Source organism: Peromyscus eremicus, chromosome 1 (assembly GCF_949786415.1).
Source record: "Peromyscus eremicus chromosome 1, PerEre_H2_v1, whole genome shotgun sequence".
Classification (NCBI taxonomy): Eukaryota; Metazoa; Chordata; class Mammalia; order Rodentia; family Cricetidae; genus Peromyscus; species Peromyscus eremicus.
The window spans coordinates 175859623-175931711 of record NC_081416.1 but is presented as its reverse complement, the minus strand read 5'-3'; the positions used below and the strand labels follow the sequence as shown (position 1 = coordinate 175931711).

The following is a 72089-nucleotide window of genomic DNA, read 5'->3' as shown; positions in this document are numbered from 1 at the left end:
AGTTCCACGTAAGTTGCAAAGCTACACAGAGAAACCCTGTCTCGAAAAACCAAAAAAAAAAAAAAAAAGAAATGAAATGAACAGTAGAGATTTCATTTCAATGGGACAATTTTGAGTTTACTTATAGTAATGACCTAGGAACTGTTTTCTGGAATTGGGTTAAAAATGGAACTGTTTAAATGAAGAAATTTATTGTTTATACCTAGAATCAAGATGCAATTTTGTGCATGCATATATGCTTTATTAATTGGTGATTCATGAATTGTTTTGTGGAACTGTTTTTGTAAAAATGAAATTACTTACAGAACTGGTTTTGTGTTACAAATGGAACTGTTTAAATGGAAAAGTTTGGGTTTTCTAACTAGGTTTGAGGTTTTGCTTTAAAATTATAAAGAAAAGGAGGAGTTATGAGTGGAATTAAGGTTGAATTATGTTTGCAGAAATGTTTAACCTATTGATATTAATGCACCCTGGTTTTGTGGAGTTAAGGAAATATTTAAGTTTGATGTGAATACATCGAAGTTTTTCCTGTGTTCTGTTAGCAAGAAAATTCAAATGATTGAGTTAAAGTTGTAAGACAGAGAAAATTGTTAACTATATATAGCAACATATATGGTAATTCAAATGGTTCTGTTAAGAGTTTATTTTGAGTTGTAAGATTGAGAAAATTGTGACTATGTATAGCAATATTTATGTTAACCTGTTAATGGTAATGATGAAGCTAAGGGATTCTTTAAGTTTGTAGTCGCCTTAAGAGTTTTTGGTTTAGAAAGGCTTGAGGCAGCTAAGACTGCTGTAGTCAACTTGGACCTAATTCAAAAGAGAAATGCCATCTTTATCATCCTCTATTCCCATATTGGGAGGTGTAACGGCTATGGAGATTGCAGTAAGCCATTAATAGTTATTTTTTATATATTAAGAAAGGGGGACCTGTGGGAACCTGTTCTCGGTTCCTCGAGGCTTTACCCAGCGGGTCCGCATAGAGGATGATTAGGACCACGGGCATCAGTGCAGGTGTCTGAGATGGTCTGCACTTGGCTGTGCTGGGGGAGGAGGCCTTTTGCTCTACCCTTGGCATCTCTATAAAAACCCTGGGGCAGAGCCAGTCGGGGACCTTTGGAATAGGTTCCAGGCCCTCTCGAGGCTATCCTTTATTTTCTATCTGTTTATCTCCGCAAGATTCTCCACAATAAATCCTTCTATCTAATATTTCCTGCTGCTCGCACTCAAGAAAACTCTGGGGAACTGTGGGGGTTGTGGGTAAATGCCCCACAGACCACCAAGCCCCTTTTGCTTTAAAAACCCTGCTTCATTGCTACTCAGGGTCTCTCCTGCTCTGCTGCTGCCCCCGATGGACAGAGTACCGAGTTAACTCACAGTAAAAAGACTCTGCTTTTGTATCAGATTTGGTCTCATGATGGTCTTTCGGGGATTCTGGGTACAACAAAAACAAAGTCAGTTTCTTCTGAGCTCTGGTCACAATGCTGTCTTCAACTAGTCAAGTCATTGAAGGAGGGAGTCTTTCTTTAAGGGGCCAGCCTCTGCTTACCACATGGGCCTAACCTTATCTGATCCTCCCTCACATACATTGTCTCCACAGATGCACACTGCCTCTGCTCTTAGGCACATGACAGGACAGTATGGCAGCAGTGTACTTGGAACTGGTATCAGTCATGAAATTCTCAATTTAAAACAAAGCTCAAAAGAGTATAAATGTGGAATTAAACTGTGAAATGAGAACTTGTGTATAAGAGCAAGAAACTCTTATGAATAGTGAATAGTGGTCTGCAACGGTAATTCCAGCACTTGAAAAGCAGAGGATGTATAATTCCCTGAGTCCCTGGCCATCCAGGGCTACACAATGACACCAAGTTTCTAATAACAAAAATATGACCAAACAAACAAATATTTAAACGAACATCCTAAAACCCTAAGAAGTGATTTGTATAATAATGTCTGGAATTGTGTATATGGGGTATTTTAAAATTTTCACTACATTGGCCATTTCTGTCACTGACTGAGAATTATGAAAATCTAGACCCTGAAAAAGGATCCAATATAATTACCTCTATATAAAGCTTTCCCAGATTCAAAAATTTGAAATGATGCATCAGGAATCCTGAAGGCATTTCTTATGGGTGTGTCACTGCTGCGTGTGCATGGAAAATCCAGATTTCAACATCACAAACCTTACTCTATCATTCTGCCAACTCAGCTGTGTAGACACAGTACCTTAATGACGTGTACTAGCATATTTGGAAAGACATGTAAATTCTTTGATCCCCAGTTTCTGCATCCCATGAATTGGGATCACACGTTAGTGTCTCAAGCCATATTTTAAGTGTGTGCTGAGGTTCCACCTCAGACCTCATGATTACATTGTAAGCACCTCCCTGACTCCCTGACTGAGTCATCTCTAAGACCAGGGTATCTCCTCTAAAGCCTTAAGTTCCCAAATATTAATTACCTAGTCTCTCTGTCACCATGTAAATAAATTACATTTAAGTGTGTCCCTCAAACCAGCAAAAGGTTTATTTTGCTATAATTATGCTAATTTAGGGCACTTGGTATTCTCCCTGATAAGGGTTTTGTTGGGGACAGTACTTTTTCATGAATATAAAAAACTACAACACCTTCTCAGTACTGCTTCTCAAAATGACTGTCTTCCTGAGTTAGTCATCTCTCAACCCAGGAACCCACCTTGAGAGGAGGCTCTAACACTCATCAAAGAGACACTCCGTGAACCTCCCAGGGATCCTGCCACTTGATTCCCACGTCTCTTTCAAGGCAAATCTGTCCTTATAATTTATAGTTTTGGGGAAAAAACTCCAAGACCAGTTGAGAAATCACCTGCTGCTTGCTCTGCTTTTCTGGCTACAACCATGAGGGAAACATCTCCCAGGATCTTTGCAGCCCCTGCTTTGCCCAATTATTTGGGGGAAAGTTGAGCTGTGTGCCTGAGGAGTCAGAGATTTCTTCTCCAGACTGGCTTGGAATGAGCTCTGCATTGTCTAATTCAAGGTCATTTGCTGGTGACTCTGGCTTAAAGGCTTTTTGAACAGTGAAGCCACTCTGGTGAGGATCCTCAGAAAGAGTCAACCATGACAATTCCATATCTGCCTTGTGACTTAAGGCTCTGTTTCAACAATTTGTGGATGTATAAAAGCTATGAATTAAAAAGAGAAGAGACACATGATTAAAGTAAAAAAATAACTAAAAATTAACCATTATGGTTGGTTTCATTGTTACCTGACAGATGCATAAATAACAGCAGCAAAAACAAGCAAGGAAACAAAACAGGGGAAATTAACCTTTCCAGAAGATTCAGTCACAGATGAAATCCTAACTCAGGCCCAGCTCTGTGTCTCACATGCAATGCTTGAGGCTTTTCTGGGAGAATATCACATCCTAAGCAAGCATTGCAAGTCATTGTAGTGAAAGGGGACAGTACCACACTTAGGGAGCATCAAGACTGATATCCATCTCCCAGAAATTCTGATCCTGTGCTCTCATATAGTGTTCATTCCAAACCTGTCAGAAGTTCCTGATTTCCATAGATTTGATCCCAAGTGCTGCAATGAACAGGTGAAAACCTCTGGCAGTGGAATTAGACAGAAGGCAGTTCCCAGGAGGTGTCTGCAGCCCTACATAGAAAAGACAGCCTGGACCAGGCTCAGCAGTGTAGGCAGAGGGAGGTGACTGTTTCATTTTGGGAAAACATAATGTTTGATAGACATGACTTGAACACTCTAGTCTAGGGAGAAAATAAAACTGTGTGATCAAAATAAATATATTTTTATTCCTTCATCTTTTTCTTTCCTTTTCTATTTTTTTGATGTTTGCTTGTTTTTGCATAAAGATGTCTTGTAAGCCAGTCTGTATACAAACTCACTAAGTAATTGAGAATGACCTTGGACTCTAATTCTATGGCTTCTACCTCCCCAGTTCTGGGGTTTCAGAGCTGTTCCACTACTTCAAACAACTTCTTTTTTGCTAGTGTATTTTGTTTCATTTTGTCTTTTTGATGCAGTATCTCCCTGTACAGTTCTGGCTCTCTTGGAACTTGCTATGTAAGCACACTGGCTTCATACTCACAGAGATTCACCTGCCTCTGTACCCTGAGTGCTCAGATTAAAGGTGTGTGCTACTGTCCTAGTTAGACTTTTTAATGCTGTGAAGAGACAGCATGACCTCAGCAACTCTTACAGAGAAAACATTTAATTAGGGTGGCTCATTTACAGTTTCAGAGGTTCAGTCTATTATCATGATGACAGGGAGCATGGAGGCAAGCAGGCAGATGTGGTTCTGGATCTGAGAGTGCAGGCATCTTGTAGGCAACACGAAGTTGACTGACACACTGTGCAGTAAGTATCCTGAGCATAGGAAAACTCAAAGCCTTCACCCACAATGACACACTTCCTCCATCAATGCCACACCCACTCCAACCTTGCAGTACCTCCTAGTAGTACCACTCCCTATGAGATTATGAGGGACAAATATATTCAAACTACCACATTGCACTCTCTGACCCCCATTGCATCATAATAATATCAAAATGCAAAATGCATTTAGTTCGACATTAAAAGTCCCCATAGTCTGTCACAGTCTCAGCAATGATTAAAAGTCCAAAGTTCAAAGTCTCTTCTGAGATTCATACAATCACTTAAATGGAATCCTCTATAAAATCAAAAGAAAAAACACATCACATACTTTCAAAATATAATGGCACAGAATATACATTACCATTCCAAACATAGGAAAAGCAGCATAGTGAGGAAATACGGACCAAAGCAAGACCAAAATCCAGCTGGACAAACTCCAAATTGCACCTTCATGTCTCATGTTGAAATGATCTTCAGATGTCCAACACTGTTCAGTTTTGTTGACTGCAGCACACTTCCTACCTTTGGGCTAGTTCCACTCCCTTTTAGCAGCTCTTTCTATGGGTATCCCACAACTCTGGCATCTATAATATCTTGGGTTCTCCTAGGCAATTTGGGCTTTCACTTCAAACCTTCACTAAATGGTCTTTCGAGGCCTCCATTCAAGTACACCCCTGACACATGCTTGGTCTCAGCAGCTTTCCTTTGGCTCAGGCTAATTACATATTCTATTTCTTCTATCATTAACTCTAAGGCCAGATCCCCATGGTTGAAGCTGTCAAGTTCTGCTCCTTACTGGGTTGGAACACACCACACACACTTTAAACATCTTCATCAGCTTTCTGTCTTTCAATGCCTGGGCTTAGCTGTCCTGAAACTTGCTTTGTAAACCATGTTGATCCCAAATTCAAAGATCTGCCAGCCTCTGCCTTCCCACTGCTGCGAATAAAGGTTTGCCCCATCATATCTGACTCTAAGCTTTTCTTCAGTTCCTTTTCCCAAGTTGGAAACTTACCTAGTGTGAGATCTTGCATAGAGGTTACCATTACCTTTATTCAATTTCTCAATGCATTTATCTCTGTGAACACAGGATTTAGCTCCATTCCACATCTTGCTGTTCTTTTTTTCTTGAAACTTACATTTGTATTTTACCCCACTCAATTTGTTCCTTTTCGTTATAAATCTTCATTGTAGTTACGAGAGTCTACTAGGCTGTTTTAAGATTTCTTCTGCCAACAGAATTAATTCCAAACTCTTCAGTTGAGCCTCAGGAAGATTCTTTGAATAAAGTGAAAAGGCAGCCACTTTCTCCACCAAAATATCACAAGAATAAACATTGGGCAACATAAGAAAATATGTCTCCTCTGAAAACTCTTGATATAACCCTCCCTACACCCCATAGTCCATCAAATCACAGTCAGTACCACTTTTTTCCCTCACTCCTCCAAGTATGGCCCATCAAGCAGCACTTAAAATGTTAAACTGCTTTTCTAATCCATAGTCCCCAAATCCATATTACTCCAAATAAACACATGGTTAGGCTTATCACAATACCCCAGTCACTGGTACTAACTTCTGTCTTAGAGATTTCATTGCTCTGAAGGGACAACATGACTATGGCATCTCTTATAAAGAAAACATTTCATTGGGATGGTTCACTTACAATTTCAGAAGTTCTATCCATCATCATCACTGCAGAGAGCATGGTGGCATGCAGGCAGTCATGGTACTGGAGCTGAGCGTGCCACATCTTGGAGGCAATAGGAAGTCAACTGACACACTGGGCAGTATCCTGAGCATAGGAAATCTCAAAGCCTGCACCCACAATTACACACTTCCTTTAACAAGACCATACCTAGTCCAGCAAATCCATACCTCCTATTACTGTCACTCTTTATGATATTACGGAGGCCAATTACATTCAAACTACCACAGCCACAATGATGGGTTTTCTAAAAGCACTCTATTTGTTTGGTTGAATTATATGCTGTGAAATTAACATGTTGACATTTTCATCATAAAGTTTTGTTTCAAAAAACTTCTTGACCTCAGCACAAAAGACAGAACCCTAAATGCCATAATCCCAAAAAAGGCATGAAGTTCAGTGATTAAAAATTCTGAAATCTAAAGTCCTCTAAAACCACAATGCTGTAAACTTTGAGTGTTAAAATCTCTGTGAGAATAGCAGAATATCATTAGGAGTCATTTGTACTGACAAATTTTTTTCTTAAACAGTTTTACCCTAGTTCTCTGGCCACTTAGTCTCTGGTTTTTGCTTACTCAAGCAACGTTGGGTATGATCTTCTTTCTCGTGGAGTTTGCTTTATATCATATCAGGTGTTGGTTGGCTACTCTCACAAGTTTGTGCCACAATTGCCCTAGAGTATTTTGCAGGCAAGAAAGATTACAGGTCAAAAATTTTGTGACTGTGTTGGTGTTTACATTTCTCTGTTGTGATTCTGCAGAGTACCTTCCTGCACTAAAGAGACTAGAATGTAGGGGTGAAGGCTCCATGTAGATACCAGTTCTCCTTCTCCATGTTCAATGATTTGTGTGGGTATTGTCCTCAGCATTGGAACCCCACAGCCACTTTGAGGAAAACGACCTTTGTGTCAGTAACAGCCTAGGTTGTTTGGGGATTTCCATGGAACCCCATTGGCCAAAACTCAATTAAATACAACCTAGTCCTGCCTCTGGGAGCCCTGACTGGTGACAAGAGAGGGCCAGTTGAGCCTCTGAATCTCCCATTAGTAGAAGTTCTCAAAGGGTTTCCCACATAAATTCCAATATATTTCTACTGTACTAGTTTTCCACACCACCGCAAAATGCCCAGAATTCCAACAGTCTCTCCCTGCACTCTCTCCTTGCACCCCATCTTCCTCACCACCTCATTACTCCACTCTTGTTCCTACCTACCCAGTCTGCATGTAATATCTATTTTATTTCTCCCTCCCAGGGAGATCCATGTTTCAACCCTAGACTCCTCTTTTTTTCCTAATATCTCTATGTATATGAATTGCAGCTTGGTTATTTTTTACTTATTGTCTAATCTCTGCTTATAAGGGAATGCATATCATATTTATCATTTTGGTTCGGGGTTACTTCACACATGATAATTTTTTCTAGTTCCATCCATGTAGCAGGAAACTTAAAGAGTCTCTTTTAATAAAACAACCCAGAGCCAAGTATTGGGGTGAACACTGGAAGATCAGAGAGACAGAACAAGTCACAGCCACCTCACTATCCAATAAGTATATACAGTCAAGATTACATTAACGATGTCGAGTCCATTAAAATTTGACAGATTCAGATAAAAACTCCATTATATATATATATTAACAATGTCCAGTAACATTTGATAAACCCAGACAAAAAAGTTTCATTACTTATCTTATTTAAAACAAGTAGCTCCTTTTTAAAAGTATTTTTTCTTTTCATAATAGATTCAGTAATCTACCTTTTGTCACTTTTATATATTCCTACCTTTTTTTAGCATAGATTCAGTGATCTACCCATTTGTCGTATTATTTCTTTATCTTTTTTTAAAATAAAACTCTGAATCTAATCTCTGTGATCAGCTTTTATCCTATCCATTAACAATTAAAAACTTGTAACCAACCATCATAAACAATGACAATATCCAAAACTCATTAAACGACCAAAAACCTCCCATCCTACCTCTTGGGAATGTGGGTGTCATTTTCTTAAAATTATTTCCTCTTTCTAGGGGTGAAGACATCTTTAGGGCATCCTGAACAGAAAACTTTTGGGTTAATTGTCAAGTCCTGTATCATTTGTCCAGTCACTGCATAGTGGGAAAGTTCAGGGCTTGTCTCAAGTCCTTGCTCGAGTAGTCTGTCAGGCTGGATCATCTCAGCTAGTCATCTCAAAATTGTCCTGAGCAGTTTGTAGTCCAAAGCCGATCTTTCCTTGGTGTTAATCAGCTTAATGGCTTTTAAGATTTGTCTATTTTAATTATATGTGTGTTTGGGAGCCTGCAAATGAGTGTGACAACAGAGGCCAGAAGCTTGGCATCTTCTACAGCTGGATTTGTAGACAGTTGTGAGCCACTGGTAGGAGATAGGAATTGAACTCAGATCCAAATTAACAACAGTAGGTACTCTTAATCAATGCTTACTCAATCTAGCATAAAGTGAATATTTGAAACTAAACTTGAAAAAACCTAAAATGTAAAACAAACAAGAGATGGGTTCCAGACTTTGTTAAAATTCCTAAAATCATTTCAAAAATGTCCAACATGTGTTCAAAGTGAGACTCAACATCACCAGTAATTAAGGGAATACAATGAGGGGATACACATCTAAGTTGTAATGAGAGATCATCACATACTGTACAATCAGATATAATTAAAACAAGTAAACATAAATAAAAGTAGGAGATAATGCTGCTAAGCAAATGTAGGAAACGAACTGTAGTGCAGAATGCACAGGAAAATAAAATGATGTAAACACTATTCAATCAGTAATGTTATTCTTCAACAAAATTTAAAAGTGATAACCAAGTTCCATTTGGAGTGTTAATGCATCTCCCATGTGTTGTGCCATCAACTTTTGTTATTCTTTTTTCATTTTTTAAAATTTTAAAATTTGATTTAATTTTACATATCAGTCACGGGTTTCCCGGTCCTCCCTCCTCCCGCCCCCTGCCCTACCCCCAGCCCACCATTCATTCTCATCTCCTCCAGGGCGAGGACTCCCCTGGGGATTCTTAATGGCAAATCCTGTTCAAGGATCTGGGGACCTAAGCAGATACACAGCCACATAGGGAATGACCAGTGTTGAGCAAGAGGGATAAATGAGAGATCTGGTATTCCCTACTACCATGCAGAGTCTCAGCTGTTCTCAGGAAGAATCTCATGAGGACACAGTCACTTCATTCTTGAATGTTTGGTATGATTCAGTTGTCAGATCTTCTAACCCAGAATGACTATGTGTAAAACTGATATCCACTTGTAAAAGAATAGGCCTATGTCTATATCCCCTCACCCTGCAGAAAAAATAGTGATACATTACTCAAAAGCTGAAATGCTAAAACTCTCAATGGAAAATGTTAGTAATAAAAGGTGTAGGTAGAAGCAACAAGGCTCAAGAGTGCAGGAAATGCACCAAGAATTAACACATGGAATTGCAGGAATTTAAAAGCTTTCTGCACATTAAAGGAAACTACCAGCTGAATGGAGATATAACCTACAGATTGGAAGAAATTCATTGACTTCTGTATTTCACTCAGTGGCTTAAAATCTAGAATATACATAAAATAAGGATTAAACCGTCGCTCCACAAACTTTCCACTCAACAAACATTTAATGAAATGGATAAGAATTTCTTTAAAGAAAAACTACACATTGGTAGTAAATGCTTCTTAAAAGTATTCAACAAAGCCTGGTACATTCAGTTGAGAAAAAGGAGGTCTTATCTTTTTGGAGGAGGGGATGGGGGTACATGTGGGGGAGAGGATAGGGGCAGCGGGAGGAGGGATGAGAGGTTTATGTAGCTGGAGAGCTTCTCTCCAGGTCCCACCAAGCTCCTGCAGTCCCACAACCCACATATAAAATAATCACTCAGAAGCTTATATTACTTATAAACTGTATGGCTGTGGCAGGCTTCTTGCTAACTGTTCTTATATCTAAAATTAACCCATTTTATTAATCTATAAGTTGCCACGTTGCTCGTGGCTTACCAGTTGGTACCTTACATCTTGCTTGTCATGGTGGCAGCTAGCAAGTCTCTCTCCTGCCTTTCTGTTTCCTCTTCTCTCCTCTCAGTTAGTCCAACCTATAGGTAATCAGTGGATAGTATGTAAAATAAATAATTTTTCTAAAGAAAAATGTGTACAACATACTTAGGTACCATGGAAATGCAAATTACAAATACTTTGAGACTCTGTTTCACCCCTTAGAATGATTAACACCACGAGAATAGACAACAACAAATGCTGCTGATGATGTGGAAAAGGAATCCTCACTCTTTATTTGTAGGAGGGTAAAGTACTGCGTTCATTATAGAGATAAATACAAAGATTTTTCAATAAAATAAAAGTAGGACTATAATATAACACAGGTATGTAATTTCTGGGCCTGCACCCAAAGGACTCTATGTCCTACCACAGAGATGCTTGCACATCCACATAAGCTGCTACAGTACTCAACAATAGTAAGGAAATGATGTCGATCCTAGATGTTCATCTGCAGACAATAGAACTGTGGTATTAACACACAGTGGAATTTTGTTTATCTATAAAGGCAAAGGAAATCATGAAATTTTCTGAAACTACATGGAAAAGTGGTTATGTGCTATGCAACCAGAAAGGAGATCAAAAGATGAGGGAAAAAGAACTATTAGGGAAACCGGGTGGCTGTGGTGCACAACTTTAATCTCAGTACTCGGGAGACAGAGCCAGCTGGATCTCTGTGAGTTGGAGGCCAGCCTGGTCTACAGAGTGAGATCCAGGACAGGCATCAAAACTATATGGAGAAACTCTGTCTCAAAAACAAACAAACAAACAAAAACTGTTGGGAATCGAAGAAGAGGGAAACGGCAAATGTGTCATTAAAGTGAAAGGATTCTAAAGAATAAGTAGAGATGTGAGAGGATATTGGAGGAACAGAAGAGAAGAGGAAAATCAAAAATAAATTTGTTTGAAAATGTCATAATGAAAGCTAATACTATATATGATAATTAAAAACGAAGCTAAATTAAATTAAGATTTTGCTTTCACAGTAAATTATGCTATTAAATAATGACAGTTTGAGAACAATCTGGTCTACAAAGACAGTTCTAAGACAGTCAGGGCTACGCAGAGAAACCCTATATTTTGTTGGGGCAGGTCCAAACTCCCGCCCCACCACCCATCAAGGCTGTCCAAGGTGTCCCACCATAGGTAAAGGGCTCCAAACAGCCAGCCCACGCACTGGGGATGGATTCTGATCCTACTGCTAGAGGGGCCCTTAAGCAGATCAAGCTACATAATAACTGTCTTGCATTTGACCTTGGCCAAGGAGGGAGTGGAGGGTGGGTTGGGGGTGAAGACTGAGGGGGTGGGAGGAAGGAAGAGAGAGGGATCTGTGGTCAGTATGTAAAATAAATAATTTCTTAATACAAAAATAAAAAATAAAATAAGCTTACAGCAACAAACATTTAAAAAAAATGGAAAAGAAAAGAAACCCTATCTTGAAAACCCAAAACCCAAACCAAGTCAAAACAAAACAAAAAACTGAAAACTTTGAGGAGACATTCAGAAAGAGATAGATAGAGAAAGGGTGAGGGAGATGGAGATGGAGGCAGAGACAGAGACAGAGGCTGACTAAGTATAGATAGAAGCATGGAAGGAGGTGCTATCAGTGATAAGAGAAACTTGGTAACAGCTTGTGGAAGAAAAGGGTTTACACATCCTAGGGAGAATTCGAGATCATCTACTTCCCTGAGTTGAAAATAGTTCCAATTTTATCCAAAAGCCCTTTCAAGTTCCCACTTCCAAAACCAATACCAGAGTCCCTTTTCCCTACCCTATCTACTCCTTGAATCATCTTTGTTTGATTTGTACTTCCTTCCTCCCCTCCCATCTTCCTTCCTTTCAGCAGTGTGGTTGAAATAATTCTTAATGTAGATATTAAGTACAACTAAGATAAAAAGGGGTACTAGTGAAGAAACTAAGGTGATTTCAAGAAGATGAGCGTGGCGTCTCCGAGGAGTGCTTTCTAATATCTTTAGTTCTGGTCACTCACCTCAGTGCTGGATGGTAGCACGAAGGTGTGCATCACTGTGAGAAGTGAGACTCTGCTGTAACCGTGATGAGATATTCTCCCTCATTTAAATGTTCATGATCTCCTGGTGCTCTTTCCCAGAGGAGAGGTGATTTCCAGCTCAACCCTAGACACATGACAGCACCTCCACAAGGGTCTTAAGGAACGTTTAAACACCTTGGTCCTGAATTCCTCTCAGAAAACAAAAAGGTGAGTGAATTTTTGAGAGAAAGAGAGAGAGAGAGAAAGAGAGAGAGAGAGAGAGAGAGAGAGAGAGAGAGAGAGAGAGAGAGAGAAGCAAACTACATGAGAAACTCCAAAGAAGCAATTAGGAATTGGGATTAGAACTTTTCTGTCAGTCCTTGGAGCACAAAGGGTATGGCAAAGAATCATGCAGAAGGAATGGGACTTCATTGCTATTAAAGTATAAGCAAGTGGCATGATCTTGCTACTGGAGGGCCTTTCCCTATCACCCAGCATCCTGTCTCAGTATTATTTTGCCCCAAAGAAACTTAAGACAAATGGCTGAGGTGCCTATTAACATGTGAACATAGATGCTGGCAAGGTGTTCAGTAGCACAAGTGTAGCTGTTCCCTCCTTATAAAAGGTGAAGTTGTTGTTGCTGAACCTCAAATATTAAGTTTTACACTTGTTTCCAATTCTAAAGTGCCATAAAGCCAAACTTTCACAAGAGAAACTTTGAAACGGAATGAATAACAACCTTAAACTCAAAAGATAGCAAAGACAAGTGTATAAAAAAAGCATGCATTCAAGTTGTTTTGGGTTGATGAGTGCAATGTTTCTGTCATAGAGAGGAGATACTGTTTTTCTCTGATCCTCCCTGATATCTGTCCCTTACAATCTTTCCACCCCCTTTTCCATGATGATATCTGACCCTTGGGGTGAGGAGGAAGATACAGATATCCTACCTGTGACAGTTCATTACAGAGTCACTTATTCTCTGCGCTTTGGTTAGTGTGAAAACCACCCTTCACAGCACAAAGTAACTTCTCTGAGTTTGGAATATTGTAATAATCTAGAGGTAAAGATATGATTGTAGAGGGTTGTTTGACACTCTGTCCATTTAGCAAAGTAATAGCAGTAATGTCATCCATGGGATCTGTATATACTCAATCATGGATTCCTGGCCAGATAGGCAGCACCAGGCTTCCTGTGGAGGAATCCCTAAACATAACCAGAAAGTTTTTGGTTATCCAAATAATAATTTTGTCACAAAAAAATCTACCCATGTCAGTATCTTCCTTTCCAATCATTACTGTAGATCGAAGCGTTCCCTGCTGGGGAGGACTATTAGTGGCTTTCTTCCTCCAGCACCCTGCATGCATCTCAGGTACTATCAAAGTTACTCTGAACCTGATATAAGAGAAAGTAGGAAGTAGTCTTGAATGCATTGTTACCAGAGATCACTTCCTAAATATAATACCAGTAGTACAGACACTGATAGCAACAATTAATAAAAGGGACCTCTTGAAACTGAGAAGCTTCTGTAAAGCAAAGGACATGGTAAATAAGACAAAATGACAGCTGACAGAATGGAAAAAGATCTTCACCAACCCCACATCTGACAGAGGGCTGATATTCAGAAAATATAAAGAACTCAAGAAACTAGACATCAAAATACCTAACAGTCCAATTAAAATTGGCCTATAGAGCTAAACAGAATTCTCAACAGAACAATCTTAAATGGCTGAAAGACATTTTAGGAATTGCTCAGCATCCTTAGCCATTGGGGAAATGCAAATCAAAATAACTCTGAGATGCCATCTTACACCTGTCAGAAAGGCTAAGATCAAAATCACTGCAGACAGCTATGTTGGAGAGGATATGGAGCAAGGGGAACACTCCTCCACTGTTGGTGGGAATGCAAACTGGTACAGCCACTGTGGAAATCAGTATGGCAGTTTCTCAGAAAATTGGGAATCAATCTTCCTCAAGACCCAGCTATACCACTCTTGGGCATATACCCAAGGAATGCTCAATCATACTACAAGGACACATGTTCAACTATGTTCATAGAAGCATTATTTGTAATAACCAGAACCTTGAAACAACCAAGATGCCCTTTAACTCAAGAATTGATAAATAAAACATGGTACTTATACACAATGAATTACTAGTCAGCAGAGAAAAACAATGACATCATGAGGTTTACAGGCAAATGGATGAAACTAGAAAATAGCATCCAGACTCAGAAAGACAAACATGTTATGTACTCACTCATAAGTGGATACTAGAGGTAAAGCAAAGGATAACCAGACTGCAACTCACAGCTCCAGTGAGGCTAGCTAGTAAAGAGGACTCTAGAAAGACAGAGTTTGCCCAGCGACAGAGAAATGGATGAGATCTACATGAGCAAACTGGGGGTTGGGAGATAATAGAGGGCAAATGTTGGGGGAAATAGAACTTAGGGGAGCGGGAGGTCTTAGTTGGATCAGGAACAGAATGGTAGAACAAGGAAAGAGATACCACCTTAAATGAAGGCACCATGGGAATAGGAAGAAATAGAGTGCTAGAAGGTCCCCAGGAAGCCACAAAGATGACTCCACTATAGACTACTGGCAATGGTTGAGAGGGTGCCTGAGCTGACCTACTCTTGTGATCAGATGGCTGAACACTCTGTCATGAGAGAACCCTCATCAAGTAACTGAGGGAAGCAGATGCAGAGATCCATAGCTGATCCCCAGGAGGAGCTCCAGGAGCCCAGTCGATGAGAAAGAGGAAGGATAATATGAGCAAGAAATACCAAGACCATGATTAGAAAAAGTACAGAGACTACTAGCCAAACTAGTGGAAACACAAACTGTGATCCAATAGCAGAGGAGTCCTGATGGCACTGGACTAGGTCCTCTGGATAAGTGAGACAGTTGATTAGCTTGAATTGTTTACGGGGCACCCAGGCAGTGAGACTGGGACCTGTCCTTAGTGCATGAGCCAGCCTTTTGGAAACTAGTGCCTGTGATGAGACACTTTGCTCAGCCTTGGTGCAGGGAGGAGGGTATTAGACCTGCCTCAACTGAATGTAGCAGGCTCTGCTGACTCCCCTGGGGATGACTCCCCTGGGGAGACCTTGCCTTGGAGGAGGTGAGAATGGGGGGTGTGTTGGGGGAATTCTAGAGGGTGGGAGGAGGGAAGACAGGAAATATGTGGTTGATATATTGTCGTGATATTGTGTTCCCCAATATATCATACAGCCTAATAAATTTATCTGGGGTCAGAAAACAGAACAGCCCCTAGACAGACATAGAGAACAGAAAATGGTGGCACTCACACCTTTAATCCTAGCCTTCTGGAGGCAGAGATCCATCCGGATCTCTGTGAGTTCAAAGCCACAGTGGAAATAGGCAGGCATGGTGACTCACACCTTTAATCCCAGGAAGTAATGGCAGAAAGCAGAAAGGTATATAAGGCATGAAAAACAAGAACTGGGCTGGTTAACCTTTCAGGCTTTTGAGCAACAGTTCAACTGAGATTCATTCTGGATGAGGACTCAGAGCTTCCAGTCTGAGGAAACAGGATCAGCTGAGGAATTGGCAAGGAAGTGGCTGTGGCTTGTTCTGTTTCTCTGATCTTCCACCCTTCAACCCAATACCTTGCTCCAGGTTTATTTTCATTAATAAGCCCTGTTAAGATTCATGCTACAATATGTAAAATAAATAGAAAATCTCTTAATAAAAAGAAAAGAATCAAAACGTCAATGTGAAAATGCATAAATTCTGTTGGAATTGATGTCAGCTGATGAAATTCTGGATTTCAATAATGGAAACCTTTTGTTTTCCTACTCTAAGGCTGAACAAGGGACATCAGGGGAAAGTCTTATATCATCCTTTACATTTCTACATGATGCTGGAAACTCTTCTCAACTTTCTCAAGAAAATCAACAACACAAAGGTGCCAACAAGTCAATCACCCTGTGCATGCTGGCTTAGGCTACGCACAGAGTTCCTGTTTCTCAAAATAGCTTTTATTCTCTTTTCCTTTCTTGCCTACAGTTTTTGGAGTTCGCTCATGGAAAACATCTGCATCTTGTAATCTATTTATCATCCTGTCAGACCAACTTCCATATATGCAACTTTCTATGTGTCCTGTGGATAGAGCAGTGAAGACTATAGTCTTAATGAAATAAGTATGGAGGCTGCTCTGAACCACTGCAATTGACTGAATATTTTTATACTACTTTGGAACCCTGCCCACTCATGTGGGGGTACATTCTTGAACTGTAAGCAGTAAGCACTTATGGGATGGGAGATGGCTGAAAGAGTGATACACTTACTATGCAAGCCTAAAACTTGAGTTTGACACCTTAACAGTGTAGAAAACAGAGGGAATGTCATGAACCTCTGTACTGATGAGAGCTGGAGACCAGAGAATGTTTGGAATCTGTAGTATCAGATGTACCAGTGTACAAAGCTCCTAATAAGAAGGACCCTGTTTTAAAGAAGGCAAAAGTGAAGAACTGACAACTAAGTCCTCTGTTGTCTCCTCATGCTGTGGAACTGAGGCCAAAAAAACCCAAACAAACAGGAACAGTTCACAAAATCACAAACACACACCACACAAAATATACATAAGAGGCAATTGTATTACAGTTCCATTGATTTATTTAATATATAGCAGGCACAAATTATAAGTTACCTTAAGGCCTTAGAAAAATGTTAGTGAACAATGGTCACCCCTTCTTTACCATACATGGCACTGGAATGTGACACTGGACAGAGGGAACAATCCAGAACTTACATGTCACATCTTCAATGGACACTTGCTGTCTGGAAACGACATGCTTCTTCATGTGCACATGAGACACTGAGGCTGTAGCTCTGCAAGGTACACAGTTCAGTCTGACCTATGGCAACTCCTCTGGTGACAGTGGTATATGGATGACTGACGGAAGCTATGGTTACACACAGAGCCGGTGCAGGGCTTCTCTCCTGTGTGAATACTCTCATGAGTCTGCACTTTGGTTTGACTGCTAAAAGACCTTCCACATGTACTACATTGGAAAGGCTTATTTTGCCTATGTATGACCTCATGTACTCTCAGACCTGAGAGTACATGAGCAAGTATGGAAGCCTTTATGGGCATTATCCCCCATTATTCCTGGACAATATTTGATAACCATTCCTTTGTATATAGTCTTGTATTAGGTTAGAACTTTCTTATTTAGACAAAAAGGGGGAGATGTAGTGGGTAGCCATTCCAGCTTTGATCTGGAAGTTCCAACCCCCATTGAGACTTCGGCAACTGTCACGCCTACAAGGCAGGGCCAAGAGAGGTGCCTGGGGACCTGAGATCTGGATAAGTGGGTTCGCACTCGGTTCTGGGACCCTGGATGGTGGAGGTGGACCAAGCAGAGCTCCAGAGAACACCGCTGGACTGTGATACACCTTCCCCAGACCCCGCGACCTACCTATCCCTTAATTTGTAAGTTACGCCATTAAATAAATCTCCTTTTAACTACGTGGAGTGGCCTTAGTATTTACACCAATACACCTGGGACAGAAAAATGACCTCTCCTTCTTGTGTGTTTTCTGGTGAGCTGAAAGTCTACAGGGATATTTGAAGATTCTTTGACATTACTCACATTTGTATGTCTTTGGGTCTCTGTGGAGTCTATCTTGGTGACTCTCAAAAGTGGAGTTTGCATCATGAATCTGGAAGTCTTCAGTCTGCTCTAGCCTGGAGATAATCTCTGATTGTACCTCCATAGGGCCATCTTCAGGAGAAGTTCCCTTCTGAGATTCTTCCTGGCACCTGGAGGTGACTTGACTTTTTCTGCTGTAATTATGAGGGTTTTTATAAGAAACCCTTCTGTCTTCAGGCTCTGGAAATTGTTCTTTTTGGATAATGATAAGGGAGTCGATCTGATTTCCAGGACTACTATTAACACCATTTACATCCCTAGTGTGCCAGGTATTGTTTTGGCCACCTTCATTGCCTTCATGTCCTTCTGTAAATAAGACACTCAATGAAACTGTGCCCATGAAGGGATCCCTACACAATATACCTCCTCTGTGCAGCTTCCTGACACTCACCTGTTTTTAATAACATGTCTTGGGAGACTGGAAAGGGTGTCCTTGCATTCTCTTGTGTTGAACTTCTTGATGATTGCTGCTCTTTCAGAAGGATGATGGCTTCTTTTAAGGACATGGTCTCAGAAAAGAGGGCTTCCTGCCCCTGCATGGCGATTTGAACCTGTAAACAAAGCCAAATGACAATTGCCAATGAATCTGTGGATCTGTGGATGACAGAAATCCTGCCAACTGATTGTATAGCATTACTGGAATATTGATTAGGTCATTTGTCTATTTCTCATCTCTGATGGTGTTATTCTGTCATTCACAAGTTACGTTGTCTAAAGTCCCTATTCGCAATGTATTTGCAAGTGCTGAGTCACAGTTCCCAGGGAAAAGGTAAAGTTATATTTCTGCAATGCATGGCCACAACATTTTTTTGGTTCCACCAATGGTCATTACATTTGTGGAAAGATGAGGTTGGTTCAAACTGGAAAATAAGGACTTTTACCCTTCAAGAATGGCTTCTCATTATTCTAAGGATTGTCCCCTTTCCCCCTGCCAAGTTATGGAAACTATAACAAAATTGCTGTCTTAGTGAAATACAGCAAGGTTTGATAGGTCTAATCAGGAAGAGATTTGTACAATGACATTAGAAATGTGTTTTTGGGGTGTTTAAAAAATGTCACCACATTGGCCATTTTTGTCAGTGACTAAGCATTATGCAAATCTAGATGTTTAAAGAAGATTCAATGTAATTACATCTATGTTCAGTTTGGGGTTTTCAAAATTTGCATTGCATCACCATTATTCATCAAGGTATATCCTATGGTTATGTCAGTGTTAAATATGCATTTGATAGCTATAGTTTAACATCAGAAATAATATTCTAGCATCCTGAAACTTAGGTATCATAGACAATTGTTCTTAATGATTTGTAGTAGATAATTTGGAGGACTATTAATTGAATTAAATCTCCAATTTCTGTCCCCCAGGTCCCAGGATCACAGGCTACTTTTGAGAATCAGAATTTTAAATGTGTTCTGAGATTGCAACTCAGTACTCCTGATTAGGATGTAACCAGCACCCTAAATGAGCCAACTTCAAAGCCCAAGGTATCTTTTCTAAACTAATTAAGGCTTTGCTCAGATGTCTTATCCCAATGTCTCTGTCATCATTTAAATAATTTAATTATAATTACATCCATCCAACAATCCATGGGCTCTTCTCTGTTTTATTCATAGTAATATAGAACATTAGGTAGTCTCTTTTTGAAACATGTTGGAGGTGGGGTAGTGATACAGTCTTACCAATTAAAAAACAAAAAGAACTTTCTACTTTCCCTCAAATATAAATGACTGTCTTAATTGCTGACTTAACTATCTCTCAACCAAGGTACTCACCATGACAGGAGGCTTCAAGTACTCATCAGTCAGACCCTCCATGAATCTCCCCATGTTTCTGTCACTTGATTCCCATTTCTCTTTAAAGGCAAACTTGTCCTTGCATTTACTAGTGATGAGAAACTCCTTCAAGACAAGTTGAGAAATCATCTGCTCCTTGCTCTGCTTTTCTGGCTGCAAACAGGAGTTAAACGTCTCCCAGAGTGCTTGCAGCACCTGCTTTGCACAGGAGACACTGTCATTTTGGGGAAAGTTGAGCTGATCCATTGGCTAGTTAGAGATACCTTCTTCCCACTGCATAGGAGAAACCTGGGTTGGAATAAACTCCATGCAGTCTAATAAAGGGTCATTTTCTGGTAAGTGGGGCTTAAAGGAGTCTCTGAGGTGTGAAGCCATTCTGTTGAGAGACCTCAAAAAATTCAACTTTGTCAGTCAAGTATCATCTGTCTTGTGACTTGAAGAATTGTTTAGGCAATTTGTGGATGTGTTAATTCTATGAGTGAAAAAGAGAAAAGACACATAATTAAGTCAAAGATTAGCTAAGAGTCTTGACACAGATATTATCACTATTTCTTAAAAATATATATTTCATTGTATGCCCACACAAATTCTTCTAGCAACCACAACAAAGAGGAGATGTGAGTGTAACAGCACTTGACTCAGGAAGAAGAAAAATCCTTTGTTGAGGATGGCAAGACCTGCAATCAGAAAACAGCAAGGTATGCAGAAGCACAAGTTTTTCACCCTTGTAAAACGCAGAGTTATTGTTGCTGAACCACAAATTTTAAGTTTCACCCTTGTCTCCCATTCTAAATGCCCCAGAGCAACACTTTATTAAAAAATGATAAAAGTCAATGACCGGCAAACTTCAATTCCCAAGGTACCAAAGTATGTTAATAAAAAGAAGCACATGTCTATTCTTGAGTAGCCCTCAGAATTTTAAATGCAACAGTCTTGATCAGAAAGAATGTCTTAGCCAGGGAGTCCTCGCACATGACTTTAATTCCATTACTTAGGAGGCTGAGGCAGACGGATCTCTGTGAGGCAGGTAGATATCTGAAAAGCAGGCAGATCTCTGTGAGTTCAAGGCTAACCTGGTCTACATAGTGATTTCCAGGATAGCCAGTATGTTTCATGAAAAAAAAAAAAAACATGTTTCAAAAAAAAACAAAGAAAATGAAATAATTAAAAATAAAAATAAAGGTTTTCAGAAAAACCGCATTATGACTTTAAAATATATTCCCATAATTGTGATGCAGAATATCCAACAACCCACAAGTACAAACACACACACACACACACACACACACACACACACACACACACACACACACACACTTACATACTCAAGGTAACAAAGAAGAGTAATGTTTCTATTCTCCAAACTTAACTCTTTCTTGGATAAATCTAAAGGATGATTCCAGGAAGTAGGGGGAGGTAGAATGTGTTTACAGTCCTCTGCTCTGCTTAATCTGAAGTTCTTTTCAAGTTGACTTCCTTTTATAGTGCCTGGCTTGCGTAAATCAATCTGTAAAGTTAATTGAAATGAGAATGAGATTGCATTAGACCTTCTGTGCCTGTGTGTGGCAGCCAGTACTTTCTTCCTATGATTCTTGCAGTAGAGCAGGAGGGTCTCCAGGCCCAGCACATCCTAGTAACCTAGGAAGACCAAGGTCAGCCTGCCCTAGGGGAAGATGGTGCCTAACTAGAACAGCCAAAACAAGTAAGCAAACAAAACAGGGGAAACCCAGTTTTCCCTCTGGTTGAATCAGAGATGGAATCCGACCTCAGCCCCAGCTCTGCATCACTATGCAATGCTTGAGGCTTTCATGGAAGGAGAACACATCCTAAGCAAGCATAGTCATTCACTGTAGTGAAAGGGGACAATACCACACTGAAAGGGAATATCAAGATTGGCAATTTAGTCCCATGACCGCTGACATACATATGTCTCATTCTAAACTTGTTAAAATTTTCTGATATCCCGAAAGTTTGGGATCCCAAATGCTGCAGTGAACAAGGTAAAACCCTTGGCAGTGGAATTACACACACACACACACACACACACACACACACACACACACACACACAGAGAGAGAGAGAGAGAGAGAGAGAGAGAGAGAGAGAGAGAGAGAGAGAGAGAGCGTGAGGGAGAGAGGGAGAGAGAGAAGTGCCCAGGAGGTGTCTGAAGCACAGCCTAGAAAAGACAGGCTTTTTTGGGTTCATCACTATGGGTAAAGCAAAGGTGTATCACTATTGAAATATATACTTGATAGATAAGATATGAGGAGTATAGTCTGGGGAAGAATTAAAATGTATATCCCAAATGAGAGGGTTTTGGTTGTCCTTCTTTCCATCCTTTTTTGTTTTTTTTTAAATTTTTTAAAATTAAAAAGATCCAGGACAGGCATGAAAACTACACAGAGAAACTGTCTGAAGAGAGAGAGAGAGAGAGAGAGAGAGAGAGAGAGAGAGAGAGAGATTCTTCCATCTCTGTTTTCTGTTGGTGATGTTTGCTTCTCTAGTTCCCATCTGCTTACCTAGATTTTACATTTCCCAAAATCCCACAGTTTCTATTTGCTTTATTGCTTCTTTTTGAGCTGTCTTAGGGATTTCATTGAAATGTTTTTTTTTCCCTTGGATTTCTTGACATTCCTTAAGGGATTTATTGATTTCCTCTGGGTAGGCCAAGGTGGCCTTGAACACACTTTGTAGCAGAGAAGGTTTCAACATTTGATCCCCCTGCTCACACTTCCCAGGTGCAGAGATGGCAGGAGTGCTTCATGCCATCAGGATATCTCATTGCTATCAGATGAGTTCTGTCCACTGGTGTTCAGGTGTACAGGACTTAACCACCATCTTTAGGCTATGTTTTATTTGGAAACATAAGGAACATTATGATCCTTATCCAAAATCTGTAATCACCAAAAAGCTAGAATCTTGAAAGATTATAAAGACTGAAATATCCCCCAAACCATAATCTATGAAACTTTACTTTTGAAAGTTTGAAGCCTAAATCACCCAACTTACAAAGTCTCACAAGGAAAGGAAGACTAGAAAACACACCACCATAATCAGAGGGTTTGAAGGCAAATGCTGGGTGAGAAATCAGCCATAAGGACCCCAACAATAAAAACTTCAATGTGAAAATGCATAAATTATGTTGGAATTTATGTCAGCTGAATAAATTCTGGATTTAACAATTGAAGCCTCCAGGTTTCCTACTCTAAGGCTGAACCAGGGACATCAGGGAAAAGTCATACTTCATCCTCAACATTTCGACATGACACTGGAACTCAGCTCAGCTTCCTCAATGAAATCAACCACATAAAGGTGCCATCAACTCAGTGACTCTATCTATGCATGTTGGGTTCAACTATGCACAGAGTCCCAGTTTCTCAATATAGCTATTATCCACTTTTCCTTTCTTGGCTACAGTTTTTAGAGTTTATTCATGGAAAAACCTCTGCATTTTGTAATCTATTTATCCTCCTGTCTGTCCAGCTTCCATATAACCAACTCTACTCCCTATATTCTAGGTGTCATGTGGATAGATCTATGAAAAGTATGGTGTTACAACATTGGAATAAGTATGGGAGTCTCCTCTGAACCATTGTGATTGACTGGTAGAAATAGTTAGAGGAGATGTCTGAAAGAGTGATGCACTTACCATGCAAGCCTAAGACATGAGTCTGACATCTTCACAGTGTAGAAAAAAATTAGAAGGAATGGCAGGGTGCTGACATGAACCCCTCTTACATGGAGAGCAGGAGACCAGAGAATGTTTGCAGTCTGTAGTACCAGATATACTGGGGTACAAAGCTCCTGATAAGAAGGACCCTGTTCAAACAAGGCAAAAATAAAGAAATGAAAACTAAGTCCTCTGGTGAACTCTCATGCTGTGTAACTGAGGCAAAAAACAGACAAATACTCACAAAATCACAAACACTCCACACAAAATATACATAAGAGACAATTTTATTTAGGGAACTGGCTTCAGATTCTTCAGAGCTGAGAACCTAACCCAGGGCCTTGTGCTTGCTAGGCAAGTGCTCTACCACTGAGCTATATCCCCACTCCCTATCTCTGATGGGAAGACATGCAGAAATGACCAGCCACACGGGGGAGACCCACAAACTGTGGACTAGTGGCTATGGACCCCCATGGGACTGGACTAGGCTCTCTGGATAAGGGAGACAGTTGTTTAGCCTCAACTTTTTGGGGTACAATCGGGCTGGGGGGATTGGGATCCATCCCTGGTGCATGGGCATGCTTTTGGGAGCACAGTGCCTGCTGTGTGGCACCTTGTGTAGCCTTGGTGCAGCAGGGAGTGGCTTGGAACTGCCTAGGCTCTGTGTGCCTGTCTCTACTGACTCCCCATGAGAGACCTTGATTTGGAGGATGTGGGGATGGAGGGTGTCTTGGTGGTGAGGACTGGGGGATGGGAGGAGGTAGGAGGTGGGATCTGTGAGTGGTATCTAGGATGAGTAGAAAATTTCTTTAAAATAATAAAAGAGCCAATTGTATTACAGTTCCATCTTTTTATTTGATATATATCAGTAACAAATTGCAAGCTAACTTAAGTCATTAGAAAAATGTTACTGAGCAGAAAACAGACTCATCTTCTTTACACACATGGCACTGGAATGTGACAACAGGTAGATGGAGCAATCCAGAAGTTACATATCACAACTTCAATTGCTACTTGCTGTCTTGAAACTACATGCTTCTTCGTGTGCACATGAAACACTGAGCTGGAGCCCTGCTAACCTCTGGAGAGGAGGTACACAGTTAAGTCTGACTTGTGGCAATTCCTCAGGTGAAGGAGTTATGTGGATGACTGGCAGAAGTTACGGTTACAGGGAGCAGGTGTAGGGCTTCTCTCTTGCGTTAATCCTCTCATGAGCCTTCAGATTTGTTTGATTGCTAAAAGACTTTCCACATGTACTACATTGGAAAGGCTTATATTCCATGTGTATGAGCTAATGTACTCTCAGGTCTGAGTGCTTACACAAACCTTTACCACACTCAGCAGGTAAAATGATCTCTTCCTTTTGTGTACTTTCTGGTGGACTGCAAGATCACATGGATATTTGAAGGTTCTTTGACATTCCTCACATTTATATGTCTTTGGGTCTCTATGGCTTTTCTCTTTATGACCCACACATGTGGAGCTTGCATCATGACCCCAGCAGTCTTCAGTCTGCTTTGGCCTGTTGAGAATCTCTGATTGTACCTCTGATAGGGAAATCTATCTTCAGAAGAAGTTGCCTTCTGAGATTCTTCCTGGTAACTGCAGTTGACTTGACTTGGTCTTCTGGAATTCTGAGGGTTTCCATCAGAAACACTTCTGTCTTTAGGCTCAGGAAAGTGACCTTTTTGGATAATGGAAAGGGAGTCCATCTCATTTCCAGGACTACTAACACTATCATTTACTTCACTAGTGTTCCAGGGATTGTTTGGGATATCTTCACTGTTTTCCTGTCATGTATAAATAAGACAGTGTATGAAACTGTGCCCAAGAAGGAATCCCTACACAATACTCCTCCTCTATGCTGCTTCCTGACACTCAACTGTTGCCAATAACATGTCTGGGAGATTGGCAAAGGTGTCATTGCATTCTCTTGTGTCGAAGTTCTTGCTGATTGCTGCTCTTTCAGAAGGCTAATGACTTCTTTTAAGGACATATTCTCAGAAAAATGGGCTTCCCGCCCTGCATGTGGACATGAACCTATAAAAAAATCCAGATGACTATTGTCAATGAATCTGTGGATCTGTGGGTAACAAAAAAAAATGTGCCTTCTAACTTATTGGACTGGACTATGGCTTATGTCATTTGTCTCTCTCTCATCTCTAATGGTGTTATTCTATTACTCATAAGTTACATTCTCTAAAGTCAATTCCAAGTCCTAAGCCACTGTTCCCAGGGGAAATATAAGATTAGTTTTCTAATTGCCATGTGTTGAGCCAAACTTGCATTCCTGAGAGGAGTTCCACAGGGCATGGTACCTGGTCCTTCCAACCCAATGTGGTTTTTACAGCATGAATAGCTTTTGTGTTTAGGTGTCCAAGGCCTACAGTTTTTCTTCAAATGTCTGCTGCTTCTTCTACTGTCAGAATGATACCAGCTTCACAGAATGTGGTGGTTAATACTGTCAGCTTCTGGGTACATCCTGGAGAGACTGTCAAGGTTAGGTTAGCCTCTGGACATGTCTGTGATCAGCCTTTTGATTGTGTTAATTGGAATGGGAAGCTTCAGCCTGAATGTGGAGGAACCTTTCACTGGTGACCCAGATAGAAGGAAGTGTAAGAAAAGATTTGTTTTTTGGCTTCTTGCTAAGAGCTGCTCTGCTGTTGCTGTGACTGCCGCCAGCCTTGGCTTCTGAACCTTTGGATGACACCAGAACAGTTCCTTGGCCTTCCAATGTGGACTGAAGAGCAGTCGCTCTCCAGAATCCTCCAGGCCTCCTGCATCCCAATGGGACTGCTGAGGCATTCCGCCTTGTGGACTGAGCACTTAGAGGGTTCTGAGCCTCTTCAGTGTGATGATGTCCATGTTTGGACTACCCAGACCACAGTGTGTATGCCAAATCTGAACAATACTGTTTTTCTTTCATTGGTTCTGTTCTTCTAAAGAACTTTGACTGACGCAGAGCAAGTTACACAAGTGGTTTCAACATGTCCGTGTTCCCAAGACTTTGAAGACAATTGGTTCTAATTCTCTGAAGATTTGGTGATTCACTAGAAAAATCATGGCCTGGGACTTTTTTGTCTGTCTGTCTGTTTGTTTGTTTTTTTGTTTGTTGAGTCAAGGTTTCTCTGTGTACCTTTGGAGCCTTTTCTTGAACTCACTCTGTAACACAGCCTAGCCTCAAACTCACAGAGATCCCCCTGCCTCTGCCTCCCAAGTGCTGTGATTAAAGGCATGTGCCACTGTTGCCTGGCATCCTGGGACTTTGCGCTCATCAGTTCTCTCATTCTTCTTGTCATTCTTCAACTCAGATTGGTTGTTTGTGTCTTACTGTGGATGTCAGTGTCCTTTTCAGACATCTCCAGACAGTTGTCTGCAGTGTTCTCTTTAACCCTCTCGATATCTCTAAGTTGGACACACCTGCCCCTGTTCCTGATGTGATGGTTTGAGCCTTCTGCCTTTCCTCTCCTGCCCCATCCCTGGTTTCTATTATTTACCAACTTCAGGTTAGCCAACTTCAATCTTTGTCTAGTTCCCTACTTTTATCCACACTTTTACTGCTTCTTTCTGCTAAATTTGGATGTGGTTTGCTCTTGTCTTCCTAGCATGGTCAGAAGCCTACCACTGTTTGGATAGTTCAATTACAGGTGATACATATACATAATAATACGGGCTGTGTGTACCTGTCAACTTGCAAAGCTGAAACTTTCACCTGTGGTTCTCCCATATTAGCAGAGTCAGCTGCAGATCCTCAGTGCAGATCTTGGCTGGAGGGAGACAATGATGCCAAGCCACAAAGGAGGGGCCAGGCTGCAGGAAGGCTTCACACAACAGCTTTCTGCTGCTTTTCTGCCCACAACTCAGAGACACCAGGGGACCTTCTTGAAACTGCACAGGTGCATTAAGAGTTTGCACATTTCCAAAATGCCAAATCTTGATTGTGTCCCCCAGTGTTCACACTGAAAACTTAACCCCACACTTTATGGTGAGCCATGGAAGTTCTGTCATGAGAACTGCATTCTCATCAACAGATTTATGCTGCCAGTAAATGTTCTGGAAGAGGGAGTTTTCTCACGTTAAAACATAGTACCTTCACTTCTGAGAGACCTTGACTGAAGCTGCATAGGCCACGGTTGGACTTTGTCTTCTAGACCTAGTCCACACAAGCAGCCCGGACTTGCATGGTGCCTGTAATCTGTCGCTTTCTGCATGCACAGCGTGCAGTCCGCCTGGCGAAACTCCTCCTTGGCTGGCTGCTGTCCAAGTCTAGGTTCACGATCTCACAGGTTCCAGCGGCCTGCTGACCTTCTTTGAGGAACTGTGCATGACCAGGAAGCAGCAGAGCGAGGCCCCTTTGAATGTCCAGAGAGCCTTGAGGAGCTGCATATCAGAATGCCAATTGGGCCTATCCTGCAGAAGTCGCTCAGTAAAGGTCCAGGCGCTGCATCAGCACTTCTTTGAGTGAAGCCACCAAGACCGCCAGATGGCGCAAACCATCCGCCACCAGAGAGCGCTCCGCTGCGACTGGAGGCGCCAGTCAGGGAAGCTATCTGGGTCTTTTGGGCAGAGGGAGGGGACAGTGCGAGGGAGGGCGCAGGAGGTGAGGGGGGAAACCGGCAAGGAGGTTAGCAGAAAGTTTCAAGCCCAGAAGACTACCGCTCTGGCAAGCTGGCCAACATCGCGCGCTGCGGGGCGCCATGGAGCTGGGACGCGGGGGACTGGCCGTGGACTGTGCAAAGGCTCGGCGGGCTTGTGGGCTCAGGAGCGGCCCCGGCGCTGGTCGCCTGTCGCCCCACGCTAGAAATTCGCGTCGCCTTCCTCCGCTACTCTGCCGCCACACCTTCTCAGGCTCCTCCACCGCCTCCGCCCCCTCTTGCTCCGCCTGGGGCCTTAGGGAGCTTCTTCGCCACCACTGCCACTGCCCCGCAGGCCAGCATCAGGGCTGGGGCTTCGCTCCGCTCTTGGATCTGCAACACCATCGCCTCGCTGGGGTCCGGAATGGTCCAGCCGAGTCTGCCACAGCCCAACTTGCACGTCCCGGATCCGCCCGGGAGGGTGAGGACCTCGTGCTCAGCCGGCAGAGCGCGGGCATCCGCCGCCACCAGGGCAGCTGCAAGCCACCGGTGCTGTATGGGGACGCCAGGGGCGATGCCAAGGGCGGCTGCGCCCACAGGTGAGGCAGGAGACTTGGCGCGCCTCGCGGACCTCTGCTGCTCTGGTGCCAGTGGTGCCTGCCCGCTGCTAGGCTCCGCGTCTTTGTGAGCTGCGGCGGGAACCTGAGCGTGGCGTGGGTCTCTGTCGGCCCAGGCAGCCAGGCCGCGCTACCTTGGACTCTGGCCCTTGGTTGGATTCTTGGACTGCTTGCTGTGCAGCATCCAGGCCGCCAAGCTGCCGGTGCACACTGGGCTGAATTTCCTTTTCAACTAATTGTAGTGTACACATGCATGCTTGTCTGTACAGACTGAAGACAGAATTATGCTTGTGGGTGTAGTTTTGAAATACAGTATTTTAATTAATTCTTTGAGAATTTCATATATGCATAAATGCGATTTGATCATGTTCACCCCCTTACTTGTCCTTCTAAATCCTTTATATCCACCTCCACATTCCTAAGCTCTTGCAACTTCGTGTCCAGTAGCTTCCATAAACCGCCAATTTCAATTTCTGCTGTCCATATACACGTAGTTGTGCGAAGCCATCCACTGGAGCTTGGTTGACCTACTGGGGCCTATATCCCTAAGGAAAACTGAGCCTCCTTTTCTAGAATACTTGAAATGTCAGTAGCTCCTCAGTCATGGCTGGGGTCTTATGAACTCCTCCCTCATGCTAGAATATTGAGAAGCCTGACCATGTACAGGTCTTATGCATGCATCCAAGTTGTGAGTTCATGAGTGCACTGCTCCTATCATAGAGAACAGATACTATTTTTCTCTGATCCTCCCTGATATCTGCCTCTTACAATCTTTCCATTCCCTTTTCCATGATGATATCTGACCCTTGGGGTGAGGAGGAAGATACAGATATCCTACTTGTGACAGATCATTACAGAGTCACTTATTCTCTGCACTTTGGTCAGTGTGAAAACCACCCTTCGCAGCACAAAGAAACTTCTCTGATGAGATTGGAATGTTGCAATAATCTAGAGGTAAAGAAGTATGATTGTAGAGGGTTGTTTGACACTCTGTCCATTTAGCAAAGTAATAGCAGTAATTTCATCCATGGGATCTGTATATCCTCAATCATGGATTCCTGGCCAGATATGCAGCACCAGGCTTCCTTTGGAGGAAGCCCTAACTCCAACCAGAAAGTTGCTGGTTACCCCAATAATAATTTTGCCACCACTGTACCAATGTCAGTGTCTTCCTATGCCAATCGTTACTGTAGTTCACAGTGTTCACAGCTGGGTAGGTCCACTGGTGACTTTCTTCCTCCAGCACCCTGCATGCATCTTTGGTGCTATGAAAGACACACAGCAGGTGAAGCTGCTTGGTCAATATGAATATGATTTCTCATGTCACCTCCCCAAAGTGTGTGGTGTATTCAGCAAGACTGTCTTGTCATCCAGTTCTGCTGGGTAATCAAGAGCAATGGCAATAATATTTACATTTTGGGGGGTTCTCCTGGACACTCTGAACAACAAGGAAAGGGGAGTCATCTTACATGTGGCGTTTTAGTTGGTAACCTATGGTTTCTGAAGTGAACATCATCCTCTGTATGGCATAATAACTCCAACTGAATACACACACACACACAAACACACACACACACACACACTTATATTTGTGTTCTCTAAGCATGTTTAGTGTTACTTATGCCTTCTCCCAGCTTCTCTACCCTCATATATTTCCCAACTTAATTTAATGGTGTACAGCTTTCTGAAATGTTAAAAATATATCATGAGCATAAATATTTGGTAGTTCCAATACACATACATATCCATATATATCCTTGTTGATTCTGTGTTGGGATTTTTATGTCAGTTGTGGTATATATGCATTTATCTCCTTATGGTTAAGTATGCATTTTAAAGTTGGGCATCCTCTGACATTTTGACCATTCTAAATGTGGAATTTTGTTAAATGATTATTTTTTTAATGTTAAAAGGCAAGCATATGAGTGTCAAGTTGGTATTTGGACTCCTGATGGTTGTTCTTCATTGTTGATATAACTGTGAGGGTGTTTCAGAGAGGTTGAAATGAGGACAGAAGACCCGCTATGAATCAAGGTGACACCATCACATAGGCTGGTGTAGAGTCTTAATCAAAAGGGCCAAAGAGAAAAGTGAAATGAACATAGACATTCCTTTTTCTACTCACTTACTGTGAACTCAGCATTAATATGCTCTCTCATCACAACTCCATCTTCCCTCACTGCTACTCCCTTACCATGATGGACTGTGCCTTCAGAATGTGCTGTGAACAAACCTCTCCTTATTTGATTTTCCTTAGTCAGGCATTTTGTCCAGTAACAAGAAAGAGAAATAACACATCTATCAAATGCTTTGCCATATTTCCTAGGTTAATTTGCCTTCCTGAATGTTAAGATATGTAGTGTGTGTGTGTGTGTGTGTGTGTGTGTGTGTGTGTGTGTGTGTGTTTACAGGTAACTTTTTTCCATTCCACATTTTTAAAATGCTTTCCCTAAATTTGTAAGCAGTATTTCAGTATTTTCTATGGAACAAAATGTGAGACATTGTATTACTTTTGCTATTATTTTTTTAAATGTTATGGTGTGAGATCATTCAAGCTGATAGAAAACTTGCAATAGTTAATAAAAGGTTTTCTCATCCAACTTTACTAAGGCTTCCATGCTTGATAAGACTGTTTTCTGGGTGTGGATATTCTGGAGGTAGAATGCTTGTCTTTCAAATGCATTGCCCAGGGATCCATGCCTGGCACTGTTCACACCATATGTCATACAGAGCCTACTATACATTTCTTACCAGAAACAGCAATACACCACATAACCACAGTTAAATTGTCAACCCCTGAATATTTATATCTATGTAGCAATGTTATCTCATCTTTTAACACTTTTCACATTTTCCCAATAATCACAAAGTTTCTTTTTGTGGCAGAAGAAAATCAAACACTCTTGTGAAAAATCTAAGCCAAGATTAACTGTAGCATTTAGCAACCTCCCTTCTTTAGAGCATGTTTACATCCAAACTGTATTTTATGAAAATAAGATACAGTAATAAGATAAGACAAATTACTGAACAGAAGAAACAACAAAATGAGACTAAAATCTTAAGATGTTTTGGAGCTGGAGGGCCAAGTGACAAGTTCTGTAATATGCAGAGAAAGCTCACAGAGAATATATTAGATAAGAGGCTGATATTTAAATGAGAGAATATATTCAAAATGCTCAGACTCACACAAACATAAATAAGGAAAACTGTCCTGTTTTGTGGAATGGGCAAATATTAATAAAACTAAATATCAGATACCTGAATGAACCAAACTTTAAAATGTAGATACAGACCCTCTGAACAGACTCAAAGATGGCACTCATAGTTTGTTGATGCGTTAGTTATTAGGCACTCTGCATATGTGTTACAGTTGTGTAGCTTGGTTCTCTTGTGGGACTCCTAGCAGTGGGAACTGGGGCTGTCTCTGATTCTTTTGCTGGCTTTTGGGACCCTGCTCCTCATACTGGGTTGCCTTGCCCACTTACTACAACTTGATATGCCATGTTTTGTTGATAATCACAGGAGACCTGCCCTTTCTTAAACAGAAAGGAAGGAAGAGTGGATGGGAACACAGGAGAGGAGAGAAGAGAAATTGTGGGAAGGATGTAAAATAAATAACTTTATTTATTTAAATAAAAAAACTATGTGTTGATGCCTGTTAATAATGGCACAAAATTCAGAATTGAAGGTCTCCCATCCAAGTTCATGTGTTCACATGTAGTCCCTCACATCATGGAGAAGATAAAACATTTATCCTCCAGTGGGAAGGACTTGGGTTATTGGGATGTGCATTCTCTAGGGAGCCGATAGCCCCTGGCTAGACCCATTTCTTCATTGCAGAAAAGGAGAAATTTTCTCCTAGGAAAATTTATTATAAATAAAGTATGTTATTAATGTAACTCCTCAGGAGAAAGCAGGAAGCCAGAAGTTTACTTTTTGAAGAAATAAATATATGTAAAGAATAGAATTATACACAATTAAAACATTTTGATGAGTCTTCTAGAAGGCAGATGTTACAGCACCTGCCATGTAGGAGCCAGAGTCGAGGTAGACATGTGAGTAAAATGAACTTAATGGGCCACAGGACTCTGGTGACAGGTTTTAATTACTTTTTATTTTAAAGCATATATTAATTGAATAAAATAAGTGATAGCATTGTGACACTTTCATACATGTGCATTATGGGCTTGTGACATATTTATCCTCATTATTTCATCTATTTCCCCCTTTCCTGCTCTCTCTTCTTTTCCTCTTCTCAGTAGTTCATATTTTACTCTGATTCCTTTTTGTTCCTTGATTTCACATGAAGGAAAATGTAACATTTGCCTTTCTGAGGCTGACTAATTTTCTAATGGTAAACTCTGTTTCCATCATTTTCCTACAATATTTCCAGATCAGTGATGACACTTGAGGAATTGTAGTGCCTGTGTATGAGAGACAATAAACCATGGCTTGACACTGGACAGCTGGCTCAGTGGGTAAAGCAGGTAGTGAACTTCCAGAAGAACTGAGTTCAGTTCCCACCAACCACACTGAGTGGCTCACAATCGCCTGTAACTCCAGTTGCAGAGCATCCAATATGGTCTTCTGGCCTCTGTGGGCAGCAGGCTGTGTGTGGTGTACTTATACACACTGAGGCACACACACCTACACAAAATAAAAAAAAAAAACATAAAACCTGATCAAACATCTGATAAAACAGGTCTTGGTGGTTAAGAGCACTGACTGCTCATCAGAACATCTAGGCTTTATTTCAAGTGGTCAATAGTGTCAAAAATCCACCTATAACTCCAGTCCTTAGAGGTTAAACAGCCTCTTCTGACCTCTGTAGGATGCATATGGTGCAAAGACATACATGTAGGAAAAATACCCATACATATAAAATGAAAACAATTCACAAGACCTGAAAATCTTTTCTTGATTCTCCAGATAAGGTTTGGTCTCCTGAACATATTTTCTCAAGTTCACCATTACTTTGCCTTTTGTCACATTTGATGATTTTAATTCATTTTAAATGAATGCTCACTATTAAGTAGAAAATTTCTGCAAAAATTTTGTCACATATGATGATTCTACATATTTGAAATGAATGCTCACTATTAAATAGAAAATTTCTGCAAAAATGCTATAAAAATGTCTAGTGATTAGACATTATGAAGCAGGAGTCAGTTATGGGTTGCTTGATATATTTTAAATATGGTCTTAGCATTATACAACAGATAAAAGAATATGCCAATATATATAAAAAAAAAACATAGACAACCAGGATTCCTATCAAACAGAGAGAGAGCTATCTCTTACCACAGCAGGGAAAAAACAGGCTAGAAATAGACTTGATCTTGCTGATGAGAACAAAGGGGCAAACTATGGGAAAGCAAATTTCTAGAAATAGAAATACACTTACTCCCCATAGCATTGGACCTTTGGAGGAGGTCCTAAAGACAAGCCGAATGGATGACACCGAGTAAGAGATGGCAAATGTGCACACCAGGATGAGGATAGTTTGGGTGGCTCTGTCCTCAGGTGAGACTTTCAGAAAGTGGTGAGCACTGTGGATATGCTTGACTTGTCTCTTATGTCGGTAGAGGAGACTCACCATGGAGACACTAGAACAGGCCATGAGACACAGACACAGGCCATCAGAGAAGCACAGTAAGAACATGTACAGTTTGATTGTCACATTGCTGGAAGCAAACCATGAGCAATACCCATAATTCACCCAGTTAGTCACATTTTTGTTGTAAACGGGGCCTGACACTCTTGCTGGAGTTAAGATGTTTAACAGCATGTGCATAAGCCAGCTGAGAGAGCAGGAGGGACCAATGTACTTGGTGGCTCTGTGTTTAAATTTGTGCCACCTAGAGTTGCTGGGGCTGATTGTGATTGCTTGGAAGCTACTCAATAGGCACATGGCATACAGGGACATCCCTCTCATTACTCGATAAATATACATTATCAATTTACATCCAACGTCATCCAGGAAATCCTTGAATCCAAAGTGTGCCATTGTCTGTGGAATGCCTTTTGAGATGAGAGACAAACAGTTGGCAAAAGTCAAGTGCTCTAGGATCAGGTCTTTGGGCATTAAATGCTTTCCAGTGAATATCAAAATGACATAGTAAAATAGTATTGAGGAATTGCCAAGCATGCCCACTGTAATCTGAGAGAAGAGGAAAATTCCCATTGCCAAGTTGTCAGAGGCCATTTTCATTTCTATTAAAAAGGTAAATAAATTTATTCCTGTCAAAGACCCTGGAGAAATATGAGTGTGCATTATTTCGTGGAATTAGCTTAAATAAAATATTCATCACTTTATTGTATTTATATAGCTCTATCATTGGAAATGATGTTTTAAAGATTTTGTTTTTGTTATTTTTTTCAAGAGAGAGTTTCTCTGTGTAGCTTTGGAACTTGTCCTGGATCTTGCTCTGTAGGCCAGGCTAGCCTCAAATTGACAGAGGTCCACCTGTCTCTGCTTCCCAAGTGCTGGGATTAAAGGCATGTGCCACCACCACCAGCCTTAAAATTAATTTTTTTTTATAAAAGTAGATAATCTCTGCTCTTTCAATGTAAAATATTGTATATGTTTACTAACGGTTAGAGTTTTCCCCAGACATGGTGGTGGCACCCTTTATTTCAAGACTCAAGAGACAAAGCAGAGGCAGACAACTATGAATTTATAGCTAATCTGGTCTACAGAGGCAGTTCCAAGACAGTGAGGACTTCACATAGAGAAACACATCCAAAAAAAAAAAAACCAAAACAACAAAAAACAAGATAAATGAATGAATGAATGAATCGATGATGGAAGAATGAATAAAAAGATCAACGTATTCATTGCTTTTGACTAAACACAATGATTTGCAGTCAGTTTTCAAAGAATTTTAAGAACATGCCATTATTTATGAAGTTTGCATGAAACAGATTTCAAAAGTCATTAAGACAAAGAAAATTAAAAGTCACTAAAAGAAAGAAAAGTCATTATCCAAAAAAATATATATATAAATACTTTTAAGATTTATCTTGTTTTTAATTGAGTGTGTGTTTGGGAGCCTGGATGAGTGTGAGCGACAACAGAGGCCAGAGGCTTAGCATCTCCTACAGCTGCATTTGTAGACAACTGTGAGCCACTGGTAGAAGCTAGGAATAGAACTCAGATCCAAAGTAACAGCAGAAAGCACTCTTACCCAAAGATTCCTCATTCTATGCTAAAAAGAATATTTAAAACTAAATTAGTAAAAACTAAAATATAAAGCAAATGAGAGATGGATTCCAGACTTGGCTAAAATTTCTAAATCAATTCAGAAATGTCCAAAACAAGGCTCAACATTACCAGTAATTAAGAGAATACAATGAAAGGATGCAATTCAAAGTTTCAGTGAGAGATCATCACATACCATATAAACAGGTATTAATTAAAAGAAATTAACCTACACAAAAGCAGGAGTTAAAGGTACTGAACACATGGAAGAAATGAATCCTATTGCAGACTCTATAGGAAAGTAAAATGTAGAAGTTATACAAATTAGAAATATTTCTTCAACAAAATTGAAAAATAACTACCAAGTTCCAATTGCAGTGTTACTGCATCTCGGACGTGTTGAGCCATCAACTCTTGTTATTCACAATGGCAAATGCTAAAGGAGGATCTGAGAACAAAAGAGGATACAAAGTCACACAGGGAATGACCAGCATTGAGTAAGAAGGATAAAGGAGGAGACCAGCTTTACCTATGATTGCCCTGATGAATCTTAGCAGTTCTCAGGAAGAATTTGCAAAGTCATAATCATTTCTTTTCTGATGTTTGGTGTGACTTAGTGGTCAGACCTTCTGACCCTTGAATGACTTTCTGTAAAATTGATATCTAACTGAAAAGAATGGGTTTATGTCTATATCCCTTCACCTTGCACAAAAGTCAAGGTTAAATTATTCTAAAGCTGAACTGCTAAAACTCTCAGAGGAAAATGTTAGTAATACAAGATGGAGGTAGAGGCCACAAGAGTAATAGCACAGGAAATGCACTAAGAATTAATGCACAGAATTGCATGAATAATTTCTTCACATTAAAGGAAACTACCAGCCATGTGGAGATAAAACCTACAGAATAGGAGAAAATCATAAGCTTCTGTATTTCACCCAGTAGCCTAAAACTAGGAATGTATAAAGGAAAATAAGGATTAGACAGCCTCTTCACAAATCTTCTAGTCAACAAAAAGGCTAATGAAATGGACAGACATTTCTTTAAAGAAAAACCACACAAAGAAAGCAATGCTTTTTAAAAGTGTTCAATACATTTAGCTATTAGGGAAATGCAAATTACAAATACTTTGAGACTCTGTCGCACTCCTTACAATGATTAACAATAAGAGAATAGACAACAACAAATGTTGATAATGATGTGGAAAAAGAATCCTCACTCTGTATGTGTAGGAGGGTAAAGTACTACATTCATTATAGAGATAAATACAAAGATTTTTCAATAAAATAAAAATAGGACTATAATGTAACACAGCTGTGTAATTTCTGGGCATATACCCAAAGGACTCTATGTCCAACCAGAGAGATGCTTGCACATTCATGCAAGCTGCTGCAGTACTCACAATAGTAAGGGAATGATGTCCATCCTAGATGTTCCTCTGCAGATAATAGAACTGTGGTATTAACACACAGTAGAATTTTGTTCATCTGTAAAGCAAAAGGAAATCATGAAATTTTCAGGAACTACACAGACTTGCAAAATTAGCCAGGTGACATAGACTCAGGGGGAAAATATCACCATGTTCTTTCTCAAACAGAGACATTGATCGCAATGTCCCTAATATATCCAAGTGTCAAGATGAAGTGGTTATGGGCTATGGAATGAGAAAGGAGATCAAAAGATGAGGAAAAAAGAGGTATTGGGAAACCAAGGGGAGAGGAGTAGGATCAATGTGCTGTTAAAGTGAAAAAGATTATAATAAATATGTAGAGGAGTGAGAGGGTATCAGGGGAGTGGAGGAGAAAAGTGGAAGAGGAGAATCCAAACTAAATTTGTTTGAAAATGCCACAAAGAAATCCAGTACTATGTAAGCCAATTAAAAGTTTTCCAAAACCAAATCAAATAAAAAAAAAAAAAGATTATGGTTTCATAGTAAAGTTTGCTATTTAACAATGCCAGTTGTTATAGTCAACACAATGTTACAACTCAATACTTAAAATTGCCATGGTCATTCTTGTCTTACTTCTTGTCTATAGAAATTTAATAATATTTGAAGGACTGGGCATCAAACCCAGCATCTCCTGAATGAATGGCAAGTACTCCACCACTGAGCTACAGTCCTTCTCTTTTTATATGAAATTCAGATCCATATGTCAATTTGTATGAGAATGGTATTTGTAATCCTTAGATCTTTGTGGTGAAGTGGCTGTGCTGTCATTTTGTGCATGGAATCATTTGAGGAGAAAAGTCTATATTTATGTCCCTGCAGTATTCCTCAAAAAACATGCCATAAATGTGCTTTATAGAATATATTTTAAATTGTAATCATTTCCCTCCTAAAAGCAATGCATTTCTAAGACATTTCTTTTTTTTCAGCTTCTTGGTTTTTAGTTAATTCCAGATGTAATCAAGTTTACAACCAAGAAGAGCCATCACAGTGGCTGAGGCTAGCTTTGAACTCCTGTTCCTGCTGAGTCCACCTCCCAGATTCTGGGATTATAGTATATGTGCCCTGTGCCTGGCTTAATTCATAAAGAAATTATTTTTCTGTAATACTGGGGTTTGAGCCCAGGGCTTCTTACATGCTAGGCAAGTATACACTCTTCAATCAAGGAGTACTGTGATGTCATGCTAACCTGGCCTCCACAGGAGCAGCTCAGAGACTTGCTACAAAAGCCACTGTGGCACAGAGATGAGGAACCATTGTGGTTTGTGGTCCCAGCTCCTAGGAAATGCTGGTCTATTGGTTTGGTTGGAGATCACTTTGATTTGCCTTCTTCTAAACAAGAACTGAGCTCAAGCCAGGGAAGTCCTCAAAAACTATACATGCAAATCCTTTGGCATGGTGTACAATTTGGCAGAGTATGGTTACACTGTTGACTGAAGCATGGCCATGGCTGTGAGAGTCCAGCTCCTGCTGCTGTACCAGTCACATGGCTGACATAGATGCACCCGGTCACTGAGCCAGCCAGCAATGTCAGGAAGGTTACATAGTTACCTGTTTGTCCACTTCATCCTGAAATTCCATTTCTTCACCTCCCTGATTGAAGCTTTGATTGCTTTTGGAGCTCAGTTCCATCCCCAGGCTAACCCTGGCTAGTCTGGGTTCTTCCTCCTTCTCCTGGCAGTTGGGGACTCCCAAGCCAGGCCCAGCACCTGGAGCTGGGGTGCTCTTTAGGCTCAAACTCCTATAGCAGCTACCCAGGTTCTAGTCTCAGACTCCACCCCTTCCTGTAAATCCCTGAGCTTCCTAGGCTCTGCTAAGACATTTCTTATGCTTTATTAATTCTGTTGTTGTTATAAATACATTCATGAAAGAAGCTCTCATAGTGTACATTCCATATGCATATAAACTGCTATTTCATATGAAACCAGAATTACTATTTCATCTTCCAATTCCACTTCTTAGTATGAGCAAAAGAAAAAAAGAATTAAAATCAGGGTTTTGAGAAGATACCTCGTTAGTCACTTCACTAGCAGAATCATTCAAAATAACTGAACTGCAATCATTCCACATGTCCATCAAGAAACAAACACATAAAGACAATATAGTGTATCCATAAAATGTTATAACATTTATCTCATAATATGAAAGTTGACACATGCTACAAGGATAACTACCACAGAGCCTCTGTTAAGTGCTATGGCCAGTTATACTACTGAATGATTCCTTCTAGCTGTTGAAACTACAGTGATCCACTACAAATACAAAGAAACTAAAAAGATGAGACCTGGGAAGACTGTGTAGCAGTTAAATGTGCTTTCTGCCAAGCCCAATGAGGAGAGTCCAATCAACTGGTGGACAGAAAAAAAACAGCACCCCAAATATATATTCTAACTTCCACATATGTATGCTGTCTAAGGTACCATGTTGTCCTCAACAATAACTGAATCATGAAAATTTAAAATTTCATAGGCACAGAGTTTTGGGTTTGTAATGAAAAGATTCTGGAGATCAGCTACAGAATAATAGGATCATTTTTTCACATGACTTCATTGTACACTTACAATGGCTAACATGAGAAATGTTTGTAATTTGTATTTGTTTCTAATTTAAAATAATAATAACATTATGATTAATAAGTGAGATGTTCTTTCGATGTTGTATGGTACAGAGCTACAGTGACGACAGTCAACTAAACACTTGGCTTGTACGTTAGTGATATAGAATTTAGGGTCGCAATGATGAGTTTGTATTTTTGTCTGTAAGAAAAACTAGAAGCATAATAGATAAGAGTATAACATAGGAGACTTTTGTTGCCGATGTCTTGGTTTTGGTTTCATTTATTCACAGCAATCCCTGACATCAGGTAGATTATATGACAGCTTCTGAAACTCTAGACAGTGACAAGACAACAGGAATAGAGAAAACCAAACATACCTGTGTGTATTCCCCAGAATTAAACAGGCCTAACTATTCACATGACAAGAGCATTGTATCTGAAATCATATGACAACCAAGTTTGGGGTATATTCAGTGAAACATAGAAATAGAATCAGAAAAACATATCACATTTCAAAATAGCTGAAGTACCAAGAAATAAAACATACTCCTGTTATGCTTTTACTCTTTACTTGTAATTCATTCAGTTTTTAAGTCTTAATCTTCAAGCTTCTATAAATCCAGTTTTCCCAGTAGAAAACCACCCCATAATACTATCATTGATAAAACAATTTTAATTACTAGTATCAATATTCTAAATCATCCATTACTATATTCCAACTATTCAAACACAATAAGAGATTGTAAAATATCCAGAAGTATATAAATTGTTGAGTAAGAGGAATGAAAAGAATAAAAGTACTTGAAGATATTTAGGACATAATTTGAGACTATAGCTCATGGCTTGTGTATGCTTTGTAAGGCCCTGGGTGTGATCCCTAGTGTCATCGGTAATAAAAAATGAAAAATCAAAATAAATCTCCCTTTTAAAAACTAAAAACTAGAAAGAAACATGAAGAAGGGCATGATGGTTGTGCATCCCTTTAATCTCATCACTTGGGAGGCAGAGACAGGCAGGTCTCTGCGAATTTTAGACCATCCTGGTCTACAGAGATAGTTCCAGGACATCCAAGTCTACCCAGAGAAACCCTATCTCAAAAAACAAAAAACAAAAAAAACTAAAAACTAGGAAGAGACACGCAAAAAGAGGTAGAGAAAGAGTGAGGGAGATGGAGATGGAGGCAGAGACGGAGACAGAGGCTGACTAAGTAAAGACAGAAGCATGGAAGGAGGTGCTATCAGTGATAAGAGAGGCTTGGTAACAGCTTGTGGAAGAAAAGGGTTGATACATCCTAGGGAGAATTTGAGACCATCTACTTTTCCCTGAGTTGAAAATAGTTCCAATTTCATCCAAAAGCCCTTTCAAGTTCCCACTTCCAAAACCAATACCAGAGTCCCTTTTCCCTACCCTATCTACTCCTTGAATCATCTTTGTTTGTTTGATTTCTACTTCCTTCCTCCCCTCCCATCTTCCTTCCTTTCATCACTGAGGTTGAAATAATTCTTAATGTAGATATTAAGTACAACTAAGATAAAGAGGGGCACTAGTGAAGAAAGCAAGGTGATTTCAAGAAGATGAACATGGCGTCTCCGAGGAGTGCTTTCTAATGTCTAGCTCTGGTCACTCACCTCAAGTGCTGGATGGTAGCACGATGGTGTGCATCACCGTGAGAGTGAGACTCTGCTGTAACTGTGATGAGACGCTCTTCCTCATTTAAATGTTCATGATCTCTTGGTGTTCTTTCTCAGCAGGCTAGTGATTTTCAACTCAACTCTAGACACATGACAGCATCTCCACAAGGGTCTGAAGTAATTACTCGACACTTTGGTCCTGAGTTCCTGTCAGGAAAAAAGATGCAAACTACATGAGCATCTCCAAGGAAGCAATTGAGAATCAGGATGTGAACTTTCATGTCATTCTTTGGAGTACAAAGGGTATGGCAGAGAGTCATGCAGAAGGAACTTCGTTGCTATTAAAGTATAAGCAAGTGGCATGTTCTTGCCCCTGGAGGGCCTTTCCCTGTCACCTAGCATGCTAGACAGTTTCAACAGCTCAAAACTGTATGTCCCAAAGAAACTTAGGACAAATGGCTCACTGGGATGCCTAACAACATGTCAAAGTGAATGCTGGCTGCCATAATCACACAGCATTGCAAGTACCTCTTACAGAGTCCTGGCTCCTCTCTGAACGTCTCACCCTGGCCCCCTAACCTAAACCTCTCTAGCCCCTGAGCTTTCCTTCCCTTCCCCTAGCTTCTCTTTCATATAAAACCCAGAAATTTCGAACATTCACTCTTGGTCTCTTGGTTCTTCTCTTGGTTTCCTCGACACTCTCTCTTCTCTCTTTTCTTCTCACACTCTCCCTTTCTCTCATCTTATTGCCTGGTTAAGTCTACTGGACATGTCTAGTGTACTATTTTCTCTCCCTGATCTGGACTCTTCCAGATGCCTCTGACTGTTCTCTCCCCAATATCTACAATAAAACCCTTTTTCTCATTGATACTTTGTATCAGTCTTTTCTACATTTTCATTCTAAATGTCCAAGTATTAAGGTGTATGGAAGAAGAGAGAGGTGATAGATCTGTGTGTATCACATCCTTCAGGTCAAGGTTGCCAAATGACTAGTCTGTGTTGTGTGTGACACCCTTTGTTGACTTTCATGCTGTAGAAAACTCCACTGTATGTAAATAAAACAATTTATATTGATAATTGCTTAGTAGATCCTTTTAGTGTGAGCTATCATGAAGCAGGCTGCTGTGAGCTTTGCTTTAAGTAAATTCAATGCACTTAGATATGCATTTCAAAGGAACAGCTTTCATTAAGTATCACTATATATTGGGATTTTCTTCTTTCAATCTAATGGCAGAAGAATTAAATTATAATTACTACAGTAGCAATACTTCGAGTAGCCGTAGCAGGAGTTATTCTTTTGATCTTGCTGAATCTTGATGGTGGCAGAATTTTGAATTGTTTTCTTTTTATATTATTTATTTATTTATTTATTATCTAATTTTTTTTAAAAATTTTACATACCAACCTCAATTCTCCCTCCTTCCCTTTCTGCTGCCCCTCCCATCCCCCCCATCCCCACCCTCCATCTGCTCCTCAGAAGGGGTAAGGCCTCCCTTAGGTAGTCAATGATGTCTGGCATACCAAGATGAGGCAGAGCCTAGCCCTTCCCCTCTGCAGCAAAGCTGAGCATGATATCCCACCATAGGGAATGGGCTCCAAAAAGCCAGTTCATGAACCTAGGATAAGGCTTGGTCCCACTGCCACGGGCCCCACAAACAGATCAAGCCACACAACTGTTACCCACATTCAGAGGGTCTAGTTCAGTCCCCTGCAGCTTCCCCAGCTGTCAGTCCAGAGTCTGTGAGCTCACACTAGCTCGGGTCAGCTGTCTCTGTGGGTTTCCCCATCATGACCCTGACCTCCCTTGCTCGTATGATCCCTTCTCCCTTTCTTCAACTGATCTCCAGGAGCTCAGTCAAGTGCTTGGCTGTGGATCACTGCATCTGATTCCATCAGTTACTGGATGTAGGTTCTATGATGACAATTATGATAGTCACTAATCTGATTACAGGGGAAGGCCAGTTCAGGCACCCTCTCTACAGCTGCTAGGAGTCTTAGCTGGTACCATCCTTGTGTATTCCCAGGAATTTCCCTAGCACCAGGTTTCTCCCTTACCCCTTAATGGCTCCTTCTGTCAAGATAATCACTTTTATTGCTCTCCCTCTCCTGTCCTCCCCCAACTCCAAAATTCTATTCATATATATATATATATATATATATATATATATATATATATATATTCCTAAAAAATGATGAAATTGAAAATTTTTCTTTTCTCTCTTTTTTTTCCCCCCAGAGCTGAGGACTGAACTCAGGGCCTTACGCTTGCTAGGCAAGCGCTCTACCACTGAGCTAAATCTTCAACCCCTGAAAACTTTTCTTAATGATCTTTGTCCATGAAAAAAGGTATATTTTCCTAAAAATAGCTACCTGAGGAACAGAGAAGTTTCTCAGGAATCAAAGGAGCTTGTTGCTCTTGCAAGAATCTAGTTGAATTCCCAGCACCTACTTAGGAGATAACAGCCATCCCAGGTGATCCTATGCCTTCTTCTGACTTCCATGGACACGAGGCTCATATGTGATGTACATACATGTACATAGGAAAAATATCCATACACATAAAAGAAAATATTTTAAAAAAAACAATAACTACATAGTCAAAAGACAGCTTTCTTCTGAGTTTAGTCAGCAATTACATTCAGGATTCTGATGCATGCGAGTTGTTTAAATCACAGAACTTTCTTTTTGCTGTGCTATCTGCTCAGGGAGAAGGAAGATGAGTGTGCCTATAAACTGCACCATGCTAATTACTGAAGAAATTCCTCCTTTATGAAAATTTCACATGGATTCTTCTGCATTAAAGAATTAAAAAAGATATCCATATGAGCATTTCTTACTTATGAACATAAAAAGCTTTCTTTATACACTTCAACATTTCCTTTAGGTAACATTGTTATTATTGAATCAGTTAAACTATTTTAAGAATTGAGAATGTCTCTACTTAGGATTTGAACACCAAGGTTTTTAATGAACATGATGGATGGGAAAAAAAAGAAAAAGAAACAGATATTACAGCCTTAACAATGTGTACGATAAAGGGGAAAGTCTGGCTATGTAAGAAATTATATTTGAAAATTCTATAGAGAATGTGGGCTTTCCACCCAGCAGGAAGCAGCCTCCACATTCAATGAGCTGCCTCCCTGTATCAGGAAGCAGCCTCCACATGCAATGAGCTGCCTCCTTATATCAGGAAGCAGCCTCCACATAGCAGGAAGTGGCGCCTATTGCACATGAATGTCTTTCTAGGGTCTCACTTTAAAAACTAGAAAGAGAACCAATGTGCCCTACCCCATGTATTTCTTCACTCTGTTGTTTCCAGTGTCTTGATATGAAAGGAAAAATCCTCAACTGGTGTAGACTGAAACACCATTTTGTGTCCTGTGCTGAATGGCTCAGTCTATCCTGTGATTGTGGTGTGGAAGACCAGCTGGGAGACTGGCTCCCACATTTTACCCCAGGGTACACTTGAGGAGTAAGGGATAAGAGATATAGATAGAAAGGTAGAGGAGAGAGAAACAGAAACACAGGATAGCCTCGGGAAGGCCTGGATCCTTATCCATTGGCCCCTTCTGTCTCTTCTAAAGGGCTATTTATAGGAATGCCAAGGGGTGGAGCAAAAGACTTCCCCTCAGCACAGCCAAGGACAGACCCTTTCCAATCACCTGGTAACTATGCATATGGTCAAGCCACCCTCTAATACAGCTCTATTGGGTAAAGCAAGCTCAGATCTCACTAGGAAACCTTTGTGGGCCTCCACATTGTGATCAGATTCTGCATAGCTACTTCATAAATTTATTGTTTTCTGGCCTCTTTCCAAAAGACCAGTTGTTATTTTCACAGCAAGTTTGTGTCCTTAACACCATCTACTTGAAGGATTGAGAATTACTTTCAAATCAATTTTACTCAATATTATCTTGGAGTAAAAATAAGAACAAGTTACACAAACAAATTCACAAAAGCATTTGGGAAGAGTGGAGAGAAACCTTTTTCCATGAGTCCTTGGAGGGCTCAGTTTATTCCAGGAACAAGCATGGTTGACACCCATGTTCAATGAAAGCAATGCCCTAGCCTGTGTTGGAGAACACATGGACATTCAAGACTGTGTTGCTAATGGTGGTTGGTTTAGTGAGTAAATCCAAACCACAAATTGACAACCACATATATACATGCAGGTAAATCATTCACGCTGTGAAAGAAAAGCCAAACACTGCAGAACAGTTTCCAAAAGGAAAAAAAAAAGGTCCCTCCTGTTTGCTGAGATGCTTTTATATCATTGTGAAAAACAGCAAAACGTGGTAATAGTCTAGAATAAGCAACTTCTTCTGTCAACAAGAACTGCACAGAGCATAGATACCATAACTTGTAGTTTTCAAGTTGTGGGGGAGTCACAAGGCAGATATCAGGACATTCCTATGCCATCATTTAAGCATTTCTACATGGATACCCTCCTCCTTAGCTGTTTAGTACCACTATACTGTAGAAGTGAACTGATAGTGAATCCAAGGCAACCAGTCTAAGCCCATGACCTCCATCTTCATAGTATTCCTTTTCTCTTTCTTCTTCAGTATAGGCTCCTTCCCTTCTTACTGTCATTGTGCAATCACTTACGGGAAAACTTTTGCCCTTTAAGTATCTCCCTGTGGATAACATTGCATCTCACAGCTTCCATCCCTAGGCATTTCCACCTGCTAGTATTTGGAGTATATTTAAAAAATCTTAAAGGAGCCACAGAAATGGCTCAGCATGTCATAGCCCTTGCCCCCTAATGTGAGATCTCAATTCTGTCAGAAAGATCCTCAAAGGGAAAAGGAGAAAATCAATTCGCAAACAGTGAACTGGGTAAAGGGAAACCTCTATGGAACACTCTCAGCTTCTGATCTTTGTTTCTTCCAAAACGAATGCACTGTCCTCTTCCATAACCTACGTTCTTGAACTTTAATAAATATTCAATGGATGGGAAGCTATTTCGGTGGATAAAGGTACTTAATGCAGAAATCCAATGTTCCAAGTTTAAAACTCAGATCTAAGGGTTGGACAGATGGCTCAGAGGTTAAGAGCCTTTATCACTTTTGCAGATGACTGAGGTTCAGGTTCAAGCACCTACATACCAGCTCACAATTGTTGTAGGTCCAGATCCAGGGAATCTGATGCCCCCCCACCCCAGTTTATGAGGGCTCCTTCACACATGTGGTGTACATATTTACATTCAGGCACACAGACATAAAACAAATTTTTTTGAAGAGCAGATCCTGTAGCCATAAGTTTTCTCGGGTCTCTCACGGCCCCACATTCTCACATTCCTTCGGTCCCACCCAGCCCTGCGGTCCCTCAGCTGCTTATAAAATAATCATTCAGAGGTTTAATATTAATTACCAATTGTATGGCCTATGGCAGGTTTCTTGCTAGCTAGCTTTTATAACATAACTCATTTCTATTAATCTATAAGTTGCCACGTGGCTATGGCATTACTGATCTGCTGGCATCTTGCTGCTCCTTCAGTGGTGGCAAATAGTGTCTCTCTCCTCTTTCTTCTCTCTGTATATCTGCTTGGATTTCCCACCTGCCTCTAAGCTGCCTTGGCATAGGCCAATGCAATTTTATTTATCAAACAAACAGAGAAACACAGCATACAGGAAAATATCCCATAACAAGATCCAGTAACAGAGACATCTGTATCATCTTGCTAAGAAGTTTGGAGAATGAAAACAAAAGGATCTCTATGAGATTCGGGCCACTTAACCTGTGGTTCAAGCTTTTGAAAAAGAGAGACTCTGTTTCAAATATGGTTGAAAGTAAGGCCCAAAATCCCTACAAAGAGGTGCCAACATAGGACACACACTCACACACACAAAACATAACACACAGGAGAAACGCAGAAGCATCAACATTTATTTGCTAACGGGAAATAATATATCAGCCAATATTTAGGCATCTGGAAAACAGTGAACAAACTGACCAACTACTCATCTTCTTTACCCTCTAACGAAAGCAGGACAGAGATAGAACAACAGGTGGAAAGAACAATCCTTCAAGATAAATGAACCATCTTCACTGGCTAAGTGCTATTTAGAAGCTACATGATTCTTCATGTGCAGATGAAACACTGAGGCAGAAGCTCTGCTAGCTTCTGTTGAGGAATGTTAAGAGTTTAGTCATATTTGTGGTAATTCCTCAGGTGACGGTGGTATGTGGATGACTGGCGGAAGCGATGGTAACACAGGGAGCAGGTGTAGGGCTTCTCTCCCGTGTGAATCCTCTCATGAGCCTGCAGGTTGGTCTTGTGGCTGAAGGACCTTCCACATGTGCTACATGTGAAAGGTTTCTCTGGCAAATGGATGACCTCATGATTTCGGAGGTCTGAGACTTGGTAGAAGGCTTTCAGACAGTGGGTACAGACAAATGACCTCTCCTTCCTGTGCTTTTTCTGGTGGACCGAGAGGTTACAACGATATTTGAAGGCCCTGGAACATTCCTCACATTTGTATGGTTTAAGATCAATGTGGAGTCTTTCCCGGTGACCCTCACATACAGAATTTGCCTGGTTATTCTGGTAAACAGAAACAGGCTCAGAAGTACACTGCTCTGGCCTGGAGAGGAACCCTGGTACCCCCATATGGATATTTTCAGGAGAATGGGATATTGGGGACATTTCCTGGGACCTACATGTGCCCCAAATTGCTCTTCGGGAATCCCAGAGAACTCCATATGAAACATCTCCCTCTTTAGGCTCAGGACACTGTCCTCTCTGAATAATGAGAAGGGAATCCATCTCATTTTTGAGATTGCTAATACCACTATTTACATCAGTGGTGATCAAGAATGTATTGCGGCCATCTCCACTATCTTCAGACTGGTCTGTTCCAGAGAGAGACACTGCTTGTACCTCCATAGGGATATGTTTATAAGCAGGTGCCCTCAGGGGCTCTGCCTGGTACCTAGAGGTGCCTTGACTTGCTCTTCCGGAATCCTGAGGAACTCCATAAGAAACATCTCCCTCTTCAGGCTCAAGATACTGCCCTGTCTGAATAATGAGAAGGGAGTCCATCTCATTTCTGGGACTACTAACACCATTATTTACTTCAGGATTATTCAAGAAAGTGTTTCGGCCATCTTCACTGTTTTCATATCCTGTGGAAATAAGAATCTATGAAACTGTGCCCAGAAAGGGGTCCTCACACAACACCCCTCTTCTCTCCAGGTTCCCTACTAACCTGTTGCCAGCAACATGTCTTGGGGGATAGGCAAGGGTGTTCCTGCATTTGCTTGGGTTGTAGTTGTTGCTGATTGCTGCCGTTTCAAAAGCTTGATGACTTCTTTTAAGGTCATGCTCTCTGAAAAGAGGGCTTCCTGCCCATGCATGGATACATGAACCTGTAAACAAAGTCAGATGACCACTGTCAGTGATTCTGTGGATTACAGAAAAAAACCTCCCCTCCACTTGCTTTCACAGGATCCCTGGACTATTGGTTAGCTCATTTGTGTATTCCACATCTGTTCTCTAAAGTCACTATTTTTGCAAGTATTTGAGTCACTATCACTAGGGAAAAAACAAAGTTAGGTCCTTGAGGTATGTCTACAACATTTTCTTTAACTGATCAGCACACTAAAGGAGGGTCAGATGAAGTTAGGACAATCTGGAAAGGCTTAAAGAAAGGCTGTGCATTCTTCTGGGGATTGTCCCCCAACCCATATCTCACACCAAGGACATTTCAATTATTACCAAATGGCTGTCTTGGGGGAAAGAAAGTCTGGCCCTAAGTTCCTTGAGTGGTCTCTCATTTCTGGAGACCCTCTTAATTCACTTAATTAGAGCTGTCTGTCTGTTCCACTGTTCCAATATAGCCAGTCTGTTTTTTTTTTTGTTGTTGTGTGTGTGTGTTTTTTTTGGTAATGGCTGGAATTTCACAGTTCCTCATCAATCTGTAACTCCTTACTTTCAGTCTTTCAGTTGCCCCCAGGACCCCTGCTATCTTCACATTCATTCTCTGGTTCATGGCAAAGCTCTTCCAGAGAAAGCTGCCACTGTAGCCTCCAGCCTCTGATCAGTGGAGGCTTAAGATTAGATGCCATCTTATTACAAGTCAAAAAGAAGTTTGTTGTTGTTTTCTGTAAAACTTGAATACGACTGTGACTTGACCCATTTTCTGAAATTTTACCTGTTCTGCAGTCTATACTCTGGCCACATCCTGACCTCCACCCTGATAAGATATTCTGCCAGATAATTTTGAAATGTTCAGTCAAATTTCTATGCAAACAAAAAAATCCCCCAACCCTTGGATTCCCCCTACTCTTAAAGTTTTTCTAAGCTATATAAACCCCATTGACTCCTGTGTTCACTGCTATTTCAGCCCTGTCTAACAGAAAATAAAGCTTGCTGAATTTAACCAAAAAATTGGGTAACAGTCTTTACACTTGTTCAGTGGGATTAACGATAGGTCATTTTCGATCTAGAATCCTCAGAAACTCAATTGTGATTCAGAGTACCTGTTATCTTGGTGTCCTAGCCTCAGATTGACAATCATTATGTTCTCTCTTTGAACCTCATGATTCTTCCATTACCACTCGGGAGGAAGCCAAGGCTTTCGCATTCCCCATCTCCAGCCATTAGTCTGCTCTCCTTCTCCCACTGTCCCTTCCCTTTGCTGTGTGAATGGTCTTTATTTCCAAAAACTACAATTCCTTGTCCCTCCCACTGACTACTAGCCCTAGGCAACCACCCTTGCCCAAAGACACCCTTTAAAAAAGCTATAATTTGGGGGCTTTTCGTTTATTTATTAATGAGTCCTTAACAGAACTAATACCTGTCTGAATCAAGTTCAACACATACATTATCTCTATAAGTTGCACATTGCCTCTGCTCTTAGGAACATGACTGGACCATTAGGGCAGTAGTTTACTCGGAATTAAGTTTCAATCATGAAATTCTCAATTTAAAACAGAGTGCAAGTGTGAAACTGTGAATAAAACAAACTGTGAAATGTAAACTTGTTTACAGAGTAAACAAATGACAGGGTGGGGTGGATGACACCTTTAATCCATCACTAGAGAAGAGGGCCAGCTGGGGCTACACTAGGAAACCATGCCTCAAATTGAGAAAAATAAATAAAAATTAATTTTAAAAAAACTGACCAAACAATCAAATTGATATTGAAACCAAAAAAACCTAAAACACTCAGTGATTTGTACAATGACTTCCAGTAATGTGTGTAAGGGGTATTTAAAAAATTTCTCCACCCAGACCATTTCCATCAGTGACTTAGAATTATGCAAATCTAGACTTTGAAATATGAGCCAATGTAATTACATGTATGTTAAGACATTCTGGACTTCAAATCTTGCACTTAAGCACCATTATTCATCAAGGCATTTCTTATGGGTGTGTCAGTGTTGTGTATACAGGTGACAGTCATGACAGCCATATATATTTTTTTTTCTGAGACAGGGTTTCTCTGTGTAGTTTTGGTGCCTGTCCTGGATCTCGCTCTGTAGACCAGGCTGGCCTCAAACTCACAGAGATCCACCTGGCTCTGCCACCCAAGTGCTGGGATTAAAGGCACAGGCCACCACTGACTGGCGAGAGCCTTATTTCAACATCAGAAACCTTATTCTTACATTTCTGCCTCCCCAGTATTTTAGACAGGGGATCTTCTGACAGATAGTAACATACAAGGAAAGCCAAGTATCCACTTTAATCCTCCGTTTCTGCTTCCCAGGTCTGGAGATCACAGGCTAGTGCTGAGAGACAGATTTTTAGCCAGATTCCCATTCAATTTTCAGTGTTACAGTATGGACACCTCCCTGACTGAGCCATGTCACAGACCCATGACATCTCCTCTAAAGCCTTAAAGGCTCTGCTCAAATGTCAACTCTCCAGTCTCTCTATCACAATGTAAATTAATTAAATTTAATTATGACTCTACACAATTGATGCATTCCTTTCTGCTTTATTCGTGCTAATTCAGAGCACTGAATATTATCTCTTGTAACAATTTCAGAAAGAGAGAACAATCTCACTAATAACAAAAATAAATAAATAAAATAACAAAAATAAAAACAACAAAAAATTCACTAATAACACCTTCTCCTAATTTATCCCGAAAAGCAAATGACAGTCTTTCCTCCTAGCCTAGCCACCTCTTATCCCACTTACTTACCATTACAGGAGGCTTCAAGCACTCATCAGTCAGACCCTCCATGAATCTCCTCATGTTTCTGCCGCTTGATTCCCATTTCTCTTTCAAGGCAAACTTGTCCTTGCAGTGCCCAGTGATGAGAAACTGCCTCAAGACCAGTTCAGAAATCATCTGCTCCTTGCTCTGCTGTTCTGGCTGCAACCAGGAGGTAAACCTCTCCCAGAGTATTTGCAGCTCCCGCTTTGCACGGGAGCCACTGTCATTTGGGGGAAAGTTGGGCTGGGCAATTGAAGAGTTAAAGATGTCCTCTCCAGACTGCACAGAGGAACCCTGGATTGAAATAAACTCTGGGTTGTCCATTTCAGTATAATTTTTTGGTGACCAGGGCTTAAAGGATTCTCTGATCTGTGAAGCCATTCTGGTCAGGATTCTCAGAAAGATTCAACTATGGAAGTTTGGTATCTGGCTTGGGACGTGAGGATCTGCTCCAACAATTAGTGGATATGTAAAAGCTGAAAGTTCAAAAAGAGAAGAGACACTTATTAAAGTAAAAAAAATCGACTGAGAGTTCTGTTACTGCAGGTTTCATAACAGTAAATGCTTCATCCTAGTCCTACACAAATGCTTCCAGAGAACACACCAAAGAGTAGCTGTGAAGTGGAACAATACAGGACTCCATAGGGGGAAAAATCCTGTGTTGAGGATGGGAAGATGTACCATAAGAACACAGCAAGTTGTGCAGAAGCTCGGGGCTATCTGTTCCTCCCTTGCAATTGGTGAAGTTATTGTGGCACATCTTCAAATTTTAAGTTCCACCCTCGTCTCCCATTCTAAACTGCCATAGAACAATCTTTCCATAAGAAAACCATTAAAGTGGATGACCAGCAACATTAAATTCACAGAGCAGCAAAGACACGTCCATTACACACACATCACTTGGTCCCATCCTTGAGTAGCTTCCAGAATTTAAATGCTTAATCAGAGAGGTTGTCCAAAAGACCACACTCCACCATTGAGATTTCCCCAAAATTGTGATGCAGAATCTTGTACAGCCCACAAATGATAACATACACAAGGGCACAAAGAAGGGAAATCCTTCTATTCTCTAAACTTAACTTTTTTCTGGGGTTAATCTCAAGGGTGATTCATGGATGCACTGGCAGATGCACTGGCCCTATGCTCTACCTCATCTGAGATTCTATCCAAGCTGTCCTCCTTTTTAGTGCCAGGCTTCAGTGAGTCAATCTGTGATGCTGACAGGTTTGAGAATGTGATTAGATCACACCTCCTGTGCCTTGGTGCAGCAGCTCACAACTTTCTCGCCATTACTCTTGAAATACAGCAGGAGGGTTGGTAGTCTCAGCACAGCCTAGTCGCCTAGGAAGACCAAGGTCAGCTTGGCCTAATGTGAACAGATGGTGCCTAACTATAACAGCAAAAACAAGCAATCACGCAAACATGGGAAAGACACTTTTCCCACTGATTGAGTCAGACATGGAATCCTACCTCAGCCCCAGCTCTGCATCTGGCGAACACATCCTAAGCAAGCATAGCAAGTCACTGTAGTGAAAGGGGACAATACCACACTGAGAGGGAGTACCGAGACTGGCATTTATTTCCCATGACATCTGATCCTGTGTTCTCACATTGGCTCAATCCAAACTCGTTAATATGTCCTGATTTCCAAAGGGTTTTGGATCCCAAATACAGTGGTGAACAAGGAAAAATCCTTAGCAGTGGATTGAGACAGAGGGCAAGAGGTGCTCAGGTGGTGTCTGAAACACAACACAGAAAAGACAGAGGCTAAACAGGGCTCTGTAGGCAGAGCGGCTTATATTTTATTAGGTGGAAACATATGATGTTTGGTAGACATGATGTGAGAACTAGTCTGTGGAGGAAATAAAATGATGTGGCCCGATAATGAGAAGGTTTTTGTTGTGTCTTCTTTGTCGTATGTGTGTGTGTGTGTGTGTGTGTGTGTGTGTGTGTGTTCGTGCTTGTTTTTGCAAAAGGGTGTCTTGTAGCCTAATCTGCTCATAAACTCACTACGTAATTGAGAATGACCTGTACTGCAATCCTATGGCTTCTATCTCCCCTTTGATGGGGTTCCATAGCTGCCTCAGTATTTCAAGCATCATTGTTTGCTGGTCTGTTTGTCTTTGTTTTTTTCTGATACAGTGTCTCTCTCTATGTAGCCCTAGCTGTCCTGTAATTCCCTATCTAGACCATCCTGGCATGGAACTCACAGAGATCCACCTGCTTCTGTCTCTTGAATGCTGGGATTAAAAGCATGTGCCACCACTACTGGATTTCTCCAAGCATTCTAATCATTAGGTTGAATTCTATGCCCTGAAATTCACGAGTTGAGATCATGATATCAAAATTGTAGTTAACCGCAGCACAAAAGTGAAAACCCTAAATGCCATCATCCTAAAGAAAGATAGAAGTCAAGTAATGAAAAATTCTGAAGCCTAAAGTCTCTCTTAAACTGCACTACTGAGAAATTTGAATGTTAAAACCCCAAGCCAGTTTTCCTAGAAGAATAAAAACTGACTGGATAGTGTTAGAAAGACATATTCTGGGAATCAACTAATGAAAACATATGCCAACGGCTAAACTTCACTGTAAAAATCATCATTTGTCTGCATTGATATTCATTCCTGTTGATGAAATTCTGGATTTTAATACGTTAAAGAAACACTGATCAGGGGACACATTCATATGAAAATAGTTGATTTCATGAAAATAAGAACACTCATGCTGGACACAACCAGACCCCAGGAACCCCCACCCTTTGCTGCCCCAGTTGCTGGCCAGCAGGGAACACTTCTGTGGGCAGGATCCCCCACCAAAATCTCCCTTCAGATCCTGCAATCTACAAGACCCATGCCCTACCCCAAACCTACCCATCCCTTCCTGAAACAAAGAATCTCCCAGCTCTCATTGGACCAAGAGCACTGATAGACTCAAGAGCAGCTCCCTGAGACACAGAATCTGCCAGCTTCAATTAGACCAAGAGCTAAGACTGCACCCAGAGTGGCCCCCTGAGAAACAGACACAGCAAGCACAGACTGGACCAAGAGCAGCACACTCACACAGATACCTCTTGCACCTATTGGAGGAAGAGATGGGTAGACACCAATGCAAAAATACATAAAACAACATAAAGAGCAATATGGCATTGCCAGAACCTACCAGTTCTACAATAGCAAGACCTGAACATCACAACGAAGAAGAAGCAGAAGAAAGTGACCTTAAAAATAACTTTATGCCAGGCGGTGGTGGCACACGCCTTTAATCCCAGCACTCGGGAGGCAGAGCCAGGCAGATCTCTGTGAGTTCGAGGCCAGCCTGGGCTACCAAGTGAGTTCTAGAAAAGGCACAAAGCTACACAGAGAAACCCTGTCTCGAAAAACCAAAAACAAACAAACAAACAAACAAACAAAAAACCCTTTATGACGATGACAAAGGCCTTTAAAGAGGAAATGAAAAATTTACTTAAATAAATTGAGGAAAAGACAAAAAATTGGAACAAATAAATAATCTCTTAAAGAAAGCCAAGAAAACCATGAAAAAGCAATTAAACATGTGAAGGAAACAATTGAAGACCTGAAAAGTGAAATAGACATAATGAAGAAGACACAAACCAGTGAAATGCTGCAAAGAGAAAATCTGAGTAAACAAACAGGAACTACACACCATGTAAGCATAACCAACAGAATATAAGAGATGGAAGAGAGAATCTATGGTGTAGAGGATATAAGAGAGGAAACAGATTCATCAGTCAAAGAAAACACCAAAGCCAAAAAAGTCGTAACACAAAATGTCCAGGAAATCTGAAACACCATGAAAAGGCCAAACCTAAGAATAATAGAGATGAAGGAGAAAAATACCTACTCAAAGGCACAGAAAATATATTCAACAAAATCACAGAAGAAAAGTTTCACAACTTAAAGAAGAAAATATCTATGAAGATACAAGAAGCTTATAAAACACCAAATAGATTAGATCCCCCCCAAAAAAGTCCCCTCACCAAATAATAATTAAACCACTAAACATACAGAATATAGAAAGAATATTAGGAGCAGCAAAGGAAAAAAGCACAGTGACGTATAAAGGCAAACCCATCAGAATAACACCTGACTTCTCAATGCAGACTTTGAAAGCCAAAAAGTCCTAGACAGCTACAATGCAGACACTAAGAGGCCATGGATGCCAGCCCTGACTAATATACCCAGCAAAACTTTCAATCACCATAGACAGAGTGAACAAGACATTCCAAGACAAAACCAGATTTAAATAATACCTATCCACAAATCCAGCCCTACAGAAAGCACTAGAAGGAAAACTCCCACTTACAGAAGTCAGATTGAACCATGAAAACACAGGCAATGATAACCCCACAGCTGCAAATCTTGAAGAAGGGAAATACACATCTACCACTAAAAGATAACAGGAATTGAAAATCACTGGTCATTAATATTCCTTAATATCAATGGAATCAATTTGCCTATAAAAAGACATAGGCTAACAGAATGGATACAAAAACAGCATCCATCCTTCTGCTGCACACAAGAAACATACCTCAACTTCAAAGACAGACACTACCTCAGAGTAAAAGGCTAGGAAAAGACTTTCCAAATGGACTTAAGAAGCAAGCTAGTGCAGCCATCCTAATATCTAACAAAATAGACTTCAAACTAAAATCAATCAAAAGAGATCAGGAAGCATATTACATATTCACCACAGGAAAAATCCACCAAGATGAAGTCTCAATTCTGAACATTTATGCCCCAAATACAAGAGCACCAACATATGTAAAAGAAACATTACTAAAGTTTAGATCATACATCAAACCCCACACAATAATAGTGGGAGACTTCAATGCCCCACTCTCACCAATGTATTGATCTTCCAGACAAAAACTTAACAGAGAAATAAGGTATCTAACAGATGCTATGACTCAAATGGCCTTAATCGATATGTACAGAACATTCCACCCTAACAAAAAATAATATACCATTTTCTCAGCACCCATGGAACCTTCGCTGAAGCAATCATATACTTTTTCACAAAGCAAATCTCAACAGCTACAAAAAATTGGAATAACCTCCTATATTTTATCAGACCATCATGACTTAATGTTAGATTTCAACAATAACAAAAATAACAGAAATTCTACAATCTCATGGAAACTGAATAATGCTCAACTGAATCACCAATAGTCAAGGAAGAAATAAAGAAAGAAATTAAAGACTTCCTAGAAATCAATGAAAATGAATGTACTACATACCCAAACTAATGGAACCCTATGAAAGCAGTGTTAAGAGGAAAATTCATAGCTCTAAATGAACACATAAAGAAGTTGAAGAAATCTCACACTAGTGACTTAACAACACACCTAAAAGCTCTAGAACAAAAAGAAGCAAAGTCACAAAGGAGGAACAGATGCCAGGAAATGATCAAATTGAGAGCTGAAATCTATAAAATAGAAATAAAGAGAACAATACAAAAAAAAATCAATGAAACAAAGAGTTGGTTCTTTGAGAAAATAAACAAGATAGACAAGCCCTTATTCAAACTAACCAAAAGGCAGATAAAATATCCAAATTAACAAAATCAGAAATGAAAAGGGATACATAACAACAAACAATGAGGAATTCCAAAGAATCATCAGGTCATATTTCAAAATCCTGTATTCCACAAAATTGGAAAATCTAAAAGAAATGGACGATTTTCTGGATAGGTACCACATACTAAAGTTAAATCAAAACCAGATAAACAATTTAAACAGACCTATAACCCCTAAGGAAATAGAAACTGTCATTAAAAGTCTCCCAACAAAAAAAAAAAAAGCTCTGGACCAGATGATTTCAGTGCAGAATTTTCTCAGAATTTCAAAGAGCTAATACCAATACTCTTCAAATTGTTCCACACAATAGAAACAGAAGAAACATTACCAAATTCTTTTTATGAAACCACACAAAGATGAAACAAAGAAAGAGAATTACAGACCAATCTCCCTCATGAACACTGATGCAAAAAAAAAACCCAAAAAACAAAAAAACAAAAAATGAAAACCTCAATATTGTACTGGCAAAGTGAATCTAAGAACACATGAAAAAAATTATCCACCACGATCAAGTACGCTTCATCCCAGAGACACAAGGACGGTTCAACATATGAAAATCTGTCAATATAATACACCATATAAACAAAATGTAAGAAAAAAAAAACACATGATCATCTCATTAGATGCTGAAAAAGGCTTTCACAAAATCCAACACCCCCTTCATAATAAAGGTTCTAAAGAGATCAAAAATACGAGTGCCATATCTAAACGTAATAAAGGCAATTTACAGCAAGGCGCCAGACAACATCAAACTAAATGGAGAGAAACTCAAAGCGATTCTACTACAATCAGGAACAACACAAGGCTGTCCACTCTCCCCATATTTATTCATTATAGTACTTGAAGATCTATCTATAGCAATAACACAACAATGAAAGGAGATCAAGGGGATATAAACTGGAAAGGAAGAAGTCAAACTTTCACTATTTGCAGATGATATGATAGTATATATAAGTGATGCCAAAAATTCTACCAGGGAACTCCTACAGCTGATAAACTCCTTCAGTAAGGCAGAAGGATACAAAGTTAACTCAAAAAGAAAAAAAAATCAGTAAACCTCCTATATATAAATGATAAATGGGCTGAGAAAGAAATCAGATACATCACCCTTTTCAATAGCCACAAATAATATAAAGTACCTTGGGGTAACTCTAACTAAGCAAGTGAAAGACCTGTGTGACAAGAACTTTAAGTCTTTGAAGAAAGAAACTGAAGAAGGTATCAGAAACTGGAAAGACCTCCCATGCTCATGGATAGGTAGGGTTAACATAGTAAAAATGGTAATCTCACCAAAAGCAATCTACAGATTCAATGCAATCCCCATCAAAATCCCAACACAATTCTTCACAGACCTGGAAAGAACGATACTCAACTTGATGTGGAAAAACAAAAAACCCAGGTTAGCTAAAACAATCCTGTACAATAAAACCACCTCTGAAGGCATCACCATACCTGACATCAAGCTCTACTATAGCGCTAAAGTAATAAAAACAGCTTGATTGGAATAAAAACCAGCATGTGGACCGATGGAATCGAACTGAAGATCCTGACATTAATCTACACACCAATGAACACCTGATTTTTGATAAAGAAGCCAAAACTGTACAATGGAAAAAAGAAAGCATCTTCAACAACTGGTGCTGGTATAACTGGATGTCAACATATGGAAGATTGCAAAACTGATCCATATCTATCACCATGCACAAAACTCGAGTCCAAGTCGATCAAGGACCTCAATATAAAACCAGTTACATTGAACCTGACAGAAGAGAAACTAGGAAGTAGTCTTGAACACATTGGCACAGGACTACTTCCTAAATATATCACCAGTAGCACAGACACTGAGAGCAACAAATAATAAAGTAATAAACAATTAATAAATGAAATGGGTACCTGAGCTGGCTTACCCCAGTAATCCAATTGGTTAATACCCTGAGTGTCATCACAGAGCCTTCATCCAGTAACTGATGGAAGCAGATGCAGAGATCCACAGCCAAACACCAGGCAGAGCTCCAGGAGTCCAGTCCAAGAGAGAGAAGAGGGCTTCTATGAGCAAGGGGCATCAAGATCATGATGGGGAAACCTACAGAGATGACCAAACCAAACTAGTGGGAACTCATGAAATTTAGATGAACACCTGTGGAGCTTCCAGGAGACTGGACTAGGCCCTCTGCGTAAGCAAGACAGTTTGTGTAGCTTGATCTGCTTAAGAGGACCCCTGATAGTAGGATCAAGATCCATTCCTGGTGCATGAACAGGCTTTTGGTGCCCACTCCCTATGGTGGGACACCTCAAACAGCCTTGATGTGGGGGAGGGGCTTGAACTTGTCTCTACTGAATGTACCAGGCTCTGCTGATTCCCCATGGGAGACCTTACCTTCTTGTAGGAGGGAATGGGGGGAGTTGTTGGGGGAGGGGAGGCTGAAGAGGAGGGCGGAGGGAAGAGGGGGATTTGTGATTGATATGTAAAATGAGTAATTTTTTTTCTTAATTAAAAAAACAGTCATGCCACTGTGTATCACCATTTTCTTCCTGCCAATTCGTTTTTTGTCTGTGTGAGTGTGTGGAATTGATTTCCACTCACCCAGAGCAGCACAGAATCACGACACAGGAGAGCTGGGAATTGAAAAATGAACATTTTTGTACAGATTTCAAACCATAGAGAAAAGACCCTTTTGGTTCTCTTCTCTAACATCCCAGGCTGACTCTGAACATGGTATGAAGTCAAAGATGACCTTGAGCTTCTGATACTGGAGCCTCCACCTCCAAGTGCTGGGCTTGCAGGTGAGAGGGAGTCCTAGGGATCATGCAGTATGGGTATTAATCTGAGTAGTTTTGGAATATTAGGTAAGCACCCTACAAACTGAGTTTCAGCCTCAGCTCTGTAAGAATTTTTGAAAGAGAAGAATGATGTAGAAAACCAATGTGAATTAATCAGCTCAGCAGAGTTATGCTCTACTGAAAAAAAAAAAAGTGGACCCATCTTCCAGGAAGGTCTGCAGAACCAGTTATTCCCACTGTAATTGGCCAGAATTATGGAATCGTTCCACAAGTGTACTCGGGCTGCCTATGTCTGTACTACCAGTTTGTGTGGAGGATTTTGTTTTCTTTTTATTTAAATCTTTAAGTCATTTAAATCATATTTTTGTTTTTGTGTCAATTTAGCACACATGTTTTTAGAGTTCTTATGTGAGAAAATAAGAACAGGTTGAACATAGTTTTCCAAAGTTGAAAGTGCTCACTCAGGAGTCAGCTTTTCCTGTCTGCCTGATGTATACTAGTGAAACATTTAGAGATAAGAACACACCTCAGTGGTAGACATGTGCTTACCACATATGTAAGGGCCCTAGATCTGTGCTTTAGAATCAGTTCCTAAACCTAACACACAGTTAGGGTCAGAGGGATTCCGAGAATCCCCATTTCTCTTCTACAATTATCATTGAACATTAAGCCTAAGAAAAGGCTTAGCCAAGGGATAGAAACCACAGCGGATGTGCCCAGCATTGACAGTTGGACTTAGTGCAAGCTGCATTTGGCACTTGGCCACACTCGGCCTCATTTCTACTAACTTTGACAAACACAGTACTGAAAATGAAGAGAAGATGGAGAAATAAGCTAGTTGAAAGCTGTTGACATGTGCCCACCATGCATAAGCAAAAACACACAACACAGTACCTGGGAAGTTCATATTAAAAAACTTCAGGGCCATTCTCTAAACAATTAACTCATTTTTTAATTTTTTTTTTAGTCATTTTAAATACCAACCACAGTTCCCTCTCCCTCCCCACCTCTCCCCAATCCCCCACCTCTCCTTCACCCTGCCCAACCTCCACCCAAAATCAATGTGGAGCAAATCAAAAAGCCAGCTCATATACCAGGGATAGATCCTGGTCCCACTGCCAGGGGTCCCTCAAACAGACCAGGCAACAAAACTGTTGTCCACACGCAGAGGTCCTAGTTCGGTCCCATGCAGGCTCCCCAGCTGTGGGTCTAGTGTCCATGTGATCCCACAAGTTCAGATCATCTATCTCGGTGGATTTCCCCATCATGATCTTGACCCCCACCCCCCCACCCCGGTTCATGAAATCCCTCTTCCCTCTCTTCAACTGGACTCCTGGACTCCCTTAGAGGATGGTCAAACTAATAGCACTGCTATATCGTGTAAATTTACCTTTCCTGGGAGCAAAATCGATTTAGCACACATTTCTATAGGATTAATTTAATCATAAAGATATTTGATAAGAAAATTTAAGTTCTCAAACATGAAAAGTTCTATTTGTGCTAGATACTAACTAGCATGTTAGAATAGATTTAGATACCTTAATCCCTTGGTCTCACTGGGCTTCACATTTTGTCTATTTGATATCTGACTTTAGATTCAAGCTTATGTAAATTATTAGCTTCAGTCAAATAAAATTGATAAAAGGCATATTTAAATTCTGTAAGTGCCTAGCTATCACACAGGACTCCATAAATATGAATAATTTTTATATTACAGTTAAAAATTTAAACAATCTTTTTTGTTGTTGTTGTTTTTCGAGACAGGGTTTCTTTGTGTAGCTTTGGGGGCTGTCCTGGAACTCGCTCTGTAGACCAGGCTGGCCTTGAACTCACAGAGTGCTGAGATTAAAGGCATGCACCACCACTGCCCAGCTAAAAATTTAAACAATCTTAATTGTTGTTCCTGAAACCTCTTCTGATTTTTCTAAGTGGAGATAATTATAATAAATTACAATTATATGTGAAAAATAAATAAAATAAAATATGAAGAGAGGGAGGAGAGATTATGGGAGCAAGGGGCTCAGGATCATGATGGGAAAAAAACCCACAGAGATAGTGTAGCTAGTGGGAGCTCACTGACAGCTGGGGAGCCTGCATGGGACCGCACTGGGCCCTCTGAATGTGGGTGAAAGTTCTGTGGCTTGATGTGTTTGTGGGTCCTCCGGCAATGGGGACAGGATTTATCCTGGGTACACAAATGGGCTTTTTAGAGCCCACTCCCTATGGTGCAATGCCTTACTCATCTGTGATGTAGGGGGCGGGGCTTAGCTCAGTCCCAACTTGGTATGCCAGCCTGCATTGACTACACAAGGGAGGCTTTACCGATATGAGGAGTGGATGCGGATGGAATGGGGGGGGGGGGACGAGGAGCGGGTGAAGGGGAAAGGGGGAGGCACAGGGGTTGGTATGTAAAATAATAAAAAATAAAAAATAAAAAAACCCTGCAGGGATGGAGGACGTTCATCCCTGAGCAGTGTGACTGGCTCACTTTTATTTAATTTTGGATTTCTGATTCCCTTGTCCACTCCTGAACTTAGGGTAGTTTGTGGGGAAATTCATGCGGAGGCATCATTAAGAAGTACCTCACTGGAAGTTTGCTTGCGACCACCCTCAACCCTCTGTCCTTTGGGGGCTGTTACATACCGTCTAGAGAAGCCTGTCCCCACGCTGGAGCTGAAGAAACCGTCTTAGGTGTTTTCCAGAAGTCTCGGGGTCTTTGTAAGGGGCCTGCAGCTGGGGGTGAGAGTTGTAGCTGCCTGTTGCTTTTCCTGACTGACCTGGATGTAGCCTCCTTTGTTGCCGCCTCTGACTTCATAGAAGAGGTCCTGAAGGTCTGCTTTCTAGACAGGCAAGTGAAAGGGGCACTCTCGTGTAGCTAGCTAGCCTAGGTCCGCCACATCTGCGCCTCTGATCCTTCGAGACGTCTAGCCTTACTTTAATCTTATTTCCATTTAAGTATACAAGTGTTTTCTGTTGTGAGTAACACAAATAACCCCCAACACACACACACACACACACACACACACACACACACACACACACACACACACACACACCCCTACTCCTCTATTGTACTTTTTAAAAATATTTTTGGGGAAAAAAAACCTCTTTAGCTCAGGCTGGCCTAGATCCCATGGTGATCCTTATGCCTCCACCTCCTATGTTCCTCCTATCAAGATTTTTACAAAGGAAAAAACATCCCCCATGCCTATCAGCCTGTGCAAGAATTTCTACAATATCAAAATGCCTTAAGACTGTTTAGAGAGGAATAAACAAGGTCTGCACACAATAGAGCTGTGTAAACAGCTGCTTTAAGTCTGTACAGCATTGTCAGGCAACCATCACAATTCCTGTCTGCTATTATTTAATTTACCCTTTCTGTGAGACCCCACTCTGCCTAATTCATGTCATTGAGCCCCCATTTCCTTATGAAATCCACCTCACATATAAATTCCAACAAACAGACCAGCCTGTACCCGTGGACACCATTTCCAAGATCATCTTAGTAACTAACTTTCCTTCCCTTCTTCCCTGTAAGATTTGGAGTTAAATCACGAGAAAGCATTTTCTGGTTTGGAATCTATTTATCTAAAATTGTGTTCTGCAATTCTCAGAAATCAGTCAGAGTTCCCTCAGGTTTCCTTACTAGTAATCCCATTATATTTTTTTCAGGTCAATTTTTTTATTAAGAAATTTTTTATTCATTCCACACACCAACCCCAGGTCCTTCCCCCATCCTTCCTCCAACTCCTCCACTGCCTTCTCCCATTATATTTTAAAAGTAGTAATTTCATTTAAAGGGAAGGCTCCCCAAGATTTTAGGTGCCCTCTGACTTCAGTGATAAATGTGAGCCATAAGCCTAATGGACCAGAGATTGGGAAGCCTCAGGAGTCCATTGTGAACTAATGAAGTTTGTTTTTTCTAGGTTTCAAATCACCATCTTCTCATAAGGGACACATTCTTGAATTATAAAAAGGAAGTGCTCATGGGCTGGGGGAACTGCTCAGTGGACAAAGTGCTTGCCATGCAAGATTCCAATCCACCCAAACCACATAAATCTAATCACAATATCACAGGCATCTTTAATCCCAGTGTCCCTGTGGGGAGATGGCAAATGGAGACCAGGAAAATTTCAAAGATGGTCAGCCAGCCATGCTGGTAAAAGGCAAAGATGAACACTCAAAGTTCTCCTTTGACCACCACAGACATGCTGTGGCACATGTGTAGCGGGAGTATTCCTGTGTCCCAGCCTGCTGGCAATTGGGACAAATCTCTCCCACTTGCATCCCCCAAGTAAATACACAGAGACTTATATTACTCATAAACTGTATGGCTGTGGCAGGCTTCTTGCTATCTGTTCCTATATCTTAAATTAACCCAGGCAGAGTCTCCCTGCCTCAGCCTTCCACCTCCCAGAATTCTCCTCTCTCCTTGTCCTGCCTACACTATCCTTCCTGCCTGGATACTGGCCAATCAGCGTTTTATTTCTCAATCAATCATAGCAACATATATTCACAGCATACAGGACATCCCACAGCACACATGCACTTTCACACAAAAACTCATACACACCACACACACACACACACACACACACACACACACACACTTGAAAGAGAAAGTTGTTCAACTATGTTTACTGCCACCCTATTCATAATAGCAAGGAAACGGAATGAGCCGAGATGTCTATCAACTAATGAAAGCGTGTTGGGTAACAAAACTCTTCCTGGGGAGATGCAACACACATGTCAGCTCACACTAGAAAGGGGACCCATGTCCCACCACAGCACGGATGCCACCAAAGTCCAATTTGGTGAACCAGTGAGTTTCACTGGAGTTACTTACAGGAATATGGGTGAGGGGTTACTTACAGGAGTCAAAATTACTCAAAGACAGCTATGTCACTAAAGCCCACCCAAGCACAGGTGACAGCTCACAAAACTGGGAAACCTGAAGCACACTGCACAGCCTGCAGGCAGCTCAACAGGGTGGAGAGTGTTCCTTCCAGGTGTCTCAGTTGGTATAAGCTTTTATTTCTTTTCCCGGGTAGCTGGTCTGGTCTCAAAGTTATCTCTAAGTGTCTTCTTTGAAGTTCAGCTCATCTGAGTCTTGGCAACTCAACAAGTCCAAGCGCCTCTATCCAGCTCAGCTATACTTCCTCTGAGAGGAACTCTTAGATTCTATTGTTTATGGTGACAAAGAGGGGCTTACTGAATCTGGTCAGTTTCAAGGCTTCCTAAAGCTGTTTGAAGTTCTTTACCTTCCTGTTTTAGGAGCTTCCAAACAGGATGGAATGTTTCAGTCATTGAGGAAACTACACAAAAACAGGAAATTGCAGAGGGCATGAGGTCCTACTGCTCACAGATGAGCACTAAGGAAACCACATTAAATGTGAAGAGTTACATCTTCAATGGAAGAGATATATACTTGTTTCCCCCCTGGAAATCTGGGAATGGGTGTAGTTAACTCTCAACAGTTGTGGTGGCCTGTATAAGACTAGCAAAATAAAGCCAGTCAACATTATAACATGAGGGAGGGTGTCATTAGACTCCAGGCCTAACTGAGGAGCTATGGGCAGTCCATGTCTTTTATGGAGGGAGGGTCAATTTTCCTTAAGAGTATGGGAAATAGTAAGTCAGCTGTAGCTAGAGTTTTTCTCTCCAGGTCCCGGCAAACCCCGGCAGTCCTGTAGCCCACTTATAAAATAAACATACAGATGCTTATATCATTTAAACTGATCGGTCATTAGCTCAGGCTTACCATTGTCTAGCTCTTACTCTTATACTCAGCCCATTTCTGTTAATCTATATGTCATCACGTGTTCCATGGCTTTACCTGCTGCCTTTACATGATGCTCCCTGGATGGCAGGCTGGCATCTCTTGTTCTCTGCCTTCCTGTTCTCTCAGTTCTCCTCTCTGCTAGTCCTGCCTATATTTCCTGCCTGGCTACTGGCCAATCAGTGTTTTATTTATCAATCAATCATCCACAGCACTTCCTCTTTTTCTTTTTTTTTTCAAAAAGGAAAGTTTTAACTTTAACATAGTAAAATTACATATAACAAAACAATTATCAAACAAGAATTACAGTTACAATATTAAAGAAGATATCCTATCTATCTTATATTTGTGAGTCTAAGGTTTTATAGCTAACTTATATTTTATCATAACTGAGGAAATTATAACTATTTAGTCTTCAACTACATCAAAGACCCCAGAAGGATATACTATTACCTGAGAAACAGGAGAAGGATGCAAGCAACTTTTGGGAGTCTTGCAGGATAGACAGAGACAGCTATCAGCCTGGACAGTTACCTAATGTACCTTTGTAAAGTTGGGGCATATGTCTTCAGCCCACAGACCTAGAGTCTCTCAGTCATTTCTTTCTGTGTCCTGTAGAAAGTCTGGCAGTTTCCTCTGCGAAGCAGGAACCTGAAGGACCATTTCGCCAAGCAAAGTTCAATGGTCATCTTCCTATAGGTCCTGCATGTCCAGTTGATCAAGCAGTCCAGGTAAGAACAGTTTCTTGCCCAAATGGCTATTTTTGCCAAGGTGAAGATAAACTCTATATGGATTGTCTTCAATGCCCATCCTCCTCTCTGAAGTAAATCAGTGCTGCCAGGAGCAGACATGTTTCATTGTCCAGAAAGTCTAAATTTTTAAAACATTTTAAATGCCATATTCTGTGGGTCTTTGAAGTTTTTGAAGATTACCTACCTAATTGAATTATATCTATGTATATCTAGAAAACAACATGACTAAAAGTTTGACTATCATAGAAGACTAATTATTTGGCTAAGGTCAAAAACACTGAAGACACCTTATGCTGGAGAGGATGTGGAGCTAGGGGAACTCTCCTCCACTGCTGGTGGGAATGCAAGCTTGTACAACCACTTTGGAAATCAATATGGCAATTTCTTAGAAAATTGGGAATCCATCTCCCCCAAGATCCAGCTATACCACTCTTGGGCATATACCCAAGGAATGCTAAACCACACCACAAGAGCACTTGTTCAGCTATGTTCATATCAGCATTGTTTGTAATAGCCAGAACATGGAAACAACCTAGATGCCCTTCAACTGAAGAATGGATAAACAAAATGTGGTACATATACACAATGGAATACTACTCAGCAGAGAAAAACAATGACATCATGAGGTTTGCAGACAAATGGATGGATCTAGAAAAAATCATCCTGAGTGAGGTATCCCAGACTCAGAAAGACAAACATGGTATGTACTCACTCATAACAGGATACTAGATGTGGAACAAGGATGACTGGACTGCTACTCACATCACCAGGCAGGCTACCTGGAAAACAGGACCCCAAGAAAGACACAGGGATCACCCAATGACAGAGAAATGGAATGAGATCTACATGAACAGCCTGGACATGAGTGGGGGTAGTGAAGGGCGAGGGTCGAGGGAAAGAGAGCTTGGGTGAGTGGGAGATCCCAGCTGGATCAACAACAGAGAGGGAGAACAAGGAATAGGAGACCATGGTAAATGAAGACCACATGAGAATAGGAAGAAACAAAGTGCTAGAGAGGCCCACAGAAATCCACAAAGATACCCCCACAACAGACTGCTGGCAATGGTCGAGAGACAGTCCGAACTGACCTACTCTGGTGATGGGATGGCCAAACACCCTAATTGTCGTGCTAGAAACCTCATCCAACTACTGAGGGATCTGGATGCAGAGATCCGTGACTAGGCCCTAGGTGGATCTCTGGGAGTCCAATTAGCGAGAATGAGGAGGGTTTATATGAGCGAGAATTGTTGAGACCAAGGTCGGATAAAGCACAGAGACAAATAGCCAAACAAACGGAAACACATGAAATATGAACCAATGGCTGAGGGGTCACCAACTGGATCAGGCCCTCTGAGTGGGTGAGACAGTTGATTGGCCTGATCTGTTTGGGAGGCATCCAGGCAGGGGCACCGGGTCCTGTGCTCATTGCATGAGTCGGCTGTTTGAAACCTGGGGCCTATGCAGGGTCCCTTGGCTCGGCCTGGGAGGAGGGGACTGGACCTACCTGGACTGAGTCCACCAGGTTGATCTCAGTCTGTGGGGAAGGCTTTGCCCTGGAGGAGATTGGAATGGGGGGCGGGCTGGGGGGAAGGTGAGGGGGGCGGGAGGGGGGAGAACAAGGGAATCTGTGGCTGATATGTAGAACTGAATTGTATTGCAAAATAAAAATTAAAAAAAAAATCTTCAACTCAAATTTTTAAGGCTCAAACTTAACAGGAATAAAGCTGTAAAATCCTAGTTTTATGTAAGCTATGAACTTGTTATAAACTATTAAAGATAATCAAGACATTAAAAAAAAGACTAATTATTAATCTGTATTTCTTCATTATCCAAATTATCCATTATAATTTAAATGAGTTACATAAACATAATACCTCAAACGAGAATAGAAATATATATACAGTATAACAAAATTAAGTTTAAACTTGTATCAATAAACTAAAATCCATAGCAATGTAAAACATTTTAAACAAGTTGCTCTATAAAAGTACATTCAATAATCTACCCTTTCATCCTATCATATCTATATCATATCCACCTTTTCTTCTTTAGAAAGAGATCACATTCATAATCAACCTGATTTAAATAAAAATATTGGTTTTTCTATGTCCCACACCAGAGGGCTCTTCTGATATGGGACAAAAGAATTTATTAACCTTTTTTTTTTTTTAGTAATATGACTGGGTTTAGAGAAGGAGTGAACCAATTCCTTCTCCAAAGCCAGCTTGGTATATTTGGGAATTTGGACATAGCTTCTCTTACTACTTCCTGGTGGAGGGGGACACTGTATCTTATGGGGACACAAAGAAAATTTTAGGATTATGAAGTAGTCATGAGGGTGTAACATCTGAGCCAGTTGCCTTCAAACCATTCTGGATGTGGGATCATCTGGGCCATGGTATCATCAGAGAACTTTCCGGGGGGGTCTTGGCTGGTCAAACCTGATGTATCTTAATCTGTAACAAATCCATAGCCTCTGGCTTTCTGTGGAAACAAAAGCAGAGCCTCCTTTCCAAAGCAACATATCCTTACATCCAAATTTTGAAGTCAAGGTACCTTTAAAATATACATATTTGTTTAACTCAACAGTTTTTACGATCAAATTTTTTTCTGCAATTAAAAATCCCAAAGATGCCGGGTGGTGGTGGCGCACGCCTTTAATCCCAGCACTCGGGAGGCAGAGCCAGGTGGATCTCTGTGAGTTCGAGGCCAGCCTGGGCTACCAAGTGAGTTCCAGGAGAGGCGCAAAGCTACACAGAGAAACCCTGTCTCGAAAAACCAAAAAAAAAAAAAAAAAAAAGAAAAGTTAAAAAAAAAAGAAAAAAATCCCAAAGACAACACAATCCAGATTCTCTGTATAATATCCATCTTTACGTGGCTTATTTTTCTACTACCTTTACTGTCTCTTTAAAGACTTTATTTTTAAAAACTATCTATTTCTTTATGTCACTGTATATATTTCTTTTATTTCTCTCTTCCAAGCCTATGTACATTTTTACACACATTGTAAAGCATTTAAAGTCTTGTTTTATCTGAATCTGTCTTATTGTGAATCTATTGTTTTAAACTGCAGCATTACTAGGGCTAAAATAGCAACTTTGGCTGGTGGCTCTGCCCACCTCAGCTTCCCAACATGGCGGTGGTACATTTACCACCAGCTTTGGGCCACCACCAGCTCTGGGAACCATCAACTCTTAGAAACAGTGGTTTTATGCTTCTATCAAGGCAGTGTGTAGCCCAGAAACCTCTTTTTTTGTACTAGCAAAGACTAAATCTACCTCGCAGCATAATGTGTCACTTGTAGATGCCTTATTCCCACCATACTGCTGGTCAAATGTGCATGCCAGGAGCCCGTCAACTTGAGAGAGTCAACTAGGAAGCTGTTTTTAGCTCCATTTTAGAATCTTTTTTCTCAGGTTTTAGGTGGAAACTCCTGCCAACCCACTGGGTGCCATTTATAGCTAGAGTTTTTCTCTCCATATCCTGCCAAGTCCCGGCAGTCCTGTAGTCCACTTATAAAATAAACATACAGATGCTTATATTATTTAAACTGCTCAGGCCTACCATTAGTAAGGTCTAGCTCTTACTCTTATACTCAGCCCATTTCTGTTAATCTGTATGTCATCATGTGTTCCATGGCTTTACATGATGCTCCCTGGACAGCAGGCTGGCATCTCCTTCTCCCCACCTTCCTGTTCTCTCAATTCTCCTCTCTGATAGTCCTGCATGTACTTCCTGCCTGGTTATTGGCCAATCAGTGTTTTATTTATCAATGAATCATCCACAGCAGTCAGCCAAGCTCCATTGGATGTCCCCCCATACCTATGTGAATATAGACAGCAGAAATTGGACTAGGTGGGCTATCAAAAATAGTGGACATGAAGTTGGGAGTTTTAGGGGGTGTGGTGGATTTAGTGCACTTAGGAGGACAAGCAAAATGGTGAATATGATTAAAGTGCATTGTATTCATTTTTGACATTATTAAATCATAAAAATAATGTATTTCAAAGCTACAGCAATAATCATAATTTTGTTTTCAATTTGTATAAGCAAACATGGATGTGTGCACTACAATTTGTTGAAAAGGAAACTCAGAGCAAAATAATCCTAAATAACAGCCCATAAACTAGCTACCATATAAATTACATTATGAATGGAATAGAGTATATTATAGTTGAAAAGAATGTATAACTATTGGACAGTGAAGTTAATCTATATTTTAGATAATGTGGCTTGAAGAGAGGGCAACAAAGACTATTCATTGCATTTCCTTCTTTCGTGCCTAATACTCCATTGCTCTTCAGAGTTTAAAAATATCTCTATGGATGTCTGGGCATTGGAAAGGGCTCTCAACTTGTCCTATATTCATCAACTTCATATATGTTTGATATTGGCTCTTTGTGCCTACTGCATCCCTCCTTGAGACACTGTGGGCTCACAGAGATGTTTTCTTTCTGCTTCCCTCTAATTGCTTCATTGGATTTGTTCCTGTGACTTGGACACCTTTACACTGGCATGTAATTAGTGGAAAGTCATTTGCAAGTTTTCTCAGCCCCTTAGATGGTGTTGTGGATCTAGAATAGAGCTGGAAATGACTCCTGTAGTAGAAAAGGGGACCTGGGAACAATAAACTTATAACTCAGGGCCCAGAGTCTCATCTCAACACAGAACAGACTCAGCCTTTTATCTCAGCACTTGCTGCTGTGGCACCACACAGCATGTAGGTGAGAATTATTTTCTTATCAAGAGATGGGTAATTATAAACTCGAGACTTAAATGGGTACAGAGAAATGACCATGTTGCTGTGATTAGGATTGAGACTTGAAAAGATTTTAATAGGAATATGAGGGTGTTTACTGGTATGTGCAGAATAACCTGTGTCAACCGCTTTCTGAGAAAATCTGATTATGTCCACATGATCCCAAAAGTTATCCTTGATTCCTTCTCTCGTTAAAGTAGAACTCTTCTCTTCATTTCTTCATTCTTCCCTTCATCATTTATTCACGTCTTCCTTCTTCCTTGCATTTTCAAGGTACTTTTGATTAAAATAATGTTGAATTTCCACCCCTAAGCAGGGAGCTATTTATGATTGATAGCTGCTGAGAGAGGTCAAGTCCGTTTTCTTAAGATAGTGAACCATGGGCACTGGAATGAGACAGAGGGCAGGAAGCACCCAGGAGGGCTCTGGAGCACAACATACAAGACGCAGAGACCAAAGCAGGCTCATCTGTGTTGGCAGAGAGAGTGGCAAGTGTTTTCATTGGGTAAAACATGATGTTTGATACACATGATGTGACTGCTGTGATCTGGGGAGGAATTAAAATTATGTGGCCAACAAGAACAAGGTGTTGTTTTGTTCTCTCTTCTTTTTCCTTCTTTACATTTTTTCTTTCCTGGTTAGTTTTTAATCTTTCTCTTTGTTGTTGCACAATGTTTTCTTGCCACCTAGGTTTCTTTCAAACTGACTAAGTATTTGTAGATGACTTTGCATTCTAGTCCCATAGTTTCTACTCCTCATTTCTGGGGTTCAAGATTGCCTCCCTCCTTCAAGCACTCTTTTTGTTTCTTTTTCCCTTTAGTGTTGTTTTGAGAGACTTTCTGTCTCTGTAGCTCTGGCTATCCTGGAACTGACTATAGTCCAGGCTGGTCTCAACTCTGATATCCACCTACCTGTATTTACTTAGTGTTGGGATTAAAGGTGTGTGAAGGGATTAAAGGCCA

At 40.7% G+C, this 72089-nt stretch overlaps 2 protein-coding genes and 1 pseudogene across 4 annotated transcripts; all 3 read right to left on the bottom strand.

Moving 5' to 3' along the window:
- Positions 1-17735: 17735 nt before the first annotated feature.
- Positions 17736-19972, bottom strand: LOC131900049 (zinc finger and SCAN domain containing protein 4C-like; annotated as a pseudogene).
- A 13763-nt stretch (positions 19973-33735) lies between these two features.
- On the bottom strand, positions 33736-34690 carry LOC131902568 (vomeronasal type-1 receptor 3-like). The gene has a single exon (XM_059253594.1). It carries the CDS (start codon positions 34667-34669, stop codon positions 33749-33751), a length of 921 nt encoding a protein of 306 aa, XP_059109577.1. The 5' UTR covers positions 34670-34690; the 3' UTR covers positions 33736-33748.
- A 12469-nt stretch (positions 34691-47159) lies between these two features.
- Positions 47160-62608, bottom strand: LOC131926077 (zinc finger and SCAN domain containing protein 4C-like). Of its 3 annotated transcripts, none has more exons than XM_059281356.1 (5): positions 62481-62608; positions 58964-59139; positions 51446-51936; positions 48503-48662; positions 47160-48419 (listed from the first exon to the last, which is right to left on the bottom strand). In XM_059281356.1, exons 3-5 carry the CDS (start codon positions 51839-51841, stop codon positions 47440-47442), a joined length of 1536 nt encoding a protein of 511 aa, XP_059137339.1. In that variant the 5' UTR covers positions 51842-51936; positions 58964-59139; positions 62481-62608; the 3' UTR covers positions 47160-47439. The 3 variants fall into 3 exon arrangements, with proteins under 3 accessions (XP_059137339.1, XP_059137350.1, XP_059137357.1); XM_059281367.1 differs by having other exon boundaries at positions 58964-59102; positions 62481-62602; XM_059281374.1 differs by having other exon boundaries at positions 58964-59020; positions 62481-62602.
- Positions 62609-72089: the final 9481 nt, after the last annotated feature.

Bases quoted from the DNA above. Each gene is read 5' to 3' on its own strand.
- LOC131926077 (XM_059281356.1), bottom strand. From the start codon at position 51,841: ATGGCTTCACAGATCAGAGAATCCTTTAAGCCCTGGTCACCAAAAAAT. The intron at 48,663-51,445 runs GTAAGTAAGTGG...CTTTGTTTACAG, and splicing joins GCTTGAAGCCTCCTGTAATG to GTTCATGTATCCATGCATGG. The intron at 48,420-48,502 runs GTTAGTAGGGAA...TTATTTCCACAG, and splicing joins AGACATGTTGCTGGCAACAG to GATATGAAAACAGTGAAGAT.
- LOC131902568 (XM_059253594.1), bottom strand. From the start codon at position 34,669: ATGAAAATGGCCTCTGACAACTTGGCAATGGGAATTTTCCTCTTCTCT.